We start from the raw sequence: 72,089 nt of genomic DNA, 5'->3' as shown, positions 1-72,089 counted from the left end.
GAGTCAGAACTGAACATGACATCAACATGGTTCAAGGATGTCCAGGAGAATACAAAATCTACAAAGTTGAAGACCTTGAAGGATCGGTAGTCAGGTTCCATAAAACTTTAAATGGACTTGCCTACTTTGGAACAGATTTCCACGCTTACAGTAGATGCAGAATCTGTCGAAGAAATTCACGAGGATGTTTACGTGTTCGCAACGACATTCAAAAGCTGATGGATGACAATACCATTACTGTTCTTGCCAACAGAGAAGATGATGAAGTCTTTACCGTATCTCCTCAAATTAATCAAGTTGAACCTATGCAAGTTAAATATGACAGCAGGAAGACAGCAATTGCTCCGTTAGTCATCTACTTACCAGGTCCTGTACCGTATGAGTCCAGCAAGGCTATACCATACAAGTACAACGCTACATTCATTGAAAATGGTAAGGAAATACCATTACCGTCTGTTGTCAACATTGCTGATGTTAGTCGAGTCACCAGAAGTGGACGAGTCTTCAACAGAACAACAGAAAATGTGGAGAAACCTTCGGAGGAAGTACCACATAGGCAAGACAATCATCCGACCAATGCTGTTCAAGCGAAAGAAAATGATGAGATCTTGAAGTTAATCCAGAGGAGTGAATACAACATTGTAGATCAATTACTACATACTCCGTCTAGGATTTCTGTTCTTTCCCTGCTATTGAGTTCTGAAGCTCATAGGGAAGCTCTACAGAAAGTTTTGGAACAAGCTTTCGTAGAACCAAGTGTTACTATAAGCCAATTCAACAACATCGTTGCCAACATCTCTGCGGGAACTAGCCTAAGTTTCTGTGACGAAGATCTTCCTGAAGAAGGGGTGGACCACAATCTTCCACTTCACATCTCAGTTGGCTGCATGGGTGATACACTCACAGGAGTCCTAATAGACAATGGATCCTCTCTCAACGTCATGCCTAAATCAACATTATCAAGATTATCTTTCGAAGATTACCCTCTAAGAAAAAGTCATGTCATCGTCAAAGCATTTGATGGATCAAGAAAGTCAGTTTTCGGAGAAGTAGATCTTCCCATAACTATTGGACCTCAGACGTTCAAAATCACTTTCCAAGTTATGGATATTCCAGCACAATACAGTTGTTTGCTAGGTCGCCCATGGATTCATGAGGCTGGGGCAATTACTTCAACACTTCATCAGAAACTGAAGTTCATAAGAAATGACAAATTGGTAACCGTATGTGGAGAACGAGCTCTGATCGTCAGCAACCTGTCATCATTCTCCGACATAGAACCAAAAGAAGTTGTGGGAACTAAATTCCAAGCACTTTCCTTAGACAAAGGAAAGGAGAAAGCAGCGTCTATTTCTTCATACAAAGATGCAATCCAAGTTGTAAAGGATGGCACTACCAGTGGTTGGGGTCACATTAATATTCCTACCAACAACAAGAACAGAACAGGAATTGGATTCTTTCCGACATCATCAAAGAGCTATCCCAGGGATTGAGGTAGTTCTTCCTATTCAAGAAACTTTCTGCAGTGGAGGTTTTCTTCAACCTGTTCAACAAACAGTCAATATCATCGATACGGAAAGCACCGATGAAGAGGAATGGTTATCCTATCTTAACAAAGCAGGATATATCTCCCTATCAGAATCTGAACCACTTTGCTGTTATCCAAATGAAGGATCTGAAAATAAGACTCAACCAAGCAGTGATGAAGTTACTGACAGCTTCACCACCAGAAGTCATGGTTCATCAGAAGAAGTTCCTCCTATCCCCGAAGAGACTTGGGATACATTAGGAGAACCAAGCGGAAAATTCGACTACATGGTGAAATACTCCGCTCCTGAAAGTTCAAAAATATCCCTTGAAGATATTGTTCCAACTGGATGGAACAGTGATTTTGAGTACCTCTCTCAGCCAAAAGAGATGTATAACCCTTGCTATTCATCATCATCACTGGTGAAGTCATCATTGAGGATTATATCCCCAAGTCACCTTCCGAGGCTACGGATCTAGAGTTCACATATCTAGTCAATGCCATCTTGGGAGAAGAGCAAGACCAAAATACAGAAGAGGATGATCTCGAAAGTGTCTCCGACAACGAGTCTCTCCATTCAGAAGATTGGAAGTTTCCTCAAAAGAAAAACCGACATACTCCACTTGGAAATGGGTATGCTCACACCGCTCAGTCTGCTGAAGTAGAAGAAGATCGTCTGAGTGTTGCAAAGACAGTGGTTGGTAAATCAAGACCTACCACAGGCCAGCTTAAGCCTAAGGTTCCAGATTACTTAGTGCACAATGGGGTTCGCCACTATTGGACAGCTGTTGAAGTTTCAACTGTTGTTCGCACTCCTAAGTAGGAACTTTCACCGTTATTTTGTCCTCTCACCATAGCCCAGGGTGAAGAGATGTTTCATAGGGCTTTGCATTTTACTATTTCTTAGGAAAATGTCCCTCTTTGCTTCGCCCAAAGCAATAGAGTTTTGTTTTATAGGGTCTTTGTTTCAAGAAATGACTGTCCATAAATAAAAATGTCATTCTGTTCCTTCGTTTAGTTTTTCCTTTTCTTTTTTCGGAAATTGGTAATCCTAAAAAACACCCTTAAAAAACATCAAAAAAATCATTAACTGCATACACCGAGTCTTCCCTCGTTGTCTAAATAAAACTTATCACACATATGCAGATTAATCATAAAATACCCCGTTGAAACGTGCGACCGTATGACTTCTCCAAGCTTTGAGTTTCCTGTATTCGAGGCAGAGGAAGAAGAAGACGAAGAAATATCAAAGGAAATTTCACGGTTACTTCAACAAAAGGAAGAGGCCATTCAGCCCTACAATGAGCCTCTAGAGATCATTAACCTTGGTTCCGATGGAAACAGAAAAGAGGTTAAGATTGGAGCTTTGCTCAGTTCAGAGATCAGAGAGAGTTTGATACAGCTGCTCAAAGAATTCTCAGATGTCTTCGCTTGGTCTTATCAAGATATGCCAGGGTTGGATACCAGTATAGTGGAGCATCACTTGCCATTAAAAGCAGAATGCCCTCCGGTCAAGCAAAAATTGAGAAGAACTCATCCGGAGATGGCCATGAAAATCAAAGAGGAAGTTCAAAAGCAGATCAACGCAGGTTTCCTCGTCACTTCAGAATACCCTCAGTGGTTAGCTAACATTGTTCCCGTTCCTAAGAAAGACGGAAAAGTCCGCATGTGCGTCGACTACAGAGATTTGAACAAAGCTAGCCCTAAGGATGATTTTCCTTTACCACATATTGATATGTTGGTAGACAGTACAGCAAAATCCAAAGTTTTCTCGTTCATGGACGGATTTTCAGGATACAACCAAATCAAAATGGCACCTGAAGACATGGAAAAAACAGCTTTCATCACCCCCTGGGGCACGTTCTGCTACCGTGTTATGCCTTTTGGACTAAAGAACGCAGGGGCAACTTATCAAAGAGCCATGACTACGCTTTTCCACGACATGATGCATAAAGAAGTGGAAGTCTATGTGGACGACATGATTGCCAAATCAGAAAATGAAGAAGATCACATACAGAATCTGACAAAGTTATTTCAACGCTTACGGAAGTTTCAGCTTCGCCTGAACCCCAACAAGTGTACCTTTGGTGTCTACTCAGGAAAACTCCTTGGTTTCATTGTCAGCAAACGAGGAATTGAAGTAGATCCAGACAAAGTCAAGGCAATTCAAGAAATGCCTTCGCCCAGAACCGAGAAACAAGTTAGAGGATTTCTTGGACGTCTGAATTACATCTCGAGATTCATATATCTCATGACTGCAACTTGTGCTCCTATTTTCAAACTTCTACGGAAAAATCAAAGTTGCGTCTGGACAGACGATTGTCAGAAAGCGTTCGACAGCATTAAGGAATATCTGCTCGAACCACCCATCTTGTCTCCTCCAGTGGAAGGAAGACCTTTGATAATGTACTTAACCGTCTTAGAAGACTCCATGGGTTGTGTCCTTGGACAGCAAGACGAGACGAGAAGAAAAGAGCATGCCATTTACTACCTGAGCAAGAAATTCACTGACTGTGAATCCCGCTACTCCATGCTCGAGAAGACGTGTTGTGCTTTGGCCTGGGCTGCCAAGCGTCTCCGCCAGTACATGATTCGACATACTACTTGTTTGATCTCTCATATGGATCCAATCAAGTACATCTTTGAGAAGCCTGCTTTAACCGGGAGAATTGCCCGTTGGCAGATGTTGTTATCAGAATACGACATTGAGTATCACGCACAGAAAGCCGTGAAAGGAAGCATTCTAGCTGAGCACCTGGCTCACCATCCACTCAATGATCATGAATCAACCAGTTTCGACTTTCCGGACGAGGACGTCATGTACCTCAAGATGAAAGATTACGACGAGCCACTACCAGACGAAGGACCTGAGATAGGATCCCAGTGGGGTTTAATCTTTGACGGAGCTGTCAATGCTTATGGACGAGGAATTGGGGCAATCATTGTTACACCTCAGGGTACCCATATTCCGTTTTCTGCCAGATTAACTTTCAAGTGCACAAACAATGAGGCCGAATATGAAGCTTGCATCATGGGTCTCGAAGAAGCCATGGATCTAAGAATCAAACACTTGGATGTGTACGGAGATTCTGCTTTGGTCATCAATCAAATCAAAGGAGAATGGGAAACACGCCAACCAGGGCTAATTCCTTACAAAGACTACGCGAGAAGATTGTTACCATTCTTCGACAGGGTAGATTTTCATCACATTCCTCGTGAAGAAAATAACTTGGCTGATGCATTAGCCACACTCTCTTCCATGATTAGGATAAATCATTGGAATGACATTCCTCGGATCGATGTTATGCGCCTGGATAGGCCCGCTCATGTTTTCACAGTAGAAGCAATCATCGACGACAAACCGTGGTATCACGACATCAAGAACTTTCTTCAAAAGCAAGAGTACCCTCTTGGGGCGTCAAAGAAAGATAGAAAGACTTTGAGAAAGTTAGCTTGTAGATTCTTCCTGAATGAAGATGTTCTGTACAAAAGAAACTTCGACATGGTTCTGCTCAGATGCGTTGACAGAAAGAAGCAGAAATACTCATGAGAGAAATACATGAAGGTTCCTTTGGTACTCACACCAATGGACATACCATGACAAGGAAAATACTGAGAGCAGGATATTATTGGCTGACGATGGAGTCAGATTGCTACCAGTACGCAAAGAGGTGTCACAAATGCCAGATCTACGCCGATAGAATTCATGTGCCACCATCTCTTCTCAACATACTCTCTTCCCCTTGGCCTTTCTCCATGTGGGGAATCGACATGATTGGAATGATCGAACCAAAAGCGTCCAACGGACATCGCTTCATCTTGGTAGCCATAGACTATTTCACCAAATGGGTTGAAGCAGCTTCATATGCAAACGTTACAAGACAAGTTGTCGTCAGGTTTATCAAGAATCACATCATCTGTCGCTACGGCGTTCCTAGCAAGATAATCACTGACAATGGGTCAAATTTGAATAACAAAATGATGAAGGAACTTTGTGAAGAATTCAAGATCGAACATCACAACTCGTCTCCTTACAGGACAAAGATGAATGGAGCTGTAGAAGCAGCTAACAAAAACATCAAGAAAATCATTCAGAAGATGGTCATCACTTACAAAGATTGGCATGAAATGCTCCCGTATGCTCTTCACGGTTACCGTACATCAGTACGCACTTCGACTGGAGCAACTCCTTTCTCCCTGGTATATGGCATGGAGGCAGTCCTACCTATAGAGGTTGAGATTCCATCAATGAGAGTTTTGATGGAGGCAAAATTAACAGAAGCCGAGTGGTGTCAAAGCAGATTCGATGAATTGAACTTAATCGAAGAAAAGCGCATGACAGCTTTATGCCACGGACAGCTATATCAACAAAGAATGAAGAAAGCTTTCGACAAAAAGGTTCGACCTCGCACAATCAAAGAAGGCGACCTTGTACTCAAAAAGATTCAATCTTTTCTCACAGATTCGAGAGGGAAATGGACTCCCAATTATGACGGCCCCTACGTGGTCAAGAGAGCTTTCTCAGGAGGAGCCTTAATACTCACGACTATGGATGGAGAAGAATTCACCCGTCCTGTGAACGTCGACGCAGTCAAGAAATACTTCGCCTAAATAATTAAAAGAACAGCTCGCTAAGTTGAAAACTCGCAAAGAGCGACTTAGGCAAAAAAGAGCGTCTCGATGAATCGAAAACCCGAAAGGGCGATTCAGGCAAAAGTTAGAGACATAAAAAAAAAAATATAATCAATCCCGGTAGACTTAAAACCCGAAAGGGGTAGTTTACGCAAAAGTTAGGGATATATGGCAAGTAACTGTGTTCAGGACAAACTTGATCATTCAAAATCCATAGCGGAGTATTCATCAGCAGTAGGTCATCTTCTACGAAGCACGAATACAGCGCAACTCGGAGTGGAAAGGAAAGATAACGGTCGTCACGTTTCATCGTAGCCCTTTTCCCGAAAATTACCAATTTCCAACTTTGTAAATACTCCATGGAATCAAGCATTTGGCTGATTACCATTCCATATATAATAATTTGAGCCTTGTGCTTTTCCTTTGCAATCTAGTCTTATTCAGTTTCTTGAAATGCATTTTAAGTTTAAACAGTCATTTTCTTGAAACAAATGTTTTCATAAAATAAAAATGAATTTACTTGCAAAAATAAAGGTGAAAATTCTTTCTAAGGTTTACAAACAATAGGAAGAATGCAAACAGTTGCTCCGAGAACGGTTGAGACTCCGGGAACCAATATTTCCCCATGAGGTCGCTTTGCGAACATCTCCCGATGACGGATCTTTACTTCAATTCATATTACTCACTTCGGACAGCGGACAACTGATAATCAGGTACTCCCAACAGAGTTCGAACTACAAAAAAGAGGACATCTTCTGATCAACAAGAATTCAAGTCGTATCATTAGGATTTTACATCCGCGACAATTCTATTCACCTTCACTTTACATTTTATCATTGTCATAACATTCATGCATACGTTACATCATAACTGCATAGTCAAATTAGGCTTTTAATCATGAGAATGCCTAAGTCATTAAGGCATGAACTCAAGTTTCCCCTGCAAGTTCCGGAGAAACTTTTTCCTTCAAGACAACGATCCATGTAGAGAGATTTCCCCAAGCAAGTCAACAGATGGTAGTCTCCCTCAAAGAGATAGTTTGTTCACTTTTGGAAATCCTCAGCCGAGATTCTCCTGCAGAGCGACATTCGACAGTCTTCTTCAGATAAGATAGTCTGCTTCACATTCCGGAATTCCCTAGAGGTTTGGTATTTCCCCAGCAAGGTCGAGAGATGCCACTTTTTCGTCAAAGAAAATAATTCAGAATCTCCCAGCAGATCGACAAATGATTCCCCAGCGGAGTCAGCGAATGATAGTCTTCGTCCAGAAGATAGTTCAGATTCCCCCATAACAGAGTCAGCAAATGGCAGTCTCTTTCAGCAGAAGACAGTTTGCTCACTTTCTATCATAACAGAGTCAGCGAATGGCAGTCTCTTTCAGCAGAAGACAGTTTGCTCACTTTCTATCATAACAGAGTCAGCGAATGGCAGTCTCTTTCAGCAGAAGACAGTTTGCTCACTTTCCTTCATGACAAAGTCAGCAAATGGCAGTCTCTTTCAGCAGAAGACAGTTTGCTCACGTTCTTTCATGACAGGGTCGACAAATGGCAGTCTCTCCCGGCAGAAGACAGTTTGTTCCCCTAGCAATTGGCAAATGGCAGTCTTTTCCCAAGGAAAGACAGTTTGTCTGTTAAATACTCAAGAGATCGACAAATGGCAGTTTCTTCAAACAGTTTGTCTGTTTCTGGGATATTTAACTCCCCACAGAGTCGATGAATGGCAGTTTTTCTGTTAGGAAAACAGTTCGTTGATCCCCCAGGCATCAGTCGATGAATGGCAGTTTTCACCCCGAAAACAGTTCGTCCGCCTTCAAACAAAGTCATTAGCCCCTCAAAAGATCATGAGGCCATATGACATTCTTTCAAAGACGTCAAGTCAAAAGGGAAGATGGTGAAGTTTCTTTACTACCGTCAAATGGCATCTTATCTCCAAGCGCTGATAAGAAGTTTGACGAGGAAACAAACCTTTGAAGTTTCTTTACTACCGTCGAATGGCATCTTATCTCCAAGCGCTGATAAGAAGTTTGACGAGGAGACGAACCCTTGAAGTTTCTTTACTACCATCAAATGGCGTCTCGTCTCCAAGTGCTGATGAGAAGTTTGATGAGGAAACAAACCTTTGGAGATTCTCTCTTTATCTGAGATATTGTCCAAACGCAACCGAGACCAGTTTCGAGATATGGACATCCGAAACAAGGAGAAGTTGTTTACCTTTTTCTAAGTATCAGCACTTAGTTAAAGAAGATGGATTGCGCATCCTACATTGCCCTCCATTCACCAGAATCCACATCAAGTATTTCTGCAGGAGTTTGTCTCATCATCCCCCGCCAAGCGCGACAACGGGATCAAATCATGCAAAGACTATGTCAGTTACAACATCTCAGGAGCGCCCAAAATTCGGGCATTCTTTGATATTTAAGTCTCTTTTACGCAGGAGAGATCGAGATATCAATCTCTCTCCCTCCAGATAAAAGAAGCTTAAATAGGGGCATCTGTCATACCCTAATTTTTGACCCCCCTGAGATGGCATATCTTCAGGATTTTTCATCAGGTCAAGACAAGTTCCCAGAGCAGTCACTTCTCCATCTGGTATCCAATCGAGGATGCTCAAAGACAAGAAAGCTCAGGCAAAGGATCAATCAATACAAGGATTAGTCCCTAATACAATCATGGGGCTCAAAGACTTCATTTTTCTCATCTATGATTGATTAGACATCCAGTCATCTGAGTACAGGTTTACTCAGGTCACCAGACTAGGGTTTTGAGCCTATCAAGGACTAAAAATCAGGGATCACTTTTGGGAAACCCTAAAAAGCCCCAGGGAACCATTCAAAGACATCAATCATCTTCAAATAACTCATATGACAAGATCCACTGGACATTACATCTCAGTTCAAAGCCTACAGTCATCATTGTCCTCTGGTCGACAATTAGGGTTTTTGACCTAATTCACCAAGATAGTTGACTTTTGATCAGGGCATGGATCCAAAACTCAAGACATGATTCAAGAGTCTCTACTACCTCAATATAATCCATTTACATCATTCATTTGAGGAAAAGATCTTGTTTCTACACAAAAGCCCAAAAATTCACTTTGTCAGGAAAAAGTCAACTATGAAGGATCATCATTGACTTTTAAGGTTTTTGGTCAAAAAATGACTTTCAAAGATCAATATCATCAATATATGTATGTCAAAGTCATTTGACCAAAGAAATTCAAAGAAATTCATCAAGGAGCGAAAAGTCGGGAATTAGGGTTTTTGAAGGCATGGTGAGAACTCAAAATTTCACCTACACAACTCAAAAAACTTCCAACATGAAAGTTGTAGATCTTGCAAAATAAAACAACATCTTACAAAGGAACTTTTTTCAAAAGATCAACCATTTATGAAGTTTTGGAAATTTTGAAGTTTAGGTCATAAACACTTAGAAATTTTTCTAAGTGTTTTAACCTAGTTTTCATCCAACTTTGGGCTCATTTTTCACAAATTTCCCAAAGGATTCTGAAGAAGACATAAACTAATGATTTAAAGTAGATGTTTAGGGCTTTCCAAATTGTGTTCAACCTTCTCCAAATTCAATTTGAGCTAGGAGTTATGCTTGTTCAAAGTTGGCCTCATGAAGTGAAATTATAGGTCATGGACACTTTTGGACTTTGCAAATTTTGTGCAAATAACCTCTCTTATGGATGCTACACGACCCATAACACATCTGAAAACATGCCATGCATTCATTTTCACCATGCCATAAGAATTGAAGAAGATTCTAAAAACAAGAACATGTGATTATGTAATGATTACATTTGTGAATTTATGGCAAATTGATGAATCACCCAAGGAATCTTCTCACCAACCAATTAGAGCTCATTTCTGGCTCAGAATTGTCCCCTAAGATCAAGCAAAATCGAGGGCTAGGGGATTGATCAAATGGAATCAAAATTCTCATCATTGCATAAGAGATATTTGCAAATTTCCTTCATGGCTAAGAAACCAAATCAACTTCACTAAGGAAGCTCACTCCTCTGCAGCTATACTGATCCATTTGCCTATAAATACAGATGCATTCCTCATTCAAAAACACACCAAAGCAACCATATTACTTGCTTTCTCTTTCTCTTCTCTTGTTCATTGTTTTTCAAAGTTCTTTGGCAAGAAGAATCGATTTCTTCAAACCAGAGCTTATCTTTGGGAAGTGAGCATTCTAACATCTCAAGGGAGGTCATTTGAGGTGATCCAAGCACCTGGATCACTTCTGTAGGTGGAGGAACACCATTGTTGCTCTCACTTTGGAGCATCTGCAGTTGGAGGTCCATGGAGTGATTCAGAAGGTTTCAAGGCAAGCCAATCATCCAGACACACTCCTCAGGTCATAGTGAAGCTAACCAGATGGCTGCAGCTCATCTGTAACTTGAGAATCAACACCCTCCATGTTCACTTGAAGCTGAAATCGAGGGAGGTCCATAGAACAATTCAGGAGGTTTGAGGTCATCACAAGCATTCAGTTAGCATCACTGAGCCACAAGGAAGCTTTTGGGATCATTCATACAAGCCCAGTTGCCCTCTATCATCCTCACGATCTCTGTAATACGGTGAACTGACTGTTTATCGATCGAAATGTCGCGGTTAAGCAAGAGTCGCCACCGACTTTTATTTTATCCAATTTAGGAAAGGCTAAAAGAACAGGAAAGACCTTTTGAAAAGATTTTGAGTTCGGGGGGTAAGTTATACAAAGGGAAGGTGTAAGGCACCCTTTGCATCCATGGTTATCCATGGGCTCTTAATTGCTTAGCTCACTTTGAAAATGTTTGATTTGTTTGAAAAACAGTGTGCGAATAGTAAAAATTCCGTTAAGGACTTTAGCTTGTAAATAAGCGTAGCCTTGTTTGAAATTGTTTTGAAAGGAGGTGTGAAAAGTATTTTGAATTTGAAATGATTTTCGAAGAAGAACTTTAGCTTGTAAATAAGCGTAGTCTTTTTGAATTTGATTTGAAAAGAGTGAGAAAATAGTTTTTGAATTTAGAGCAAGCAATTAGTAGCAACTACCCTAAGTTTGTCTTTCGTGTTCTTTAAGTCTTTCGGGCGAAAGGGTCTATCCATACCATGAGAGGGCAGGAAGTCTTTCAATTGGATGTTAAGGGTCATCGAGGTTTATCGTTCGCCACAAGACTGTCCCTTGCCATAAAGAGGGCAGGTAGTCTGAGGGGAGGATATAATAGTCATTAATCTTTTTAGGCATCATGCGAGGATACCTTAGCAATTGGACAATCATCATATCTTTTTTACCGAGGCAACTTCGGGGGAGTTTCAATAACTTTGAAGGCAACAGGCAACATTGCTTTAGGTATCCTCGGAATCGAGGGACTTGACTATTTTAAGGCATTATCAACAAGGCAACAGTAATAAGGCAACAAGGCAACCAGAGGGATTACCCTAAAGGTGTGTGGGTGCAACAATCATGTGGTTAATTCAGATATTTATCTTGTAATTAGTGATGCTACGTTCAATTCATGGTTATCACTCCCTAAATTACTAACCACGAAGTAAGAATAATATAATAATATAATAGACAACAGTTTTAAGTGCCTTCAAGGCCAAACAATACAACCAGGAAACAGTTACATGATAATATGGGGAAGGGGACAATGAAACCAGCGGATCCCTTAATAGGGTTTGACACAAGTAATAATGAACAAAGAATATCAGGGTTAGGGTTTAGGTTTACCAATATTCGCAGCTCTTGCAATTTGACAAACCTTAGCTTTGACTAATGAAGGTTGATGGGCGGAGGTTTGACTTGAGCAAGAAGCATTGACCCTGACCATTAAGAGTTGACAGAAGATACAGAAGGAAGTGAGTGTATTGACTATTCGAAGTAAAAATGACAAAAATAATATTTAATCAAAATAAATAATAAAAATAAAAGAAAAAGTTTAGAAACTTAGCTTCTTGATTGGCATGGCGCGTAATTCGAGGATATTTGATTAACCCTGAAAATTAGACATGAAGAAGAGAAGCGTTAGTGCATTTAGGATTCGTTAGTTATGGGTACAAACCCTAATAGAATAAATAAATGGGATTGAACAAACCCTAAAATTTTACAATCCCTAATCTTAAACCAAAACCAAAAATGGTTTGTAAGCCAATAAAGATTAGAGGTTTTTTTTTATGGTGATAAATTCTAAATCTTAGTTTAATTGTTTGAAAGTATGTACAAAAATAATAAATTATTTATTGGTTAAAACAATTATTGATAAATTTAGAAGAATCGAGTTTCTGATTAAAAATTAAATAAGCATAAAATTATTATAAAACTAATTCATGAAATGAATAAAAATAAATAAAAAGAAAAAAAAACTATAGTAAAAGAAAAAAGAAATAAATGAAACTATTCATGTAATTAAAAATAAATAAATAAAAGATTTATGTAATAATAAAAAAAGAAAATTGAGGAGACTTAGCTTTGATTCGGTGAGGTAACCTTATGAAGGTCTACGGTGAGGAGCAAGTCTTTGGCCGTCTGGTCTGGCTGAATGGAGATCCAAGTGCCCAGGATTGATAGCTCATCATAGTCTTCTCCAGGCAGTGATCACACGATCCATAGAAGAAACATATTAAAAATAATATGGTCGCTGCAAGGGCTCGAACCCCTAACCACTGGAATAAGCAACATTCGCTTTGGCCACTGGACTGCGCGCATCCACTTGACATGTAATGGGCGTTAGTATGTAATAAACAAAGCAAAGATTTTTTAAGCAAACAAAGAACGCGCGCTACAGTCCCTCTTCTTCTTCCTTTGAATTTCTGAAGAAAACGCAACGCTTTTGCCTACAGTTTTTCTCCGTGGCCGTAGACCTTTAACACTAAACCTGCAAATCACAACATATAAATACCAAATAATAATCCAGATTGATTGTATGACGTCCCCTGATCACGAAAACGTGATCGATTTGGTTTAATTTGGTCCCTAAACACATGGCCCTAAATTAGGCATTCGAAACCCTAACCATGGTAGATTCTTCAAACAGCAACAGAAATCAAATTAAATGTCCAGAAAGCTTGTAAACATTAGTCTAAACACATATATGCAATTGAAATTTGTTTATGATGCACTAATGGATGTAATCGAAATTAAAAAAAAACAAGCAAACCGAAAGTGTGAATAATGATGATGCTGCGTTTTTTAGGCCTGGGAATCGATTTAGATCGGTTCACTACTCCCCAAGACTTGCGTTTTTGATGATCAAGAGCACCCAAATCCTCCTGCAACTGCAAATCCTACTTCGAGTTTCTTTGAGAAGTTTGAAGCTTTTTACGAATTACTCTGGCCACCAACCCTTTTTTCTTCTTTTTTTTTGTCTGAGCGTGATTTCTATGTATATATATATGGCAGGGTTTTAGGGTTTATAAATTTGAAGAGAATCAATCAAATATTTGATTTCGTGGAAAGATCTTTGATAGAAAATATCATGTGAATGTTCCTATTCTTGACTCAATCTTCCCCCCATGATTTTCATTTGATTAAATTTGAATAAATTTCTCAATAAGTATAATCCCATCAATTAAATCAAAATCTTTGATTATTTCCAACAATATTATTTTTAAATTGAATTTTTATGAACAAAAACTCAATATAAAAATAATAATGTAATAATAAAAATGAAAACATGGGATTATAGGCTTATTAGATGATTTAAAAAAATCTTCCTTTAATTTATTCTACTATTTTGTGATTTCTTTCGATTTATTTTTATTTTTATTATTTTTTTTAATGAATAAAAACTCAAATAGATCAAATGAATGGCACAAAAATATGAGAACAAGTTTATGGACCCTTATTGAACTCATGACCATGTGTAGAAACTTCAACTTAGGCCTGTTAGTCAAAATAAACAATTTTGTTCAAATTGACTTTTAGATTAACCCAGTCGACTGTTGACTTTCTTGAGTAATTGAGTGATCAATCTTTTGAATTGAGGCCTGAAATTTGTCATGGATGTAGTTTGAAGTATCATATGCCATATGAGGTGCCTTAGAACCCTTGATCCATTGATTTTCTTCAGAAGATAAAAAAACTAATACTTTGAACCAATATTTAGGAGGGATGTCTTTGGGATGTTAGTGACCTTATGGAACCACCTTGAGCCATTGATTCAATGGTTTCCTTTTGACTGACCTAAACCCTAGTTCAGAGCCTTGTATAGGGGAGTGTGTTTTAGGAGCATTGTGTTTTGATTTGGTTTTGTGCAGGAGAAGAGTATGGGCAAATTTTGGGGTATGACAGCTGCCCCTGTTCAATTATCTTAAACCTGAAGATGTAGAGTGGTTTGTATGCCAGTCGGTATCTGAAGGTGGAAGGTGATTGAACACTAGAATACCAAGAAATTTGCCCTAGTTGAAGTAGGGACTTTTGTCGGAGATGGGCTTTTAAAGATGCCATCCGGTAGTTGAAGTTTGAGAAATGTCGTTTGCGCGTTGATAGTGTCATTACCGTTCGTCGTAAATGAATTAGATCTTTTGGAGAGATAATCGTGTCTACATCGTTCGTGATGATAGAATTAGACTCTCTTGTCGTGTCAGCACCGTTCGTAGTAACTGAATTAGACCGTGGACGTCAGTGATCGTGTCTACACCGTTCGTGATGATAGAATTAGACCTCTGAAATTTGATCGTGTCAGTACCGTTCGTAGTATCTGAATTAGATCTTCTGTCGTGTCAGTACCGTTCGTAGTAGCTGAATTAGACTGAGAAGGTCAGTGACCGTGTCTACACCGTTCGTGATGATAGAATTAGATCTCTGAGAGTTGACCGTGTCAGTACCGTTCGTAGTAACCGAATTAGATCTTTTGTCGTGTCAGTACTGTTCGTAGTAGCTGAATTAGACTTTGAAAGTGATCGTGTCATTACCGTTCGTGGTAAATGAATTAGATCTTCGAGCGTTGATCGTGTCAATACCATTCGTAGTAGCTGAATTAGATCTTGGAAAGTTGGAGATTTCGTTCATTTGTCGGTACCTGTATTCTGAAAAAGGTAAGGTTAATCTTTATGCAATGTCATGATGCATGGGTTATGTAATGAATCCCTCAAAATAAATGAGAGCTTTTGCATGTTATGTATGAGTTCATTATGAGGTAATGTATGCAATGTATGAATATGTTTATGACATATGATATGTGAATATGATTTATGTTGTCTTTGATTAAGAAAGTAGATCTTTATGTCCTTGTAATTGTACTGTCTGATCTTGTCTTTATGATTTCTGCTTGAAGATGATCAGTGACTTGATGTTCCCTGATTGGTGATAAAGATATTGATAAATCGTGTTGGAGGAGAGCGATAGTGTTGAAGATGTAAACTCTGTTGGGCAGCCATGTCTCTATCGGGAGCGTTTGAAGATATCTTCTTAATGATTACTCTGTGGGGATATGATCTTGTGAACCCGGCTTTGTGGGGAGACATGGGTGAAAGTTGCCCCCAGTATTATAGTAACTACTACTTGATTTAGGACACGTCACTCAAACTGGACTTGTATAGATTTGCCCCCAGTTAGCAAGAACTTTGGAAAGATTCGCCTTGCGAGGACTTTATAAGATGTGCACTTTAGGAGACATGCCCCTAGTAATCATATGCCCAATATGATGTCCTATGTTGGTTGAGAAGTAGCTTCAGATCTTCTTGGATGCGTGCCCCTGATTATTTTGGCATCCTTGAGAGATTCTTATAATCTTGACTGGATTGCCCCGGATTGATTGGGCAAAGCATGCCATGCCCCTTGTATACGTACGAGACATTGCTTCTCGGAGTAATCTTGTCTGTTGGGATAACTTTTAGTCATTAGTTGTACCATGTGCAAGTTCTTTCTGATTCTAGCATTTGAAATTATGTAGCAGAATATGTTTAATAATGAATTCATGAGATGCAATGCATACGTTTGTCTTGAGTTTTTGAAAAGCATTAGGACAAGAGATGTAAAAGTGTGATGTTAGTAAAAAACATGATATTTGTAACAACGTGATGTTTGTAAAAACATGATGCTCGTGAAAACGAAATATCAACTCAACATTTGTGGTAAACCTTAAGGAGTCAGGATACCTTTTTTTGGTGACAATATGCTTTCGAACTAACCATGCTTCAGTTAGGACTTTCAAGGGTTGTAACGTGGCTTGGTTCACGGTTTAAGAAACAAAGGATAAAGGCTCAAAATTTGATTGTACCCACCCCTCTTCGTGATGATCTTCAATCCTAAGCTCAGTTAATTCAACTTATGCATTCAGTTTCTAGGAGACTTTTGGATTTGCACCTTTGATAATGATGATGGTTCACAAGCGAAGAAAACTTTTGAGATGGCAGCCACTTCTTCCTTTTGGTAGTTACAACATTGTGTTGTTCAGGAATTTATTGACTTCTTTTCATATTTTTGATATCCCTAACTTTTGCCTGGACTGTCTATTTTGAGTTTACAGTCAGCGGGATGCCTTGGTTTTTGCCTAAGTCATCTTTTTGATTCTTGACTTAGCAGGCTTTTCTTTGTATATATGTTTTTTTCATTTTTTTCTTTTTGAAAGATACTGACTGCCTTGCTTAATGATTGATGAACCATCGTTGGCTTTTGATTGATGTCTCCAACACTTCTTTGATGTGTGCGGATGATCGCTTGTGATTGAAACCTTTGTTGAAAGGTGTACTGAATGATTCTCTTAAAATAGAATGCACAGCCGAATTAACTGAGAACTACCCTGCCCCAGGTTATGATCAAGGGTTTTGAATTATTCAAGAAAGAAAACTCCTACAACTTAGGCTCAAAGGGGTTGACGAGGAATTAACATCCTTATATCTCCACTGTTTAGGAATTGAAACAATGCCTGTACATCGTCAGCATAGTCCGCTCAAAAGCATACTGTATGAGGTTGCGGTATCATTTTTCGTCATCCTCCCTTAAAAGGCTTACAACTTAGCAGGAGTTGAGTATCACAAAAACATATGCAAAGTAAAGACATAATTTAAATGAGTGATAACGAAATAATTTATTCAAGACAAACATATGCAATGCACTGATGATGATTATTAAAACAGATAATGTCTATCATGATTCAAATGTTTAAACAAACAGGAAAGAAACTTGCAAATGAAAGTAGATCTAATGATCCAAAAGTTCTTCCGGCTAGACTAAGCATAGGAGCGATGATCACCACAGGAGTTTCAGGAGGGTTGAATTTGATTTCTCCGTTATTGATCAGATCTTGAATCTTATTCCCCAATGTCTAACAATTGTTTGTGTAGTGTCCAGGAATGTTGGAATGGTATGCGCACCTTGTATTGAGATTTATAGTAGGTGTTTAGAATTTGTTGGCTCGATTTCCCTGAGCGTCTGGATCATATGACTGAATGGATTGTTGTGACTCAATTGTCGTGATTCCATTATCGTGACTCAGTTGTCGTGACTCAGTTGTCGTGACTCGGTTGTCGTGACTCGGTTGTCGTGACTCAGTTGTCGGGACTCAGTTGTCGTGACTCGGTTGTCGTGACTCGGTTGTCGTGACTTAGTTGTCGTGATTCCATTATCGTGACTCAGTTGTCGTGACTCAGTTGTCGTGACTCGGTTGTCGTGACTCGGTTGTCGTGACTCGGTTGTCGGGACTCAGTTGTCGTGACTCGGTTGTCGTGACTCGGTTGTCGTGACTTTGTTGTCGTGATTCCATCATCGTGACTCAGTTGTCGTGACTTTGTTGTCGGGACTCAGTTGTCGTGATTCCATTATCGTGGTCTTTTCTGATTTGAGTGTCATGATTAAATCTTTAATCGCACGCTTCAATGGTCTACCATCCTTTACACCATAACCAGGATTGATTGAATAATAAGTGCATCTCGCATTGTAATTGTACCCCAAGAATAGGAGTGCCTTCAATTCTTCTTGCCCCTTGGGTGAGTTCAGAATCAAGGCTTGGAACTCAGTCTTTTGAGCTTGGAGATCCTTAACTGATTGTTCGAGATTCATGATGCTGAAATAAACAGCGAGGGAGGATGAGACACCTATTGTAAGAAACCTGTTATGCGATGTTATGAATGCAAATGCAATATTTTCAAGGATCTTTAGGCTTTTAGTTAGCAACATTAGAAAATGATTTGGTCGCGTCTTTGTCTGAAGAATTCTGACTTTGGTTTTTTAACGTCCTTCTTTGAGAATCCAGCTCACCATATCGAGTGGGTCATCGCCTCTAATTCGGGATATCTCTGAATTTGAAGGTACTTGGCTAGAGGAAAATAAATCCTCTTGCCCCTTGATAGATACTGAATCTCTGAATTGGAAGGCATGTGACTAGAGGAAAATAAATCCTCTTGCCCCTAGATAGGAATTCAGTCCTTGATAAGAGCACCTGAAATTGCGCGCCCTAAATCCCTAAGATCCTTGAAAGGGTTAGTTAACATGTGATGTTATGATGTCATGATGTCATGCGAATGTAATTCATTAAGCGAGACATAAGGTAATAAGGACGAAATGTCCTATTAAGCAAATCCCTCAAGGAAATAGAAGGGTTAGTAACATAAGGTAATAAGGACGAGATGTCCTACAAGCAAGTCCTGCAAGGAAATGAAGGTTAGTAGCAAGCACAAACAAGTCACACAAGTCACACAATTTTGGCTTAAGGCTTGCATGGAGTCTGATCAGGTGTCCTTCCCAAAGGTATTTCTATGGATAAGGAGATTTCAGCAACGGGTTCTAAAAGTTATCCAGAATTGTCAGCCCTTCTAAAGCACCCTCGGACATGATGCATTCGCATCATGCAATGATACTTTGAGAAAGAACCTATCTGAATTGTAGCATCGGGTGGCGACTAGTCCTTAACATTTGTCAAGGGTAGTCCCCCCACTACGTTCCTAAAGGCCAGGATGGGTTAAGGGTAACTAAAGGTCCTTGAGCTCCGGCGCACCCACAGACACATACATAGACCTCCCTCATTTGAGAAAGGTGTGCATATGCTATGGAGTCCTAACTCAAGCGTGAACTTCATACTGACTCATCTCCCACATATGTGAAAGAGGTCCTTATGACTATGCCACTCCTAATCTTAAGGGTTCTTGAATCCGGGAATAGGATTCGTCCTTCAGTTAATTCCCAAAACGCCCCTGAAAAAATAAAACAAACAAAGCAAATAATAGAAAACATTTTAAAATGAATCCTAAACCTTTAAGGTAACCCCTCTTAATCGAAATTTTCCCCAGCAGAGTCGCCAGTTCTGTAATACGGTGAACTGACTGTTTATCGATCGAAATGTCGCGGTTAAGCAAGAGTCGCCACCGACTTTTATTTTATCCAATTTAGGAAAGGCTAAAAGAACAGGAAAGACCTTTTGAAAAGATTTTGAGTTCGGGGGGTAAGTTATACAAAGGGAAGGTGTAAGGCACCCTTTGCATCCATGGTTATCCATGGGCTCTTAATTGCTTAGCTCACTTTGAAAATGTTTGATTTGTTTGAAAAACAGTGTGCGAATAGTAAAAATTCCGTTAAGGACTTTAGCTTGTAAATAAGCGTAGCCTTGTTTGAAATTGTTTTGAAAGGAGGTGTGAAAAGTATTTTGAATTTGAAATGATTTTCGAAGAAGAACTTTAGCTTGTAAATAAGCGTAGTCTTTTTGAATTTGATTTGAAAAGAGTGAGAAAATAGTTTTTGAATTTAGAGCAAGCAATTAGTAGCAACTACCCTAAGTTTGTCTTTCGTGTTCTTTAAGTCTTTCGGGCGAAAGGGTCTATCCATACCATGAGAGGGCAGGAAGTCTTTCAATTGGATGTTAAGGGTCATCGAGGTTTATCGTTCGCCACAAGACTGTCCCTTGCCATAAAGAGGGCAGGTAGTCTGAGGGGAGGATATAATAGTCATTAATCTTTTTAGGCATCATGCGAGGATACCTTAGCAATTGGACAATCATCATATCTTTTTTACCGAGGCAACTTCGGGGGAGTTTCAATAACTTTGAAGGCAACAGGCAACATTGCTTTAGGTATCCTCGGAATCGAGGGACTTGACTATTTTAAGGCATTATCAACAAGGCAACAGTAATAAGGCAACAAGGCAACCAGAGGGATTACCCTAAAGGTGTGTGGGTGCAACAATCATGTGGTTAATTCAGATATTTATCTTGTAATTAGTGATGCTACGTTCAATTCATGGTTATCACTCCCTAAATTACTAACCACGAAGTAAGAATAATATAATAATATAATAGACAACAGTTTTAAGTGCCTTCAAGGCCAAACAATACAACCAGGAAACAGTTACATGATAATATGGGGAAGGGGACAATGAAACCAGCGGATCCCTTAATAGGGTTTGACACAAGTAATAATGAACAAAGAATATCAGGGTTAGGGTTTAGGTTTACCAATATTCGCAGCTCTTGCAATTTGACAAACCTTAGCTTTGACTAATGAAGGTTGATGGGCGGAGGTTTGACTTGAGCAAGAAGCATTGACCCTGACCATTAAGAGTTGACAGAAGATACAGAAGGAAGTGAGTGTATTGACTATTCGAAGTAAAAATGACAAAAATAATATTTAATCAAAATAAATAATAAAAATAAAAGAAAAAGTTTAGAAACTTAGCTTCTTGATTGGCATGGCGCGTAATTCGAGGATATTTGATTAACCCTGAAAATTAGACATGAAGAAGAGAAGCGTTAGTGCATTTAGGATTCGTTAGTTATGGGTACAAACCCTAATAGAATAAATAAATGGGATTGAACAAACCCTAAAATTTTACAATCCCTAATCTTAAACCAAAACCAAAAATGGTTTGTAAGCCAATAAAGATTAGAGGTTTTTTTTTATGGTGATAAATTCTAAATCTTAGTTTAATTGTTTGAAAGTATGTACAAAAATAATAAATTATTTATTGGTTAAAACAATTATTGATAAATTTAGAAGAATCGAGTTTCTGATTAAAAATTAAATAAGCATAAAATTATTATAAAACTAATTCATGAAATGAATAAAAATAAATAAAAAGAAAAAAAAACTATAGTAAAAGAAAAAAGAAATAAATGAAACTATTCATGTAATTAAAAATAAATAAATAAAAGATTTATGTAATAATAAAAAAAGAAAATTGAGGAGACTTAGCTTTGATTCGGTGAGGTAACCTTATGAAGGTCTACGGTGAGGAGCAAGTCTTTGGCCGTCTGGTCTGGCTGAATGGAGATCCAAGTGCCCAGGATTGATAGCTCATCATAGTCTTCTCCAGGCAGTGATCACACGATCCATAGAAGAAACATATTAAAAATAATATGGTCGCTGCAAGGGCTCGAACCCCTAACCACTGGAATAAGCAACATTCGCTTTGGCCACTGGACTGCGCGCATCCACTTGACATGTAATGGGCGTTAGTATGTAATAAACAAAGCAAAGATTTTTTAAGCAAACAAAGAACGCGCGCTACAGTCCCTCTTCTTCTTCCTTTGAATTTCTGAAGAAAACGCAACGCTTTTGCCTACAGTTTTTCTCCGTGGCCGTAGACCTTTAACACTAAACCTGCAAATCACAACATATAAATACCAAATAATAATCCAGATTGATTGTATGACGTCCCCTGATCACGAAAACGTGATCGATTTGGTTTAATTTGGTCCCTAAACACATGGCCCTAAATTAGGCATTCGAAACCCTAACCATGGTAGATTCTTCAAACAGCAACAGAAATCAAATTAAATGTCCAGAAAGCTTGTAAACATTAGTCTAAACACATATATGCAATTGAAATTTGTTTATGATGCACTAATGGATGTAATCGAAATTAAAAAAAAACAAGCAAACCGAAAGTGTGAATAATGATGATGCTGCGTTTTTTAGGCCTGGGAATCGATTTAGATCGGTTCACTACTCCCCAAGACTTGCGTTTTTGATGATCAAGAGCACCCAAATCCTCCTGCAACTGCAAATCCTACTTCGAGTTTCTTTGAGAAGTTTGAAGCTTTTTACGAATTACTCTGGCCACCAACCCTTTTTTCTTCTTTTTTTTTGTCTGAGCGTGATTTCTATGTATATATATATGGCAGGGTTTTAGGGTTTATAAATTTGAAGAGAATCAATCAAATATTTGATTTCGTGGAAAGATCTTTGATAGAAAATATCATGTGAATGTTCCTATTCTTGACTCAATCTTCCCCCCATGATTTTCATTTGATTAAATTTGAATAAATTTCTCAATAAGTATAATCCCATCAATTAAATCAAAATCTTTGATTATTTCCAACAATATTATTTTTAAATTGAATTTTTATGAACAAAAACTCAATATAAAAATAATAATGTAATAATAAAAATGAAAACATGGGATTATAGGCTTATTAGATGATTTAAAAAAATCTTCCTTTAATTTATTCTACTATTTTGTGATTTCTTTCGATTTATTTTTATTTTTATTATTTTTTTTAATGAATAAAAACTCAAATAGATCAAATGAATGGCACAAAAATATGAGAACAAGTTTATGGACCCTTATTGAACTCATGACCATGTGTAGAAACTTCAACTTAGGCCTGTTAGTCAAAATAAACAATTTTGTTCAAATTGACTTTTAGATTAACCCAGTCGACTGTTGACTTTCTTGAGTAATTGAGTGATCAATCTTTTGAATTGAGGCCTGAAATTTGTCATGGATGTAGTTTGAAGTATCATATGCCATATGAGGTGCCTTAGAACCCTTGATCCATTGATTTTCTTCAGAAGATAAAAAAACTAATACTTTGAACCAATATTTAGGAGGGATGTCTTTGGGATGTTAGTGACCTTATGGAACCACCTTGAGCCATTGATTCAATGGTTTCCTTTTGACTGACCTAAACCCTAGTTCAGAGCCTTGTATAGGGGAGTGTGTTTTAGGAGCATTGTGTTTTGATTTGGTTTTGTGCAGGAGAAGAGTATGGGCAAATTTTGGGGTATGACAATCTCCATTTTCAGAGGTAAGTTTCTGAACTCCCTCTCTTTAATTTAAGCACTCTTTGTGAAATAGCTCGATTCTATCTTGTTCAGCATCATCAGAGGATTGAAAACCCTCTATCATCATCCATTTATCTTTCAGTATAGTCATTTAATTTAATTTTGAAATTTTAGGGTTCTTCACGATTTCTGGTAAATTAGTTAGATGTAGTTAATGATAGTTCATGTTAGTTACATATTTAGAATCGTGAGTGAATTTAGAGCAAGTTTCATGTTTACATCGTGGCAAATGGTTGAGAAACGAGTAAGTTCAGAAATTCAAAAATGGAGAGCTTGAGGTTGAAGATGAAGATGGTGGTGGCGCGCAAATTTGAATTCTCAGGGGAGAGTTTATTTTATTTTGAATGGTGTGCGTTTTATTAACGACTGAATAACTTGCCCTGGTGGCCACACATGCGCTCTTAGTCTCCTCATGCCCAAGGTCTGGGGTTCGAATCCCCCTCGCCCCAGACTTTTTGGTTCTTTTATTTTTCAAAGATTTACAACTTGTTTTGAAACATAACCAAATGAAGGCAAGTCACTAACACTGAGCGCGCGTTGGCTCAGTGGTGTTGTTTTGGGCTGGTAACCTCAAGGGCGTGGGTTCAAACCCTCCAAGGGCCAAAACTTATTTTTTTAACACTAATTTCTTTCATTTTTCTTCATAACTTCACATATTTATTTAACCTATCAAAATAAATCATTTTCACTTCATTTTTCATACACCTATTATTTAATATATCTATTTTGTGAATAGTCAAAAAAATCATAAAAATATTATTTATTTCATGTATTTTAATTAGGTTTAAAATAGTGTGTTTTTAAGTGTTTTCTTAAATACTTTAAATATATATTATCACTTTGATTTAACCTAATCATTTTATAAATAATTTTATGATAAAACCCTAATTGTTTAGGTCTTAATTAAGTAAAAATCTTTATTTTTACTTTAATTAAGTTGACTTTTGTCAAATCTCAAAACTGTTTCCAATCTCTGATAAAATCAAATGATTAAGGCTTTCAAACAACAAAACCTTGTATCATTCCAAATCTTTTTTTTCAAATTGTTTTTTACACCAGTACTGTAAAGTACTGGGCCTCTAATAGAGTGTAAGTCCCAAAAATCTTCTCTTCTTAGCTTGTTTTCAAAACTGTATTTTCAAAATCTTCTTTCTGTTTTCAAAACATTCTTCTGGTATTTGAAGGGCATTATTCCCGGTGAAACTCTTCAGATACCTATGTGACCTTTGTCCATCTTCACTTCTTCTGTTTTCAAAACCATTAACTGTTTATCATATATATTCAACTGGTATATTCAAAACAACAAAAAAATACTGTTGAGGCTCTGTACATACTTCTTCAATGGCCTCCACTCCATCCAGGTTAGGCTTTACAAGCTTTCAATTTACAGTCTTTATTTAGATTACTGTCAAATATAAACTGTGCATATATTAGTTTAGAACTGCGTTTGAGTATAAACCTTAGGACAGTTAAACTATATATATATTATAGGAATATGGCCTAGGATTGAGAATGTCTTCCCGGTGAAGGCTCTTTCCTAATTAGAGATCTGTAGTTCAAACCCCCAAGATGAATTATTCCCGGTGAAACATCTTGGCAAAAACCTTAGAATCCAAATAATAGGACACATCCACCCAAAGAGGAATTATTCCCGGTGAAACCTCTTACCCATTTGCTTAGAGCCAAAATAAGTTCAAAACTACATAAGCTTTCTCTTGTGCTATAACAAGGACCCTCGATTAGCCTCCTCTTGGGCTTTGTACAAGGACCCACAGGCTTCTTAAAAGCATTTCCAGCTTCCTCTTGAGCTTGTATACAAGGACCCATCAGGTTTCTTATAAACATAGGAACAGGTCTTTAGTCACCTTTTAGCCTACCCTGGTGAGTTTTCTTCCAATTTAAACCAGACTTTAAACAAGCTAAGTTTGTCTCAATTTTGCATTGAGTACACTTTTTGGAATGAGAGACATGGACAGTCTCTGTCACCCTTATCTTCATCAATCTTCCTTAGCAGAGTCTAGGATCCATGTTTGGTCATCCTCAGCATTGAGTCAGCCTTCATCTTGGGCTTTAAACAAGAAGTCTCCACTAGATAATCTTTCTGCCAATCCTTTCATCCTTTAATAATTAATGGAGTGCTACCCAAATCATTCATTTCAACAAAACCCCCTGGAAAGGGTTAGCCTCCAACATCTGTCTAAAATGTCAAAACCCCTGGAAAGGGTTAGCCTCCAAAGTCAATTAATAAAAATGTCAAAAAATAAAGTTTCATTTCTCTTAGGAGATAGTTTCCCCAAAAAAAGAGTCAAAACCCCTGGAAAGGGTCAGCCTCCAAAAAAATGATAAAAGTCGGTCTTTTAACAGACAAATTCACCAGCTGAGTCAAAATCCCTGGAAAGGGTTAGCTTCCAAAGAAAAACAGTCTTTTAATAAATAAAACCTCCTCAGTAGAGTCAAAACCAACAAAAACAGTTAGCCTCAACCTTGGGCTTCATACAAGGCACCCAAACAATAAAACTCCCCTGTCAAGAGTCAGCCTCAACCTTGGGCATTGTACAAGGCAGATAATAGAGTCTCCCCAGTGAGTCCTTCATCACTCAGTAGCCACAACCTTGGGCTTTATACAAGGCAGATAAACCATATCTTTCATGTGTCAAAGATTCCTAACACTTAGGATCTTTCCCCATATAGCCATCCATACTCAGTTTATTTAAGAGTCCGCCACAACCTTGGGCTTTGTACAAGGCAGAAAATAATGTTTTCCCTAGCTAGAGTCAGCCACAACCTTGGGCTTTGTACAAGGCACATAAAATAGAGTTATTTATTCAAATTATCCTCAACAGTCAGCCACAACCTTGGGCTTTGTACAAGGCACACAAATAGAGTCTCCCTAAGTAGAGTCAGCCTCAATTCTGGGCTTTTGTACAGAACACAAAAATACCCTGTAATTAATCCTCAATAATAATTAATTAATCAATCAAAAAGCCTCAAGCTTGGGCCTCATACAAGCCAGCTAAATTCAAGTCTTTTATACAGTAGATAGACATAGCTTATCTCTATAGAGAGATATTTTTACTACTCTACCACATTCAAACAAACAAACATTTCAATTTCAATTTCAATCAAAGTCTCCCATTTAGGACTCTGAAAGACATGCTCTGGCACATCCCCAGACTTGTACACTTTCCCTAATTTGGACGAGCATCTTTCTTTCATTTAAGAGGCATCTGACTGGCATACTTGCACATACAAGTAAGGTCCCCCTCTTGAATGAAATGAATCCAGTTATTCTGTCACTCCTTTAAATGTTTGTGGTAGAATAGTACAAATACCTCTCTGTAGAGATAATTTCATGTCTCTTTACTGTAAACAGAGATTTAATTCCAAGCTTCAACCTTGAGCTCTAAGCAAGGCACCCAAAAACAATTAATTTCCCTAGTTAGTTCCCCGAACTACATTAAGCTCTGACTTCCACTAGGGATATGTAGGCATGAGGTTCACAAGGAATCTCAGCGAGCTAATAAAATACCAAAAATAGTCAGTCTGTCTGTCTGTCTGTCTTTTCAAATCAATTCAATTCTCTCTCCTAACACAAAGGAGAAACTTTCCCAATCATTAGCAGCAAACACAAACACAATGACACAGAGAAGGTTCCTGTAGAGTACTACAGATATGTAGGGTGTTTAAACACTTCCCTATGTATAACCGACCTCCCGGACTCCAGAATTTCTAGTCTAAGTGAAATCCCCACACTTAGCAAACTCCTAGGGTTTAGTTGAGATCTTTTTTTCCCTTTCCTACTCGTATGACAAATAAGAAAGTTCGTGTGATATCGTAGGAAGAACTGAAATAAAATTCATCCCACCACGGGCGCATTCTCCTTCCAAATTTCGCGTGAAGGGTTTAGCGTGCCGTCCTCCCAAGTGAAACGGGGAGGTAAAAGAAAACGACACCACAAACTCGTGTCTAGAGGGTCATTGAACAATATCCTTTGAATAAGTGGATTGTCGGGTGATGCTATTTATAGTTTGGACTGTAACGTGTTGTCCAAAAGTGCAATATGAATTGCCCGTGGATTAGAATACTTATGTCAGGATGTACTTCAACAATTTTGTATCTTGACATAAAACCATAGAATATTCTTTTGGTGGAAGAATTTTGTGCAAATATTACTGATTTTAGATTAGCAAAAATGTGGGAATATTGTGTCTATAGATGGAGCAAGAGGAATTAGAGTATACATGTCTCCATAAATGATTACTCCAGTATATGATGAAATTTCTCATAAATATGACGTATACAGTTACAGTATGTTAATTATAGAAATAATTGGAAAAAAGAATTGTAACGTCATATGCTCGAATACTTCAGAGTATTATCCTAGCTTGATTTCCAGGGATTTTTAGTAAAGCAATAATTATGTGAACTCTTTAGCAATATCAAAGGAAGATGATGATTTAATGAGAAAGATTACTATTGTGAGTCTATGATGCATTCAAACTAATTAAAACTAGTTGAAGGTTAATCTAGTGAACCAATTTTATTGGTCTATCATGATTAACTTCAAAAATTACCATTGATTTAACAACAAACAAATGTAACTACTATAATTTCTTCTGGATGGCATATTATTCAAGTCATATATAAAAATATATATTTACATGTACACTGTAACATTTATTTATAACTAAACCCGAATATTTATCACAAGTTACAAAACATGCCAACTAGTTTACATAAGTTACATTTACAATTTAATAAATTTACAAATTAAACTATACAGAAGATGATGTGTGCGTGCGTGCGAAATTTATTAACTATAAGAGTTATTTATGTTTAGTTTTCTATCACATGGTGGAATGGTGTCGTTGTGACGTATGTGGTAGTAATTTTTTTCAGATTTGTAAAATATTAACTTAATCGAAAGTTTAAGACAAAAAATTTGTTTCATTATATATCGAGTTATATAATTGTTAAAAAATAACTTAATAAAAATCTTCAATAAATGTTTTGTATTTAAATTTGTCATTTAAGTTGCATGCTTTTATCTTAACTAACTATTAATTTTACATTTATAATGATAAAATACAGATGAATATTGCGTGCGCAATTTATTAACTATAAGAGTTATTTATGATTAGGTTTCTATCACATTGTGGAATTGTGTCGTTATGACGTATGTGGTAGTAATTTTTTTTAGATTTGAAAAAATTTAATTTAATCGAAAGTCTAAGACAAAAATTTAGTTTTATTATATATCGAGTCATATATTTGATAAAAATTACTTAATAAAAAACTTCAATAAATGTTTTGTATTTAAATTTGTCATTTAAGTTGAACGTTTTTATCTTAACTAACTACTAATACATTTATAACAATAAAATAATTATTTTGTATGATTATAATTTACTTTTTGCAATCATGCAGGGGCATCCTTGTTTGCAGTTATATTTGTCTTGCTTTTGTTGATTATTTATAATCGTAAGAAGTGTCATATTATAGTTCATAGGTGGATCTTTAGAAAAATAACAATATCTTCGACAGATGATTTCGAAAAATGTTTTAATTTGTCAGTATCAATGCAATCTAACCATTCAGAAGTGAAAAGAATGACAAATTCATTCCGAGGTGACATATGTAAAGGAGGAATTAGTATTGCTTACAAAGGAAATCTAACTCATGGCCGTGAAGTAGCAGTCAAAATATTAGACAAAAATTCTATTGAAGATGGGAAAGATTTCATAAATGAAGTTGCTAAGATTATTAGAACTTCAAATGTTAATATCGCTGCACTTACGAGTTTTTGTTAACAGCTCAAAAGAGCACTTATTTATGAGTTCATGTCGAGAGGGTCATTGAACAATTTCCTCCAAATAAGTGGATTGTCGGATGATGCTATTTATAGTTTGACTGTAACATGTTGTCCAGAAGTGCAATGTGAATTGCTCGTGGATTAGAATACTTACTTCAACGATGTACTTCAAAGATTTTACATCTTGACATAAAACCCCATATTATTCACTTGATGAAAAAATATTTTCTAAATATTGTTGATTTTGGATTAGCAAAAATATGCCAAGGGAGTAGGAATATTGTGTCTATAGATGGAGCAAGAGGAACTAGAGGATACATGTCTCCATAAATGATTATTCTAAAATAGGGTGGAATTTCTCATAAATATGACGTATACTGTTATGGTATGTTAATTATAGAAATGATTGGAAAAAAGAAATGTGATGTCATATGATCAAATACTTCAGAGTATTATCCAAGCTCGATTTTTAAGAATTTGGAGCAAAGCAATAACTATGTGATCTCTTTAGCAATTTCAAAGGAAGATGGTGATTAAATGAGAAAGATTACTATTGTGAGTATATCATGATTAACTTCAAAATTTACTATTGATTTTACAACAAACAATTTTAGTGGCTATGATTGCTTCTAGATGGCATATTAATCAAATCATATTTAAAAAATACATTTTTAAATGTACGTCGTATCATTTATTTATAACTAAACTCGGATAATTATCACAAATTACAAAACATGTCAAATAGTTATCTTAAATTAGTATTACAATTTAATAAATTAACAAATTAAAACTATACAGATGAAGAAGTGTGCACACGCGTGCACAATTTATTGTGGAATAGAGTTATTTTTGTTGGGTTATCTATCGCATAGTGGAATTGTTTCCTTGTGACGTATGTGGTAGTAACATTTTTCAGATTTGTAAAAAATTAATTTAATTGGAAGTCTAAGAAAAAAATTTAGTTTCATTTTATATCGAGTCATATATTTGATAAAAAATTACTTAATAAAATAATTCAATAAACGTTTTTGTATTTAAATTTGTCATTTAAGTTGCATATTTTTATCTTAACTAACTACTAACTTTACATTTGTGATTATAAAATAATTATTCTATACGATTATAATTTACTTTTTGCAATCATGCAGGGGCATCCTTGTTTGCAGTTGGATTTGTCTTGCTTTTGTTGATTATTTATAATCGTAAGAAGTGTCATATTATAGTTTATAGGTGGATTGTCGGGTGATGCTATTTATAGTTTGGACTGTAACATGTTGTCCAGAATTGCAGTCAGAATTGCCCCGTGAATTAGAAAACTTACATCAAAGATGTACTTCAATGATTTTGTATCTTGACATAAAACCCCATAATATTCATTTGGTGGAAGAATTTTGTCCAAATATTGTTGATTTTGGATTAGCAAAAATATGCCAAAGGAGAAGGAATATTGTGTCTATAGATGGAACAAGAGGAACTAGTGTATACATGTCTCCATAAATGATTATTTCAAGATATGGTGGAAGATTTTATAAATATGACGTATACATTGATGGTATGTTAATTATAGAAATGATTGGAAAAAAGAACTGTGACGTCATATGCTCAAATACTTTAGAGTATTATCCAAGCTCAATTTTCAAGGATTTTGAGCAAGCAATAACTATGTAAACTCTTTAGCAATTTCAAAGGAAGAAGATGATTTATTGAGAAAGATTACTATTGTGAGTCTATGTTGCATTGAAAATAGGTAAAGGTTAATTTGGTGAACTAATTTTATTCGTCTATCATGATCAACTTCAAAACTACCATTGATTTGACAATAAACAATTTAAATACCTATGATTGCTTATGGTTGACACATTAATCAAGTCATGTGTAATATATATATATATATATATATATATATATATATATATATAAACCCGAATATTTATCACAGATTACAAAATATGCCAAATAGCTCTCATAAATTAGAATTACAATTTAATAAAGGGTTAATGAACATTTTAGTCCCTCTAAATATTGCAGATTTCGTTTTTAGTCCCTCCAAAATTTTCCTTTAAGAAATCGTCCTTTCAAAAATTTTCGTCTAAACTATTGGTCCCTACCGTCAAATTTGCTAGAGATTAGCTACGACTTTAGCCACCGATTAGCTACGAAATTTGACGTTAGGGACCAATAGTTCGGAAGAAAAATTTTGAAGGGACGATTTCTTGAAGGAAAATTTTGGAGGGACTAAAAACGAAATTTGAAATATTTAAAGGGACGAAAAAGTTCATTAACCCTTTAATAAATTAACAAATAAAAACTATAGAGATGCAGGTGTGTGCGCGTGTGCGTAATTTATTTACTAAAAGAGTTATTTTGTTTGGTTATCTATCGCATGATAGAATTGTGTCCATCTGACTTATGTGGTAGTAATTTTTTATAATTAATTTAGTCGGAAGTTTAAGACAAAAATTTAGTTTCATTATTTATCCAGTTATATATTTGAAAAAACATTACTTAATAATATACTTCAATAAAAATAACGGAGGAATATTACTTGATTTTGGATTAGCAAAAATATACCTAAGGAGTAGGAATATTGTGTCTATATATGAAGCAAGAGGAACTAGAGGATACATGTCTCCATAAATGATTATTCCAAAATATGGTGGAATTTCTCATAAATATAACATATACAGTTATGGTATGTTAATTATAGAAATGATTGGAAAAAAGAACTGTGGCGTCATAGGCTCGAATACAATGTGAACTCTTTAGCAATTTCAAAGGAAGATGATGATTTAATGAGAAAGATTACTATTGTGAGTCTATGTTGTATTCAAACAAGTTGAAGGTTAGTGAACCAATTTTATTGGTCCATCACGGTTAACTAGATATTTTTGTTTGGTTATCTATCGCATGGTGTAATTGTGTCCTTGTGACGAATGTGATAGTAATTTTTTTCCGATTTGTAAAAAAACAATTTAACCGAAAGTTTAAGACAAAAACTTAGTTTCATTATATATCGAGTCATATATTTGAAAAAACTTTATTTAAAAAAATACTTCAGTAAACGTTTTGCATTTAAATTTGTCATTTAAGTTAAATATTTTATCTTAAATAAAGTTGCTTCGATTAGTAGAACTTCGCACGTAAACATCGCCTCACTTACGAGTTTTTGTTAACAACTCAAAAGAGCACTTATTTACGAATTCATGTCCAAAGGGTCATTGAACAATTTCATATTCGGGTGATGCTATTTATAGTTTGGATTGTAACGTGTTGTCCAAAATTGCAATCTGAATTGCCCGTGGATTAGAATACTTCCATAAATGATGTATTTCAATGATTTTGCATTTTGACATAAAACCCCCGGAATATTCTTTTGGTGGAAGAATTTTGTCCAAATATTGTTGATTTTGGATTAGCAAAAATAAATCAAAGGAGTAGCAATATTGTGTCTATATATGGAACAAGAGGAACTAGAGGATACATGTCCCCATATATGATTATTCCAAGATACAATGGAATTTTTCATAAATAGGATGTATACAATTATGGTATGTTAATTATTAAAATGATTGAAAAAAAGATCTTTGATATCATAGGCTCAAATACTTCATATTATTATCCTAGCTTGATTTTCTAGGATTTTGAGCAAAGCAATAACTAACAAGGTAAAGGTAAATCTTGTGAACCAATTTTTTTTGTCTATCATGATTAACTTCAAAAATTACCATTGATTTAACAATAAACAATTTCATTGGCTATGATTGCTAATTTATGACATATTAATCAAGTCATATGTAAAAATATATATTTACATGTATACCTTAACATTTATTTATAACTAAACCCAAATATTTATCACAAATTATAAAACATGTCAAATAGTTATCATAAACTTCAATTTTTCAATTTAATAAATTATAAAATTAAAATTATACACATGTAGGTGTGCTCGCGTTATTTATTGGCTAAAAAATTTATTTTTGTTAAGTTATCTATCGCATGGTGGAATTGTGTCCTTGTGACGTATGTGGTGGCAATATTTTTCAGTTTTGTAAAAAATTATTTTAATCGGAAGTTTAAGACAAAATATAGTTTCATTATATATTGAGTCATATATTTGAGTAAACATTATTTAGAAAAATACTTATAAAAATATTTTTGTATTAAAGTTTGTCTTTTAAGTTGCATGTTTATATCTTAACTAACTACCAGTTTTACATGTATGATGATAAAATAATTATTCTTTATGATTATCATTTACTTTTTTGCAATCATGCAGGGGCATCCTTGTTTGCAGGTGGATTTGTCATACTTTGTTGATTATTTATACTCCTAAGAAGTGTCTTATTATAGTTCACAGGTAGATCTTTAGAAAAATAAAAATATTTCAGGTGGATGATTTTATACAAGATTTTAATTTGTCAGTGTCATTAAATCAATATAATCACGCAGAAGTGAAAAGAGTGATAAATTCATTATGAGATTAAATATGTAAAAGAGGAATTAGTATTATTTACAAAGGAAACTGAACTTAATGTCGCGAAATAGCTGTCAAAGTATTAGACATAATTTCTTTGGAAGACGGAGAAGATTTCATAAATGAATTTGCTAAGATTAGTAGAACTTCACACGTTAAGATCACCACACATATGAGTTTTTGTTACCAGTTCAAAATAGAACTTATTTATGAATTCATGCCCAGAGGGTCATTGAATAGTTTCATATGTATAAGTGGATTCTCTGGTGATACTATCTAAATATTAGATTGTAACGTGTTATCCGAAATTGCAATATGAATTTCCCGTGGATTAGAATACATGCATCAAGGATGTAATTACAATTTTGCATCTTGATATAAAACCCCCCGAATATTCTTTTGGTGGAAGAATTTTGTCCTAAAATTGTTGATTTTGGATTAGCAAAAATATGGCAAAGGAGTAGGAATATTGTGTCTATAGATGGAGCAACAGGAACATACATGTATCCATAAATGATTATTCCAACATATGATGGAATTTCTCATAAATATAACGTATACAGTTATGGTATGTTAATTATAGAAATGATTGGAAAAAAGATTTGTGATGTCATAGACTCGAATACAATGTGAACTCTTTAGCAATTTCAAAGGAAGATGATGATTTAATGAGAAAGATTACTATTGTGAGTCTATGTTGCATTCAAACAAATTGAAGGTTGTGAACCAATTTTATTGGTCCATCATGATTAACTCCAAAACTTAATTTAACAATAAACAATTTTAATGGCCATGATTGCTTATGGATGGCATATTATTCAAGTAATATGTAAAAATATATATTTACATGTATACCGTAACATATATTTATAACTAAACCCGGATATTTATCACAAATTACAAAATATTCCAAATAATTATCCTAAATTACAATTACAATTTAATTAATTAACAAATTAAAACTATATAGATGAAGGTGTGTGCGCGCGTGCGCAATTTATTGACTAAAATAGCTATTTTTATTTGGTTATCTATTGCATGGTGGAATTGTGTCCTTGTGACGTATGTGATAGTAACTTTTTCCGATTTGTAAAAAAACAATTTAACCAAAAGTTTAAGACAAAAACTTAGTTTCATTATATATCAAGTCATATATTTGAAAAAAATTTATTTAATAAAATACTTCAATAAACGTTTTGTATTTAAATTTGTCATTTAAGTTAAATATTATATCTTAAATAAAGTTGCTACGATTAGTAGAACTTCGCACGTAAACATCGCCTCACTTACGAGTTTTTGTTAACAACTCAAAAGAGCACTTATTTACGAATTCATGTCCAAAGGGTCATTGAACAATTTCATCATAATAAGTGGAAATTCGGGTGATGCTATTTATAGTTTAGATTGTAACGTGTTGCCAAAAATTGCAATTTGAATTACCCGTGGATTGAATACTTACATAAAGGATGTACTTCAATGATTTTGCATTTTGACATAAAACCCCGAAATATTCTTTTGGTGGAAGAATTTTGTCCAAATATTGTTGATTTTGGATTAGCAAAAATAAACCAAAGGAGTAGGAATATTTTGTCTATATATGGAACAAGAGGAACTAGAGGATACTATTTCTCATAAGTAGGACGTATACAATTATGGTATGTTAATTATTAAAATGATTGGAAAAAAGAACTGTGATGTCATAGGCTCGAATTTTTCATATTATTATCCTAGCTTGATTTTCAAGGATTTTGAGCAAAGCATTTAGCAATTTCAAAGAAAGACGATGATTTAATGAGAAAGATTACTATTGTGAGTCTATGTTGCATTGAAACAAGGTAAAGGTAAATCTTGTGAACCAAATTTTTTTGTCTATCGTGATTAACTTCAAAAATTACCATTGATATTTAACAATAAACAAATTCATTGGCTATGATTGCTAATTGATGACATATTAATCAAGTCATATGTAAAAATATATATTTACATGTATAACTTAACATTTATTTATAACTAAACCCAGATATTTATCACAAATTACAAAGCATGTCAAATAGTTATCATAAATTTCAATTTAATAAATTATAAAATTAAAACTATACACATGAAGGTGTGCGAGCGCTATTTATTGGCTAAAAGAGTTAAAAAAATTAGGGTTAAATATGTTTGTGGACTGTGGTTCCTATAAATAACCAAAAATCTAGTTTTAGTCTTTATAAAAAGTTTGTTCAAAGAATGGTCCTCATAAAGTTTTCCGTGAACTCTTTAGCAATTTCAAAGGAAGTTGATGATTTAATGAGAAAGATTACTATTGTGAGTTTATGTTGCATTCAAACAAGTTGAAGGTTAGTGAACCAATTTTATTGGTCCATCACGATTAACTCCAAAACTTACCATTGATTTAACAATAAACAATTTTAATGGCCATGATTGCTTATGGATGGCATATTATTCAAGTCATATATATAAAATATATATGTATATATATATATATATATATATATATATATATATATATATATATATATTTACATATATACCGTAACATTTATTTATAACTAAACTCGGATATTTATCACAAATTACAAAACATGCCCAATAGTTATCATAAATAACCATTTCAATTTAATAAATTAAAAAAAATTAGGGTTAAATATATTTGTGGTTCCTATAAATAACCCAAAATATAGTTTTAGTCTTTATAAAATTTTTGTTCAAAGAATGGTCCTCATAAAGTTTTCCGTGAACTCTTTAGCAATTTCAAAGGAAGATGATGATTTAATGAAAAAGTTTACTATTGTGAGTCCGTGTTGCATTCAAACAAGTTGAAGGTTAGTGAACCAATTTTATTGGTCCATCACGATTAACTCCAAAACTTACCATTGATTTAACAATAAACAATTTTAATGGCCATGATTGCTTATGGATGGCATATTATTCAAGTCATATGTATAAAAATATATATATTTACATATATACCGTAACATTTATTTATAACTAAACTCAGATATTTATCACAAATTACAAAACATGCCCAATAGTTATCATAAATAACAATTTAAATTTAATAATTTAAAAAAATTAGGGTTAAATATGTTTGTGGTTCCTATAAATACCCTAAAATCTAGTTTTAGTCTTTATACATTTTTTGTTCAAAGAATGGTCCTCATAAAGTTTTTCGTCTCCAATTTTGATCATTGCCATCAATTTTCATTAACGGAAACTGACGTGGCACCCCACGTGATGAGGTTTTAAACCTCCTCTAAATAAACCCAAAAAAGATTAATAAAGAATTAAATGTAAGACAACAATGGATTGAGTAAATAGAGGATTAATATAAACCAATGTTGATTAAATGTATAAAACAGGAAGTAAGACATCTAAGAAAAATAGAAATTCCAGGCCTTTTTATAGAACCAAAACTTCTATTATTTCATATGCTTAAATAAGGCATAATGTAATGTGAATTACATTGTACTTAAGCAAATCGAATAATTGAATCTACAAGAAGCTTTTTCTATCACAAATCTACACCATGGATATAAATCACATTAACACAACACATGCATAATAAAGTTATTGTTCCAGCAAGAAACTTGTCATATAGTAAACTACTTTGCAACACTAAAAATATCAACTATAACGAGTTACCTAATATATAGAGAATAAAATAAGGATATTCTTGAAATTAATTGGATTACCTTGCCAACAACATTCAATAAAGTTCCAACTGGAAGTACTCCTTCAATCCTATTGAACCCAAGAGTGTTTAAATAATGATTATAATGGCTCTTAATTTTGTTTAAACAATGGGTGACATTAGGCATGAGTATGTCAATATATTTGACGAAAACTACTTGCATAGTTCCAGTATAATCATTTTAATTAGTTAAAATTAAATATTACATATCTCAAAATTAAATTATAGTTATTTTGCAATTATATAGTAGATTACCATCCATACCACAAGACTTCCATCTTCCAAACTAATAGTACGTGTATCTTGGTGTCCAAAAGTTTCGCGTTGCTGCCAATGTTGTAGGTGCATATGTGTGAGAGCATAAAAAAACATAATCAGTAACAAATTTGCTTAATTGAATATAAACTGAAAGTAAATACTTTCACACTTATGTTAGAACATAGTACATGCATATTTGCTTGTTTGTTTTGGTGGAGTGAGAGATGTTCTCAATTCTTGCAATAAAAAAATTGTTGAATTTGTCTCCCTCCCGTGTTACTTAATTCATTGTTGTCTTACATTTAATTATTTAGTAATTCTTTTTTGGGTTTATTTAGAAGAGATTTAAAACCCCCTTAATCAACTGCGTTTTAAAATATATGTCAAGTTGGCTTTCACGTGGCGTGCCACGCCAGCTTTCCTTATTGAAAGTTGACGACAGGGACCAAAATTAGAGACGGAAAACTTTATGAGAATCATTCTTTGAACAAAAATGCTATAGGGACTTAAACTATATTTTGGGTTATTTATAGGGATCACAAATATTTTTAACCCAAAAAATTAAAACTATACACATGAAGGTGTGTAGGGGTGTTTAAAATCCAACCGGCCCAATAGAAAAAAGCAAAATTGAACCAAACCAAAACGAAACCGCAAAAACCGCATTTTGTTCGGGTGTGTTTGGGCCATTTTTTACCAAAATCGTGCGGTTCGATCGGTTTGGTTTGCTGTTTGTATTTTACAAATCAAACCAAACCGCATTATTTTACAACTCAAACTGTATTTAACTCACATACACAAACTCAAATCTATTATGTCTTAGTCTTACAATTATGAATGATTTCTCTTCCACACACTTAAGGTTTCAGTTTAATTCTTCTAAATTTTTACTAGTGGTATCACGCGTTCTTCTTATCTTCTTTTCCAAGTACATCTCGCATCTTCTTCTCTAATCTCTCATTTCTTATGTTCTTTCTTTTACATCTTATTATTTTTATTCTACTGTTCTCTATTCCAATTTTTTTTTTGCACCTCTTCTTTTCCAATCTCTCATCTCTTCTGCTCTTTCTTTTGCATCTTCTCTAATCTTTCATCTCCTCTATTTTTTCTATTTCATTATAATTTTTTAATATTTTTTATGCTACAATTTTATGTTTTTTATTCCACTTTTCTCTAATCTTATTTTTTGTATATTAAATGAAAAGTTGTTGTCCAAATATGATGAATTTTGTTGTTAGGGTCGTCTCAATTTTTTGGAAGCCCTGTGTAGGTTAGTCATAGTTTAACCATGACAAAATAATTAGAGGCCTTATTTAAAATCATTTTAATAGTGACAAAGATTTAGGAGGCCCTAGTTAATTACCGTTTAACCGTAAAAATTTTGAGGCCCTGTGCGGTAGCCCACCTTGCACGCCCTCAAAGACGACTCTGTTTGTTGTTATTTGATAACTCATAAATGAGTAAACACAAAGCTATGTTGTCATCTATATGTGTATGTATAGCTCAATAGTTTTTTATAAAAACCGAACCAACTGAACCAATCCAAACCGCATTAGTTTGGTTTGCTTTTATTTTAGCCAATCGAACCAAATCAAACCACACATTTTTTCTCTTGCAGTTCAAATGACTTTTTACCTCAAAACCGTCCAAACCACACCGCAAACACCCCTAATTATTCGAACGTCAACAAATAAATTGTTGGGGTCAGAGAATATCATGTCAGCATAATGCTACATGCTTCAAGTACATTTTAGTTAAATATATTTTGAAAAACGTTATATTTAGTATCTAAATTTTAACATTAATTATATATTCCCAAACGATCAATCGATAAAGGTGGATAGATTATTCCAATATTTATGTCAAGATTGAACTTTACCAATGTTTACAATATGCTCTGCATTGCATGTTGATGAAACTAAAACATTCAATTAATGAACTTCACCCCGTGTGTGTGTGTGTGTGTGTGTGAGAATTGGACTGAACTCTATTGGGTCGAAGAGTAGTTTTTGGTTCGACAGGATTTATGCATGTCGTTGAAGTATGTTCATATGTTGATGTCGAAGACCTACATACTGTAGTCGAAGCGTGTTCTATAGTGGAGTTGAAAAGCCAGGGATGTTAGTATTTTGAATTGGGTCTGTTTGTAATTTTCAATTGTTTAAGTTAGCTTGTATCCTAAGTTAGCTTGTAATGGGTATTTAGAAAAAAAAATTCATTAGTTTCGTATGTTAGATTTAATATAAATAGCATACTAGTCTCTAATCATTGTATACTGCAAATCCTAATTTATAGTGAGAGGGTTATTTTTTTATTCTGATAACACTTGTAATCTTGTTTCAAAGAGAAAGTAAAGAATATTAGTTATAACCAATCCTTATTGTTCTTCTTGCTTCCTATTGTGTTCCCTATTATACTCTATTCTTGGTATCATTTTCACAAAAAATTGGTGCGGTGAGCATGGAGAAGATGTCTTCAACAAAGTATGAGATTGAAAAGTTCGCCGAAGTGAACGATTTCAGTCTGTGGCGCTTGAAGATGAAAGCTCTACTGGTTTAGCAAGGTTTTTTTAGAAGCGTTGAAGGGAGCGACGGCTATGGACGCTGCGTTAACGGAAAAAGAAAAGACGGTCATAGAAGGGAGTCACTGGCCTTCGAAAATGTTCAATTAGCCTTTTATTCTAAGTACTTGAATGAACGAAAGGAGCATAAACCGTCGACGAAAGAATGGTAAGTTCGACAAGAAGAAAAAGGTAAAAGTCAGCAAAAGTCTTACAGTGGCAAAGGATCTGGTATTCGATGCTATCATTGTAAGAATGAGGGTCACATAAGAAAGGTGTGCCCTGAATGCCTGAAATATCATGGAGGTAAGGATAATGACAACGCAACCATTATTCAAGATGATTTTGAATCATCTGATGTTCTTGTGGTTTTAAGCAGCGACTCGAGTAAGAAATGGATTATGGATTCAGGTTGCACTTGGAACATGACTCCAAACAAAGACTTGTTCGAGGAATTATGTGATCAAGATGGTGGATCTGTATTGCTGGGAAACAACAAAGCTTGCAAGATTGCAAGTGTTGGATCTGTGAGATTCAAGCTCCATGATGAGTCAATAAGGTTGTTGACTGAAGTCAGGTATGTTCCTGATTTGAAGAGAAATTTAATTTCTCTTGGTGAATTCGGCAAGAAAGGATATGTTTTCAAGGAGAGAAAAATATCCTAAGAGTCATGAAGGGGTCGAAGGAAGTCTTGAGAGGTGTGAAGAAACAAGGCTTGTCTACCCTTCAGGTTGAAATTGTAAGTGGTTCGATAAATGTTGCATCCATGAAATCTTTGTCGAAGACAGAAATTTGGCACATGAGATTAGGCCATTTCAGTGAAATGGGTGTGGTCGAATTGAGAAAACAAAATCTGCTTGGTGGAGACAAAGTCACAAAGCTGAAGTTTTGTGAACCATGTGTACTTCAAAAATCTTGCATAGTGGAGTTCAACAAAGGCAAACAAAGAACACATGGATCCCTTGATTACATTCATGCTGATCTTTGAGGGCCTGCAAGGTGTCCATCACATTCAGGAGAAAGTTATTTTCTATCCATAGTAGATGATTGTTCCAGAAAATTATTGGTATTCATCCAAAAGACTAAGGATGAAACTTTTGAGAATTTAAAAAGTTAGAAGACTCTGGTCGAACAACATACTGGCAGAAAGGTCAAGAGGTTAAGAACCGATAATAGCCTTGAATTTTGCAATGAGGCGTTCGACATTTTTTGTGATGCCTCTGATATTGCAAGGCATAGAACTACTGCAGTTACTCCACAGCAAAATAGTTTGGCTAAAAGGTTTAATCGAAATATTTTTGAGAGAGTTAAATGCATGTTGACTAGTGTTGGGTTAAAGAAGGTGTTTTAGGTTCAGGTTGATTCGACAGCAACATATCTAATAAATGGATGCTCTTTGACTGTGTTAGATATGAAGACACCTGAAGAAGTTTGGTCAGGACATCCACCAGATCTCGATAAAACGGGAGTATTTGGATACGTAGCCTATGCTCACATTAGGCAAGACAAGGTCAAACCTAGAGCTCTGAAATGCATGTTCATGGGATATCTGATAAGTGTCAAAATGTAGTTATTTTGCGTGTGTAAATAGTGGCACTTATCGATACTTTTTGTTAAAACTATTTGAATAATTCCCCGTTTTTGTAAAATAATGTATGCTTTGTAAATTGTTGTAAATTTGTATACTTTTATACCATTTGATAGTTTTTATATCTTTTTGTAGGTATTTTTGTGTATTCAGAGCCTTGAGGAATAAAGTGTCGAAGACACGGTTGCGAGCGCAAGTTTGGAATAAAGAATAAAGTTCTGGTACAGGGAGCATCGCGCGGCCTAGGAGTTGAAGAATAAATTCTGGCAGTCTCGAGGGCGCGTCGCGCGGACCTAGGGTGCATCGCGTGCTCTAGGGCGGTTTGGTACATAAGTGAGAGGGTGCATGGCGCGCTATAGGGCGCATCGCACGCTATAAGGCGCATGGCGCGCTCTGCGATTTCAACTTTTATATAAATAGTTTAGAACCGATTTTTTAGGGTTTTTATCATCTCTTCATTGACAAAGTTGAGCTTTGATCCATTCTTTGTAGTTTATAGGTTCAAGCAACACTATTGGATGGTTCATCATGTCGATTGAACGTGGGTGGTCTCCGATTGTGCCGAAAACACGAGAAGTTTCCTCTTGTTCTTCTTCTTCCCTATGACCCATTCCAATGGTGGGTGTTGTATGTATATTTTTCTCCTCTTGTATGTACATTTGTAGATCTTGGGATCGTTTATATATTTGCTTTACAAATCATTATTGTTGTTGTTCTTGATCTTTTTGTTAAATGCTTTGGGTTTGTGTTGTTGTAGAAATAGACATCATAGATCTTGATTAGGAACGATAACTATTAGTTTCTAAACTCTAGACATAGATTTGGGACTAATAATCGTAATGGTTGTAGAGTTTAATGCCTCCGTGTTGTTTGTGTCGGTGGAGAAATCGTCAATGTAAATAGTACGGTTGAGCTTTCGTTGGTGTTGTTGAAATGGACACTGATGTGGCATCTTAAATGATGCCTGGTGATTTTGATGCGTATTATAAATTGTTGCGATAGATCTTCAGATTTAAGTATTCGACGGGTAGAATGAAATACGATTCCAGAATGAATTCTCTTGAGTTGTAGATTGTTTATTTGTTTTATTTACTTTTCCCGCATTTACTTTCCGCACCTAAAACCAAACTTAGAACGTGAGATAGTTGAACGACAGATTTTCTCTACCAATCTCTATGGACTACGATACAATATAACCTATATCACCCGGTAATAATATACCTATTACTTTTTGCTTGCTGCTTTACCCCTTCAACAAAATGGCGTCGTTGTCGGGGATTGTTTTTTAGATTAATCGCATTGCAATAGTTTCGCGTTTTAAGTTTTGTAAATATGTCCATATCGTATATTTTGTGCATATTCTCATACTTGTTTATTTTTGTGTATTGATACCATGTTTATGTTTTCATACTTGTACATGTTTGTGTATTTGATTTTGTTCCTTTTCACTTTTTCTATTTAGCAAGGTGAAGTTGGCTAAACAAATTGAACTCGGATAGTTCGTAAATTCTAAATCTTCACTTTTTAATTTGTTTAGCCAATTAAGGATTTTGTAAATATTGCGTTTTATGTATATTTGTTTTTTTACACATACGTGTATATAATTTGCTTTTGATTTGTTTGTTAAGTGGTTGGGCAAGACGCTTTCTTTAGGTTGCGTTTGAAACTAAAGCATTGGAGTACCGCGAGGAAGTTACTTACCATTCGCGAAACAATAAAAGGCGTCGAGCTAACAACGTAAAACAAGCGCTTGTTGGGAGGCACCCCAACGGTTGTATATTTTCCTGTTTTATTTTTCTGTAAATGAGTAGTGTAGGTGTTAAGTAGAGGTTGCACTGAAAATTCTGGTTTTCTGGACTGGTTTTATTCTTCTGGTGTAGCGCGCTCCGCGCACTTGGACTGGTTTTATAGTATGGTATTTTATAGTTTTATTTTTAATTCTTTTGTTTGTGTTTCGACTCAAATTTTAGTCTGATTACTTGAAGTCGCATTTGGTAATTCTCTGATTTTGATAGATTCAACATGCCAATTGTGCGGTAATGATATTGTTCAAAGTTGTACGTAGCAAGGTACTCGTTTATCGCTTTCTATAGCATAGCATGTTTATGAGACTTTTCATTTGTACAATTTTCATATTATTCATTCTTTTTGCATAACTTGCTCATGACTTGAATCACCTTAGTCCCCTTTTTTACCCATAAATGTGAGGTGGCTATCCATTGTGTATATATGCGAGATACCGACATTTCTTATTTTAACTGGATATTATTATGTTTAATCTTTCGTTTGTATTAATTTTTTGAATGCACGAAAGTGATCAAGGCGCTTGTTTGATTTTGAGCACAACTACCTTAGTCATATGTCAATTCACCTTGTGAGAGTGTGACCATTCGTAACCCCTTTGAACCTTTTTGTCATTGTCCATTTTGTTTTTGAACTTGAATTTTTTGATGGATTTTGATTATCATTTTTCTTGAACCCTCATCTATAATTAAAAGTTTGAATTTTTGTCTTGCCTTAGAAAGTAGGGAGTATTTATATTATGTTGTGGTTGAATTCAAGTTGGGGAGAGGAATGTGTTGTTCATTTATATTGTGGTTTCTATGAGGTTATGAAAAGAAAAAGAAAAGAAAAGAAAAAAATGTGAAAAAGAAAGAAAAGAAAAAAGAGAAAAGTTTGAGAAAGAAAAATCAAAAAGAGTAGTGAAATAAAATTGTGCTAACAAGTTTTGTGTTTGGTTTGACAACTTGTGATGAAAAAGAAAGTTGGATTGAAATTGTATTGTTTGAAACTTTTTGGAAGTAATTACTCCCTTAGGTTTATGCAAGTTTTTGTTTCGATTAGCTTTAGGACTTATCCCTTGTTTGTTAACCGAGCCACATTACAACCTTGAAAGCCCTTGTGATTTGTGTCGTTGCATTTTCATTACGATTTTTGGATGAATGTATAATTTTGTCTTTTGTTTGCAAGATTGTTGGGTGTGTGTCAAAGTCCTCACCTTTCGGTGTTTTTCATCTACCGATGAATTTTTGCTAGGCATGATTCGTGATTGAGCTTATTGTGTTTAGAATGTTTTGCATGATTTTTTATACTTAGGATTAGTTTCATTTTCATGTTTTCATTGTAGGATTGTGGTAAGCATTTACTTTGTTCGTACGTTTTTTTTTGAATCGTACAATTGTTTCGTTTTTCTAAATCTTGTTGATTCTTGATTCGTTGGATTTTTACTCCTGTAATTTGAGTGTTTGGCCTTGTTTGAGGACAAACAAATTCAAGTTGGGGAGAGTTTGATAAGTGCCAAAATGTAGTTATTTTGCGTCTATAAATAGTGGCACTTATCAATACTTTTAGTTAAAACCGTTTGAATAATTCCCCGTTTTTGTGTAATATTGTATACTTTGTAAATTGTTGTAAATTCGTATACTTTTTTACCGTTTGATAGTTTTTGTATTTTTTGTAGGTATTTTTTCATACTCGGAGCCTTGAGGAATAAAGTGTCGAAGACACGGTTGCGAGCGCAAGTTTGGAATAAAGAATAAAGTTCGGGTATAGGACGCATCGCACTATGACGCATCGCGCGGCCTGGGAGTTGAAGAATAAATTCCTGCAGTCTCGAGGGCACGCCGCGTGGACTTAGGGCGCATCGCGTGCTCTAGGGAGGTTTGGTACATAAGTGAGAGGGTGCATCGCGCGCTCTACGACTCCTGTTTTTCTATAAATAGTTTAGAACAGATTTTTTTAGGGTTTTTATCCTCTCTTCTTTGACAAAGTTGAGCTCTGATCTATTCTTTGTAGTTTAGAGGTTCAAGCAACACTATTGGGTGGGTCATCATGTCGACTGAACGTGGGTGGTCTCTGATTGTGCCAAAAACACGAGAAGTTTCCTCTTGTTCTTCTTCTTCCCTATGACCCATTCTAATGGTGGGTGTTGTATGTATATTATTCTCTCTTGTATGTACATTTGTTGATCTTGGAATTGTTTATATATTTGCTTTACAAATCATTATTGTTGTTGTTCTTGATCTTTTTGCTTAAATGCTTTGGGTTTGTGTTGTTGTAGAAATAGACATCATAGATCTTGATTAGGAATGATAACTATTAGTTTCTAAACTCTAGACATAGCTTTAGGGCTAATATTCGTAATGGGTATAGAGTTTAATACCTCTGTGTTGTTTGTGTCGGTGGAGAAATCGTAGATGTAAATAGTACGGTTGAGCTTTCGTTGGTGTTGCTGAAATGGACACCGATGTGGCATCTCGAATGATGCCCGGTGATTTTGATGCGTATTGTAAATTGTTGTGATAGATCTTCAGATTTAAGTATTCTAAGGGTAGAATGAAATACAATTCCATAATGAATTCTCTTGAGCTGCAATAGATTGTTTATTTGTTTTATTTACTTTTCCCGCATTTACTTTCCGCACCTAAAACCAAACTTAGAACGTGAGATAGTTGAACGGCAGTTTTTCTCTACCAATATCTATGGACTACAATATAATATAACCTATATCATCCGATAATAATATACGTATTACTTTTTGCTTGCCGCTTTATCGCTTCAACAATATCCTGAAGGAGTCAAAGCTTATAGGCTATGGTGCCTAGAGCCAGGTCATAAGAGGGGTATCACAAGTCGAGATGTAGTTTTCAATGAAGGTGAAATAGATTTTAAGAAAACTGATGATATCGGTCGAAGTGTAGAAATATTTGAGGAAGAGCCGGAACAGGTAGAGATTCTTGTTGAGGTGGAGCATGTTGATGATGAATTGCATATTCCATATGAAGTCGAAGAAGAAGCAGAAGATGATGAGGAAGTTGAGGAAACTGTTGGTGACTACCTATTGTCAATAGATAGGTCAAGAAGAGTCATCAAGCCACCTTAGAGACTTAGGTATGCAGATCTTATATCTTATGCTTTAATCTCTACAAGTGAGGTTCTAGACGAAGAACCTGGAGACTATAAGGAAGTTATGAAGATTCTAAATAAGACTGAATGGCTGAAGGCCGTGAATGATGAGATAAAATATCTTCATGATAATCACACTCAGGAACTAATCGAGAAACTTTCTAGAGGGAGGTTAGTCAGTTGTAAATGGACTTTCAAAGTTAAGGAAGGAACCGAAGGAGTGGCGTCGAAGAGATACAAGGCAAGATTGGTCGCAAGGGGTTTCACTCAGAAAGAAGGTGTCGACTTCAATGATGTGTTTTATTTTGTTGTGAAGCACAGATCTATTTGAATGTTGCTTGCCATGGTGGCAGAGTTCGATCTTGAAATGGAATAGATGGATGTGCAGACATTGTTCTTGTATAGTGATTTAGATGAAACAATCCTGATGAGGCAACCCAGAGGGTATGTCAAAAAGGGGAAGGAAGATTATGTGTGCAAGATTAAAAGATCGTTATATGGACTGAAACAATCTCCTTGACTGTGGAATAGGAGATTGACAAGTTCATGGCACGCATAAGTTTCGTTAGAAGTCAGTTCGACCACTGTGTTTACTTTCGATTTCGACTTGGTAATTCATTTGTTATTTTGTTGCTTTATGTAGATGATATTCTCATAATTCGAGTTAATGTTTGTGATTTTGTAACCTTACCACCTTCGCCTTGTCAGCCCCTGCATATGTCTTTTCCAAGGTTTCTCACGCTTGCTTTGACGATTCACAATCACCTACTTTCTCAAAGTTGTCACCATCCATACATTGATGGATCAAAAACAACACTTTGTAATCTTTCTTCTCCTCTTCCTCATTTGTTGCTTGTTGTGCATCATGTTGCACCTTCGACTAGAGGATTCACCCCGTTCTTGATCACTTCAAGAACATCTTGGTAGTCAAATAACATATTCATTTGCTTGCACCATTTGTCGTAATTCTTTGCATCAAGGATGGGTAGGTTTGTAGGGATTATTTTATTGGAGACAAAATTCATGTTGCACACTAGTAATTTGGTGGATCAGAATCAGACACTTAATGTCAAATGTTAGAACTTGGAATTACTTGGTTGGTAAAAATGGGGGGTTTGAATGTGGAGAGATGGAGAATGGGGAGAATTAGATAGATAGAGAAAGATGATTAAGAGTGAGAATGTACATTTTCATTAACATTGATGAGAATGACTCCAAGATATTTATACAACTATTAGAAGTGGATTGGGACATAAGCTACATAAGCCAAATAATAGAATGTAATTTTTTTAAAAATACTAACAGTGAAAACCGGTTGCTACAAATGCGTAACCCGTTACACCAACTCCAAAATCACTTTTCTTCAGCTTTTTTTTTGACTTTTTTTGACACTTGTAACCGGTTACACACTTGTGTTAACCGATTACAGCATTTGAATTATTTAAAATCTTTTAACAACCACCAATAATTTTTCACATCTATTTATTTATTTATTTATTTTTGAATAAAATATATTTTATAAATATTTTTGAAAACTTAAATAAAAATTTAAATTATTTATCAAATTCAAAGATAAGAATAAAGTTCTCAGCAATAATATTTTCTAAAATAATATTTTTAAGGTTAAAGTTTTAATACTTGAAAAAACACATGCAGTAAAAAAATTATAATCAAAATATATGAAAGAATAAGAATACTTGAATTCTTTTTTAAAGATTTATTTGACTTTTCGAATTATTAAGGTCTCTCATATAAAAATTTTCCTTATGATCAATTTTTCAACAGATTTGCAGGGGTTTTAAACCCCGCAAAATAACTCCCGCTATTTCTATTCATAAAAAAAATGTAATATTTATTATCCTGTTAAGATTTTTAATTTTTTGGATTAATATTCTCCGCTACAAACTTTAGAAAAAAAACAAAAAATTATCGAAATCTCATAGTCGAAGTCGTTTACGTGAGAGATTTTTATCAAGGTCTCTCCCCCTACACCGGCCAGGAGGGGGGGTTTTGGTAGATTGTTCTACTTGTACCATTAATCTTGCAATTTTAAAATTAAAAACGATAAACCAAAACAGAGAAAAAAATATCTGCAAGTCCCCTCCAAACACTACTCTCTTTTACTTTAAAAAAAACACTTCTCTCTGTCTTCTCCACTCACTCGGAGTAACCCGCAAGCTGTTCAGAAGACTGTCTTTTCCTTCCTATTTTCCAATTCATGCTCTGTAAGTGTTCTCTTCACTTGAACGACTTTTTCTTCTCTTAAACGACACCATGTTTTGTTCCTTAATCTTTTCTATTTTTCAACAGATAAATGTTTCATCTCGCGTCTTCCCCATTCTTATCCTTAACCTATCCGAAAAACCACCTTCACAGTCCTCGTAATTCAACAAAATCTTCAGTCAAAACATTATCCTTAACCTATCCGAAAAACCACCTTCACAGTCCTCGTAATCCAACAAAATCTTCAGTCAAAACATCCTTCTCCGTACGTTGTTCGGTGCCACACTCAAATAATGAACCTATAGTGGAATATACTCCTTGGCTCATCGTTGGTTTGGGTAACCCTGGAAACAAATACCATGGCACAAGACACAATGTAATTTTTATTAATATTATTATCTAGTTTTTTTGTTTTCGAAGTACTTGAATTTTGAATCAATTTACTGAATTTAATCTTATGGGTGTTTTTTTCTGTTAGGTTGGATTTGAAATGATTGATAGTATTTCTCGAAATGAAGGGATTCTGATGAATACAATACAGTCAAAAGCCTTGATTGGATTAGGTTCCATAGGAGAAGTGCCTGTTTTGTTGGCAAAGCCTCAAACTTATATGAATTTTAGCGGCGAATCGGTTAGTTTTTGCCGTATATAATAGATAGGTTTTCGTGATTAATACATTTATATGTACACGTGTTGAAGTTTGTTATGGATGAATTATCTGATTTGGTGATTATAGTTGTTTGTGCTTACTGTGATTTTTTAGTTTGAATGTTCATGACTTATCTCATTCTTAATGTTCTTAAAGGTTGGACCGCTTGCTGCATATTATCGAGTGCCCTTGCGCCATATTCTATTGGTATGTATTTCTTAGTTTGTTCTTGTGTGGTTATAATTTGGGAATTTGTTGAGGTTTTGCTTGGGTTTAAGTTTTGGAAATTTTTATGTAGGTTTATGATGAAACTAGTCTTCCAAATGGTGTTTTGAAGCTTTCACCTAAAGGTGGACATGGGCATCACAATGGGTAATGCTTGTTGTATTTCTCTTAAATCAAAGCACACATGATTTTTTAAGTGCATAAAAGACTATGAAGGAAAGTTAAGGTTGAGTCTCAACTCATTTGATTGAAAATAACCCAAAATTACCCTTAAAACATTGTAAATTTAAGGGGTAATTTTGGTTTTTTAGAGGGAAAAAGGATAGCGGACCAGAAACCGCTCCGGGACGGGAACCGCTCTGCTTTGTTATCCCGTTATTTACTCTGTAGCGATCGCTATAGTGTTCTGCATCGCTAAGACTCTTCCCATAGCAGTCGGCCTCTTCTCCGCTCCACTATGGTGGGATAGCGCCTCTATTGACTACTCTACTTCAAAGTAGAACTCTCTTGTCTGAATTTGAACTCGATTGACTCTTGTTGTGTTTTAAACATGACTCCATAATCTTTAAACAAGGATTATTATATCGTACAACTATGAAGCTTATAACTGGTGTTAATATTGGTACAGGTTGATGAATGTGATAGGCCATTTGGATGGTTCCCGTGATTTTCCTCGATTTGCAATCGGTGAGTTCTCTGTCTACTGTCACTTTATAAGTTTATGTAGCCTTTTGAGTTTTTAATCAGAGTATATTTCAAAATTGTGTTTTTAGGAATTGGAAGTCCTCCTGGAACTATGGACTTAAGAGCGTTTCTTCTACAAAAGTTCAGTTCGGTGGAAAGAAAGCAGGTAACACCTTCTAGTATTCTGCCATATGTTGGTTTAGCTATGCTGTCATTACATAGAACAGAATTTTTCTGCTTATGCTAGTTGTGAAAAATTTCAGTCACCACAAAATTGTAATAATTTGACAAACTTCTGCTTATGCTATTATGTATCTTTTTTTTCGTATTAGGAATTTGACAGTAAAACATTCTTTTGTTGCCTTTACTATGGCAGGTTGACGAGTCATTGGAGCAAGGAGTTCAAGCTGTTAGGACCTTAGTGTTGAATGGGTTCAAGCATCAAGTGAATAGATTCAACATAGGGCAAAAATACAAGTACAATAAAGTTTAATGTTTTTCAAATGTACCTCTAGTTTTTGGTTATAGATGAAATGGTTACCTCCTTGTGTGCTAGCATTTTTGACAGAAAAGCCTTTACCTAATCAGTTGCATCACATGGCTCTAGCAGATAATTGCTTCATGCTGAGAAAATTAAGCAGTTAGGACTAATCTATGAATTTGGCACCATATGTTACCTATGGGAGAAGATAACTTTTGCTTTTTGGGATCTCATAATCCTTCTCCTTCAGAAATTCTATTACCACATTGTAGTACAGTGGCGTAAACTAAGCTGTTTTGATGAAGACAAATTGGTCATCTTCATAATGAATGCAAATACCGATCCCTACTCGGTTTTGCTGCGAAGAAAATGATACGCCAACGTTGCACTTATATCGACCTGCTGCCACCATCTGTTCTGATATGTCAACTGTCATCTGCAGTTGAAGTGTGTTTGTGCTGCCACCATCTGTCTTATACAGAGGCATAAGAAATGATCCTGATACAAAAACAGCACAGTCAGTTTTAATAATACACCTGATCCTCCACAACAAAAACATTATCCTATTCTCAACATCGATATAAACCAAACACCTGACCCAACCCAACACAATACCCTGCCAAGAGTATCTAAATCTCACGACAACCTAACAGGAAGGAATCAGCTGCACACCGGCGAGAGATAGAGCAACAATCCAAAACCTGTAAAAGCAACCACGTCCGTAATAGTAGATCACTAATACACAACATCAGACTCGATTGCAAGACAGAAAACAGCAGAACAGGGCTGCATATCAGATAAAGCTGATTCCAAAGAAAGACTCCGCAAACAAAAACTAGAGAGCTTCAAACTGACTGCAACTACAAACTCCAAGCCCAATCAACTTTCAAGGCACACCTAAGGTTCAACTGCGCAGCAAAGCCCCATAAAATCAAGTGTCCGTGATACTGAGACACACCTTAGGGTTTGAAAACCATAATGCCATATTAATAGATATCGATTTCGACTTTATCTTAAGCGACTCCCAAACCAATATTTTTGCCTCTTCAGCCAATTTTTCAATCTGGATTTCCTCATTCCCAAAAACTTCAGAGTTCCTAAACTTCCAAATGCAGGCGAACCAAATCACAGCTAGTTTTGAAGTTAACGATCTTCCTCTCCTAAGGAGACTTTGGAACTTTCAAGTGTTGTCACCCATCATTATGTAAAGCTGAAAACACGCCAATCCATTTACAAATTGAACTCAATACTCATTTGATGTGTCACCACTACCTAGCTCCAATTGAAAAATATCCTTCCACCATCACAAGGCACCATTAACATCCGGATTCGGGGCCTCATTGGACAATCCATATGCAATGTAGAATGTTGCCTTTACAATTCAAAATTGTAGCACATTTTTCCCAAGAATCAAACTTTTCTAAAAAAATTACTTTCAAACTGGACATTAACTCGAATAAAAGCAAAATTGCCTTTACGATCCGAATATTGAACAGTTTTTTACCACTAATAAACATGGTATCATTGACATATTGAAGATAAAAAATACGATAATCGCCTACCTCAACTCGAATCCTAGTAGTTTAACCATGTCAACAGCTTTCTTCGTCAAATTCTTCAGCATTGCTTCATAACTGTCAATTTTAGTATAAAAAATTGTTTTAAAATAATACTATTTTTAGGTTTTAATGTAAAATTATTTATTTTTTAATTATGTCACACTTTATAATTATGATATCAAAAAATATACTAATAGTTAATATAATTTCTATAGTAAAACTATTATTTCATTTTATTATATTTTTTAATTGGTGTGTAAGAAATTTAAATGACAATAATTTTGAAACATGAGTAATGGAAAAGTTTAGAATTTAAATATTGTCTTTTATATTATTTTTGTCGATTAGTTTTTGTAAAATGGTATTCATTTACTGATTTATACATAAATTACATTAAAAAAATATTTTATTTAATTTGCATATTAACATTGACCGATGATATATAAAATTTTATTTAATTAAAACATGGAAGAAAAAAATTAGAATATTATGACACGCAAAATTAAATAGTGTTAAAAGGCAGTGCAATTATAAAATAATTTTACACTGTTACTCTAAAAATTCATCATTTAACCATATTATATAATGTATTTAAAAATAACAGTATAATTCAACAATTAAATGATTGTGATTGGTTGAGTATAAAATTATTTTACACTGTATATTATTTATTCTCAATTATATAATCAACTACAACGAATATGAAATTCCACGTGCAATATAAAATAGAGAAGCTATCAGTAAAAAATATATATACCTTTCATTTCACAACTAAAAGCATCTTCTGTCTCATTTATCATGACCGTTACAAAATCAAATACCGTAACACTATTTTGTTTTATTTTATTACAAAAAAGTGGTAAAAACAGAAACATAAACCAACAACTATAACAAAACATTCCAACGGCTATATTTTCCGTCTCATCTTCCAAACCCTATTCTCTTCTCTGTTCTCATCTCCACAACACTGAACAAAACATCATCACATCATGGATTTGGAGAGAGGACCCAGATATGACGAATACGCTAAACTGAGAGAGAAGAAGCTTCGATTCAACTACCAACAATACCAACAACAAGATTATCAAGAAGAACCACAACAAGAAAAAGAGAATGTTTTTGAATCAAAAATTCCAACCATATCAACAAAACAAGTGAAGTATCAAGTTGGTGTGTCTTCTGTAAGAAAAGGATCTTCTTCTCTTGTAGCTCAATCTGTGCCGGATTTCTCTTCATTGTTAAGGAAAGAGAATGGTAAGCCAGTCAGTAACAATATGCAACCTGCTACATTGACGCCTCCATTGAAGAACAAGAACAAAGGTTGTGGTGGTATGTCGAGTTCGAGAGGAGGTAGTAGATCGGTGAATGGTAATGGAGAGAAGAGAAAGGGTTATGGTGGTGGTGGGATTCTTACGGCGAGGAAAAGCTATGCGAATTTTGATGAACTGAAGAGTTTTTCTTGTGCTACTGCAAATGCTATCAATGGTGAGAGTAGGAATAGTAGAGTTGTGGGGAAGAAAACTGTTTTAAGGTGAAGAGATCTTTGAATTCTCAATTTTTAGTTCTTATTCACTTTTTTCTCATATTTTCAATTTTCAATTTTTTTTTTTGGAGGGTGGATTTGTAGTAGTAGTAGTAGTATTAAAGGTTCTAAGCTTGTGTGATTTGAGTGTTGATTATTGGAATATTATTACAGAAGAATAGTTTTCATATTTTTCTGTTTTGGGAAGGATATTGTTTGTTGTATTTTTAATGAAATAAATAAATTTGTTTGTTTCTTTATTAATTAGTAAAGACTGTATTAATATAAGTTATATCTTTTACTCCATTATTATTTGAAGGAAAAACTGAACTTTTACATTGATTATGTTGAGACAATCTGAAGTGTCATTGATTGAATATGATGAGACCTACATAGAGCTTAAGAAATCTAGGCAATTTTACCTTAGAAAACATTTTACCTACATAGACCCTCCATTTTTAAAGGGAAAATTTAGAAAATTCCTTTACCCACCTCTTTATGGGGGTCACCCCCAGCCAAATCCCAAAATTACCCCTGCTTCGGAGATACATCTCCGAAATTATTTTTTTTAAAGATTTTTCATACATTTCAGAGATGCATCTCCGAAAACACCAAAAAAATGGTGTTTTCGGAGATGCATTTCCGAATTCAGAAAAAATTCAAAAACCGTGAATATTTCGGAAGTTCATTTCCGAAAACATTTCTGCATATACAATTTTCCCTCCTTCACTATTTCATCATTTTTTTCTCCAAAACTTCTCCAAACCCTCTCCAAAACTCAATCAATCTCCATCCATTTTTCGTCTAAAAATTAAGTTTCAAACCGTTGATCACGTTAAAGGGAGCATAGAAAGCTACAATTTGAGGTAAACATCTCTCATTTCATCCCCTATTTCACTACATTGATTCAACAAATTATGCTGAAACCTGCAATGGTTCGGAAGTTCATTTCCGAAATATATTACCTAACAAATTTCGAAAATGAACTTCCGAAATATGCCCTGGCAGTTAAAAAAAACATTTTTGGCCAATTTTGCTAATTTTTGCATATGTTAGGTATGGTGCATCCAGATAACATTGTGCAAGACGATGACGCAGTAGTTCCGGAAGTTGTCAACGTTAATAACGATCCGGTTATCGACGTTAAACCTATGATCAATGCGGTTGATGTTCGGCAACAATTTACAAGTGATCGGAGTTTCGGTAGTCGCGAGCATTTGATTGATTGGGTTCAGAACGAAGCTAGTAAACTTGGATTTGGAATTGTTATTTTAAGGTCCGACAATGGAAATAGTAGGCGGAAAGCTTTCGTTGTTTTGAATTGCGAACGGGGTGGGAGTTATGCACAATCAAACCGGGTGCTAAAACACGAAGACACAGGATCGAGAAAGTGCGGGTGTCCGTTTAAGTTGCGCGCGCATCGGAGGGTTGATGATTTGTGGCGTTTAACCGTAATTTGTGGAATTCATAATCATGCCTTGGATGCCAAGTTACACGGACATCCAATGGCGTGTCGTTTGTCCCGCGAAGAGAAGAATGCGATTTCGGATTTAACGATAGTCAAAGTGGCGCCTCCCAACATACTTGCCGATTTGAAGCGTAAAAAACCGGATATCGTTTCAAATATCAAGCAAGTTTACAATAAACGACACAATCTCAAAGTTTTGAAAATGGGCCCTCGGTCGAAAATGCAACAACTTTTGAAACTATTAGGCGATAACAAATATGTGTCAAGCTTCCGAACGTCCGAGGACAAAGTTACGGTGCGTGATATTTTTTGGACTCATCCCGAAAGTATCAAATTGTTCAACATATTTCCAACCGTTCTTGTCATGGATTCGACATACAAGACAAACAAGTATAGGCTTCATCTTCTAGAGATCGTCGGTGTGACCTCGACGGACAAGACTTATTCGGTCGGGTTTGCTTTTTTGGAGTGTGAAAAAGAAGAAAACTTTACATGGGCTTTGGGAATATGCAAGTCTTTGTTGGTTGATCAAAAGGTTATGCCAGAAGTCATTGTCACCGACCAGGACAATGCTTTGATGAATGCGGTTGATACCGTCTTCACGACATCGACCGCGTTACTTTGTCGGTATCACATAACTTGCAACGTGAGAAGTAAGTTGAAACCCGCGGTTGGAACAAAAGATAGGCCGGATGAAAACGGTAAAGTTATCAAAGCCGATGTTGTAGTTGATAGGATAATGGCGGCATGGAGGGAAATTTTAGATGCATACTCCGAAGAGGTGTATACCAAGAAATTGGTACACTTTAGGTTTCTGTGTTGTTCCATTAAGACTTTTTGTCATTACGTCGAATCCACCATTCTTGACAAAGTCAGAGAAAAAGTCGTGTGCGCTTGGACAAATCGAGTTAGACATCTTGGTTGCACCACGACTAACTGAGTTGAATCCGCACATGCGGTCTTCAAGAGGTGGTTGGGTGATAGCAAGGGAGATTTGTGTCGGGGATGGGACATCGTGAACCAAATGCTTGAAAATCAACACAATGAAATTCAAACATCGTTCGGCCAGAGCAAGACGGTTATGGAACACCGGTATAAGGGCCAAATTTTATTCTCCCAATTGATTTACAACATATTCCGATCGGGTTTGAATTTTTTGTTTCATGAAGCGAAGCGGTCGGAGACCACGGGGTCGGATAGTTCTTTATGTGGGTGTACCATTAGAAAGACATACGGCCTTCCATGTGCTTGTATACTTTCAAAAAAGAAGAAGTTGAATTCACCAATACGCATGGATGAGATAGCCGACCATTGGAAGAAGCTTCGTTTTGATGATTTTGACCCACCGAAAGAAAATGACTCCAAAATCACCATCTCCGACGAGTTGGAAGTGATAATGGAGAAGTTTGCTAAAGCGGCTGACACAATGAAAATGCACATAAAAGAACAATTGCGAAAAATTGCATTTCCGGAGACCACCGATTTGAAACCGCCATCTCAACCGGTTAAAACAAAAGGTGCACCGAAAAAGTCCAAAGTTACACAAGAAGACACATCAACAAAACGATCTCCTTCTTACTTTGAACATGTTGATGCATCATTCCCGAATTTACCGACACCGAAGTCCAAGTGTAGTGGTAACAAAGGAGCCCGTATTTCGAAGCCACCTCGCACACCGCCGATCAAAAAATCACCGATTGTCTACATTGATGAGATGTCACTTTTTATGCACAAATATATCGATAACATCGTTGATGTTGGAGGCGACGACAATTGTGGATATCGGGCCGTTGCGGGTTTGCTCGGTAAAGGGGAAAATAATCACACTTTAGTCCGACGGGAACTTATTGCGGAGTTGACTTCGTATCGGGACATCTAGGGCCGACTATATGAAAATCAAGAAAAGTTTGCGAAAATTCATGATTCACTTGTTCCATCACTTACCGGTATCGCTCCGGTTTCGAAGTGGATGTCATTCCCCGATATGGGTCATCTAATAGCAAGTGCATATGATATGGTGTGTGTCGATTTGACGAGGTTTGGACTAAGTGAGACTTTCTTTCCACTTCATAGTCGACCGCCATTGGACGCGTCGAGCCGCATCATATGCATCGGGTATCTACGATCGCGACACTTCGTCCAAGTGTTTTTGAAACCGGGGTGTCCTATACCGGCTACTTCTTGTCAATGGACGGCACATCGTTCAAATGAGGCGGAGACTTGCCCGGATCCTTTCGTTTCAAGAATGGCGGAGTTTGAAGAAATGATGAGCGAAGAGAGCGAGCAAAATAGAGAGCGGTCGAAGAACGTACCTATTTTGGACTTAGGATCCACCGATTGGTTCGGTGAATTTTAGTTTGTTCCGGATCGTTTTTTGTTTGTAATGACCATTTTTGTATGTATTGTTGTTTATCATGTAAAATCGGACCGATTCAATACATATATAATATAAGTATGTTTTATGTCATCATTGTCTAATTTATGTCTATTTTGAATTCCTTTTGTATTTTTTACACAAAACACTAAGCAATCAACAAAATGCAAAATTTATGCCTGTTTCTGCATAATTCGGAAATGAACTTCCGAAATATACTAGTCTGCCTCCAATTTTCGGAAGTTCATTTCCGAAACATCCACTGAATGCAAGATAAGGTTTGTTGGGCCATTATTACTCCAATAAGTCTATAAATATAACACACTCTTCTTCATCCTCTTCACACCTAGAAACACAAATGACACAAACCTACCCCCACCTAGCATTCGTCTACTTCACCACCGGCTACCCGATGCCGTTCCAATTTTGCTTCTCGCGCGACACGCCGTTTGCGGAGTTGATAACGTCGCTCCACACGCTATTGCAATATCCCGAAAATCGAAAGGTTGTCAAGCTCGAGTACCGCTCGCCATCGCTTAACGACGAGGGAGACATTGAGTTCACACCTTTTGAGATCAAGAACGACGAAGATTTAGCGGTTTTGGGGACAACGTTCGACCGATTTTCTTCGAAGGGTCCGATCGAGTTGGACGCGAAACTTCAAAGATCGGGGGCCGACGTTATCAAAATGTTGACTCATCCTCACCTACCCGTGTTTAACAATATGTAACTTTAATCTTATGTAATGTGATCAATGTAATCTTCATCCGATTAAATAAAGCGAATCGTTCTTGTTTGTTATGTTTCTTCTGTCCAGACCTTATTTCGGAAGTGCATTTCCGAATTCCTCCAAGGGGAGTGAATTCGGAGATGAACTTCCGAATACACCAATTTTCTGAAAAACAACTTTATTTCGGAGATGCATCTCCGAAATCAATATTTTTCATTAAAATATTCACCTTTTCGGAGATGCATTTCCGAAAACACTTTTTTTTCCAATAAAAGTACGTTTTCGGAAATGAACTTCCGAAACAAGGGGTATTTTTGTAAATTCGCCAGAGGTGACCAAGAAGGTTAGAAGGTGGGTAAAGAAATTTCCGAAAATTTATCTGAAATTCTATTGGAACCAACATCTCAATAGAAGATTAAACAAGATAAACAAAAGTAAAAGACAATAAACACAATCGAACTTTATTAATACAATATGATCAATGATGTTTATCTCTTCAATTGTAGAGCCTTTATAGTTCTCTTTATTTTTGTTTAATGAATTAGAATTTTAGAGTTACAAACAATATATAATAAGGCTTAATTTATAATAATAAACATGAAGTTCTCACACCTCCCTATTAAAAATATATACTATAATAATCTTCACAATATCAATTATTCTTAACAATAGTCATAATAATCTCCTCATTATAACTCATACAATAAATTCAATTAAGAAATAAATGTTGGTCCAACCTGAGATGAACTCGAGTGCTCCTAGCATATGTTTGCATCCTTAAAATCACATCCCTATGCTATTTTAATATGGAAAATGAAATTGAAATGGGATTTTTATTTTTTTTGCTTTTCAATGCACAATCAATGAGACAAGACTTTAATTTTTTTTTTTGTCTTTCAATGCACAATCAATGAGACACTATAATTTAAATTTATCAATCACTTGGTTTGATTTCATGAAATTTAATCAAACTTGAAAGCCTAAGAATGTGCTTTTAGTAACCCACTGAGCCACTGCTGCCAAGATCCTTTCTAACTTCACTTTGAGAAGCTTTGTAAGTGTATAGCTTCTTTGATCACCAAAGATTTATCAAAATCAAAATTTGATAACATCTTCAAAATATATGGACTATGTTTGTCATTGTTTAAGTTCTATTGTTTCTAAGAAAATGCTAAAACCAAAAACATACTAATTTCCTCAAATCGAAACACAAAATAATAATAACATTATTAAAACAACAGCATTGTCACAGGACTTTCTTTGTCCAAAATTCATATAGGCCTAAAGAACCCTCCATTAGAGATACTACCATAATCCCATTTGTACAAAAAATACACCATGATTATCAGACCAAAACAGAACATGAGTACAAAGATGTTGCATGATGACCAACAGTGGAATTTCAAAAGGCGTAAGAACTATGCTTGCAACCTACAAACTCTTCAACAACTTCATCAACCAAACTACGAAGTATAACTCTATCTATATCAACACCAGCCTCAAATGCTTCAATATCAAAGTCATCCCATTTCCCGAGAGAATGACTCATCTCCCATTCAATTATTTCATCAGGTACCATCCCAACCATACACGCCCACTTATTCGCCTCTCTCGTGACCTCTTGAGTCAATGTCACGTCTTTCATGCATAACGGCAGCTGCGTCCATGAGTTGAATCCAGAGTGAAAATATTGGTAACAATTAGATTCTAGATATTCTATAACGCAGTCCAAGATAAATCCATTGAGCATCTTTCTTGGTTTGGAATTGGAATCCTCACAGCCAACAAAACCGTTAAAATCAGTCAACATGGCATCCAATTCGTTACAAAGAAACCGATAAATTAGAAGCTGTGGTGGCGGCATTTCTTCCTCGCTATTTTCATTTGCAATTCGAAGCACTAATTCAGCATTCATTAGAACACTCTTCATATTGTTGAGCTTGCTTCTTGAGAAATGTGTCCCAAAAGAATATAACCATTGCAATGCCATAGAAATTTGGTTGACAATATCAATTAGTATCTTGCTTATACTTCCTTTATTAAAAGACACTGCAGAATCTAAAAGTTCATCGTCATGTTCCATTTGTTCTGGCTGGCTATACGAGAAACTCACGGAATCAGGGTGAAAACCTCGTCCTGTAATTCAATCAAAGATCAGAAAGAGATTAAATAAATTGAAATTGTGAATAGCTTTTATATTGATTGCAGTTTATCAAGCTTGAATTTACCTGAGCTTTCGTCGAGACTACTGGAAGAAAATGAAGCTTCTAAAACTGATCCGGGACTGAGATGATTATCATTGCAAGAGGCTCCTAACAATCTTTCTTGCTTGGTTTCACACTGATAAGAAAAGAAACCAAAGATAACATCAGGTAGTATAAATAATAATAGGACTCTTCAAATACATTTGAAGTGCTGGAAATAAAATCTTTTAATTACTTAATAATTATCTCACTTTTTCCAAGCAGCACAAATCCATTTAATATAGGAAGAAGAAGAATAGATTCAATGTACTATCATAGAGTTACAGGATAAAATTCCTCTTATTGTACACTGTACTACATTCAGAATTTACTATCTTGATGTACATAATCTGTCTCACTATCCAGAATGAATAATGACTCAAAAACAATTGTCTCAAAATGAAATAAATGGTTATTTCATTTTTCAATGCAATAATAATTACTATCTATAGAACTCACTAGATTAAATCAGAGAGTATTAAAAAAGTTGATGGTATAAAATTGTTTAAAATTGTTACAATTTTAAAAAAAGTTAAAAGATCAATTTGAAAATTATTAAGGACCAATTTGCAATTTTAGAACAAATTAAAGGGTCAATATGTAAATTTTGAAAAATATGAAAACCAACTTGCAAAATTTGAAATAATAATAATATTCAATTTGACATTCACATTCTACGGAGAATGAGAGGAATGTCATATTTTTTTATTTTAATTGTAATTTCAATGTGATATTATACCCTAATGTATCGTGTTTCTTCTAATTTTTTTTAAATATCAAATACACATCAAATTATAAGTTTACTCTCCAAAGTCTCCAAATTGTGGTCTTTAGAGCATTGGGTCTTATGTTGCTCACGCCTTCTCCGGACTCCCCCACGTTCATAGTTTTAAAAGACCTTGACACCACATATCCACCCAAAACCTTAAGGCAATGGTGGTATGGGTCACCTCTCTTATAAAAACCCAACATTTCCTCCATTCCTAGTCGATGTGAGACTTTAGCACAGCTTTCACCCTTGAAACCCAACATATGTACACGAGGGTTTAGACCACTACTTATTTGAGTTCACCATAGTCCAATATTTGACACCCATTAAATAGGTATGTCATGTGTAGCATATATTATTTATCTGAGCAATAGACATGATGTTTCAAATCAACTAGAGTGCACAGAATTTACCAAGTGTGGCTAGGCTCAAGTGGTTAATGAACTATAATTTAGAACGAATCATTCGGGAGAACTCAGGTTTGAATTCTAGGTAGAACAAGATGAAGTCTAAGCAATTAACAAATAAGTTAGGAGGATAACAAGATGTTACACAATACTTTGTTGCAAATATAAACAGACTCGAGCACTGCACACTGCAAGTTTTCAACGAAAACGAGCAACTGATAGCTGATAATTTAACAAAAGCAAAACAGACAGAATATTATAAGAAAACAGTATTGATGAAGAAGACTTACAAGGAATCCAACATCTTCACTATGCATATGACCGTCATGACCGATCAAATGTTCTGAACTTAGAGCAGATATCAGCTCCTGAAGAATCACCGCACTTGATTTTTGAGGTAGAGCATTTGTAGCCAACTCATTTTTTCGAGAAGTTAGTTCCCTTAACTTTTGTTCTAGAAAACAACTTAACTCATCAACTTTCAAGGATTGAGGTCTTTGGAAGTATTTATTCCTCTCATTGTTGTTGTTTGTCTCTTCCATCTCCACAGGCATTCCCGTCTTTTGCTTCAAATGGGAACTAAATGTGAATGAAACTGCATCATTGTTCCTATTGGGGCTCACCTTAACCGGTTCTCGTTGACCACCTCTATTTTTTACATTGGGACTGTTCAATGAGGAAGAGCCAAAGTCCCTCCTTTTTCCACCATTTGCATCATGGCGAAGATTTCTCTGTTTCAAACCAACTGAATTAGCAGGAGTCGTGCCTTCGAGTTGTGTGACATTCGGGGTTCTTTTCCTCTCCAATGTCCTTACACGAGACGGGGACTCGTGCTGTTGTCTATAACAAGGTTTTTTCTCTAAGTTAAATTTGGAACTATCAACTTTAGTAGGCGATCTCATCCTTGTTCGACCACTTACACTTCTATTCAAAGCAACAAAGTCTTTAGTCCCACTTGCAGTGCTCGCGTGCGATGATACTCTTTTTACTTGCGTACTACTCGATGTAGATCCAGATGAAGACCCTTCACTACTTAATTTTGATTCTTGTGTTTTGTGTTTATAGGCGAAAGAAGATGCATCATCCTCTTGAGCCCTCAATGGTTGGCACGATGAACTACATTTAGCCGGACCTTCGCGGGGCATTGGAATTCTTATTGTAGTCGGTTCATTCCAGGAGCGTTGTGCGTAATTCTTCACCTCTTCATCAGCAACAGAAGATGAGAACTTTCCCTGACTTCTCGGAAGAACGATATCTCTTCCTTGTCCTTGAGAGGGAGCAAAAGACTTTCCCTTCTTAATCGACGACACCACAGAGGTAGCATTGATTTCCACGTCTGAAACAGTCGGCGGAGGAACATCTGGTTGTCCCCTAACTTCCACCGTGCAATCAATTACATCAAGCAAATTGCCACAATTTTTGCAAGAAGACTGCCCTGTTAAAGGTTTGGCTGCGCAGGAAGCATAACAAGATTGATTTTGCATAACCGGTGACTTATTTCCCACACCATCCATTCCAATCCCGGTCTTAAGAGGACATGTAGACGCGTGATTCGTAAGAGAACCTTTACCTCTACTCGCATGCAATCCAGGTTCCAAAATCTTAGCAGCCGCTCCTATTAATCTAGAGCCTCGAGAAGCACTTTTTCCAGAACTAACCCTAGGACTTTTCAAAGGAGAAGCAAGTTTCGGGTGATGATGATTATGATTTTGGTTATACTTTTTCGCTCGCGATAAAACACTCTTAATATGAAGAGCCTCCGCTCCAAACCTAGTCACTGCATTTCTCTCGCACACTCCCGTTTTCTGAAGCTTCTGCGGTCTCGAATCATGCTTCACAACTCTCATTTCCGAATCTTTACCTTGCCTATCCAACTCACAACGATCACTCAAACACTCCTTCTCATCGCCACAACTATAATCAGGACACAAAGCTTTCTTCGACTTCTCTCGCTGAGCAGCCGGAATAGAATCTAGACCCATCAACCTCGCCACCAAACTCGGAACCCGCATTTCACTCTTTTGCTCTACATCTACACCGTGACTCCCCCCTTTCGGGAAACCTCCACTATTCTCATTAGCAATCTACAATTGAAACACAACAACAAAAGCCAACAAAATGATTAACCTCTAAACATCAATAAACACCAAATCAGAAATTCATAACACCAAAATGATTAATCTCTTCAAAGCATAAGCTTACCAAGTGAAGTTTAGAATTCGGCATTTTTTCATCTCTAAACTTTTTTGCACGAGCTATCAACACACACACACCAACAAAGATCAAAACAAAAACATCAGTTTCAACAAAAACATCATTTTTCATGCTAAATCAAATTACTAGAAAGTGACTAACCAGGAGTGAGAAGCTTCTTGGAGAAGAGCTTTTTCTTAACAAGTCTCTTCTTCCAATCAATAAGCTGAAAGAAAATGCCAACACAACCACCAGGTTTTTGAACCTTATCTGTAATAGCCAAATTCTTCACTGAAGATTCACTCATTTTTGCAACACTTTCCACCAAACCCAAAAAGACAAAAACAACTTCCTCAACAATGAACTTTTCTCAACATTGTTTAACAGCAAAAAACCTTCCACCCCATTACTAAAAAATACAATTTTTTTAAAACCCTTTAACTTCCTGAAAACTCAGCAATTCATACTCCCTAAAAAAACCATATTTTTCTTCCAGAAAAAGCACTCATTGAGACACAAAAGAATCCCAAAAACTCTTTCTTTAAGGAAAAAAACGTACAATAATGTAATCCAAAACAAACACTGGTAAAAACTCCTGTGCTACACACGACAGCACAGAAGCAGAAAGCAACCTGTGATGGTGCAAAACGACGAGTGACCCCACAAGAAAGCCATAACCACAAACAAAGCAAATGGAAACAATCACCCACTTGAAAGAGTACAGGAAAAAATGCTCCCACTAATAATAGTACAGATTTTTCACACTTTGTTCTTGTTCTTCCGGTTTTTGTGTTGTGGCGCGTGCAGATTGTGAGAGAGTGACAGAGAGATGAGTAGGATAAGATGAAAGAGACAAAAAGGACACAACCTTCGATCATCTATGTATTGGTCAACACAACAAATATTTATCTAAATACATTCTCTGAACTGGTTATTTATTTACATATAAATTGGTGTAATCAGGAAAAATTATTACTCCGTATTGTACTTAAAACATGAAAAGTTTTAAATTTATATTTTTTTATATTCTTTAAATAATCATTATTTTAAGATATTAATACAATATTTTTATTTTAATTATACTTTTCTTTAAGTATTTTATTCACTATAATTAATAAATATATTTTATAAATATTATTAATTTTGTGATTGAATAATTTAACTATTGTTTAAATCAAGCACAGCTTAAATATGATATAGCAACAGGTCAAAAGCTGGGGCAGGGCAGATTTATGCATAAGCAGTCTGTCTCTTTCTAATTTAAAGGTGCGAAACGGATATGTCCGTCTTATTTAAACCTGTTTTATAAAAGTTTGCAAAAAAATAAGACGAAGTATATATAGTTAAGAGTTTAAGCCTAAAATTTAATATGTCCTAAAAAAATAGTGGAGTGAACCAGATATATTAGAGTTTGCAAGTCTGAAATTTTAATCTGGCTCACAGAAAAATGCGAACAAAACGGACAAATGAACCGGGTCCGTTTTACCATCCCTAGCTTTGGCTTTGTCTCCAAACTTAGTAAGAGATAAGATTTGACCACCTACCTCCACCCTGAATTGAGAAGGAATTTTTTCATTTTGATATGCTTTCACCTGCAAAAAATATTTATAATTTTTTTATAAAGATATTTGGTTTTTTATATAAATAAAGAGTTTAATTACCATGCTCAGTGTAAAAAAATTTACATCATTACTGCATCATGACCATTCAATTGAATTACTTTTAAAAAAAATTTAAAAAAGTTAAAAATTACTAACTTATCAACGGTTGTGATTAACTGACAGTGTAAAACTTCTTTACAAAGTTGTTAGAGGCCAATTTATATATATAATTGTTCATACTTTTGTGGTCTTTTACAACTTTTATCATAGTTTTCAAGTGTGTACTCATTATATTCATGTAAATAAATAAAATCAAGTTTATGTTTGTAAATAGCAAGTTTTGAAACTCAAAGAGTGGAATAGAAGAGCTTTGAAGCGGCGAGGAGTCCAAATCAAGCAAGGAAGTTTCAGCAAGCTCGCTAAGCGGACCTCAACCTCGCTTGCATAGGAGTAATCCAGAGAGGAGACATATTTTGTAGCTCGCTTAGCGGATCAAGCTCGCTAAGCGCGGTCAACTTTGGAAATCAGATATTTTCGTGAGCTTGCTTAGCGCACTTAGCTGGCTAAGCGAGATTCCACTTTTTGGCACTTGATAGTAGGCACTTGGAGATATTTTATGGGGCATAAGCTTATCTTTCCACAAACTTTTCTCATTGTAACTTTTAGGGCACAAAATATAGAGGAGAGAAAAACAACTTTGGGAGATTTTAGCAAGATTTCCAAGCATCTTTCATCTTCATCTTTGAGTTTGATGCTAGTTAGTCTTCTTTTGTTACTTGTTGTTGAAGCTTCTATGGCTATGGAGAGCTAAACATCTTTTGTGTCAATATTAGAGGTAGTTAACTTGTGTATTATATATTTCTTTTGATCTTTTGTGTATGAATTTGGTTGATGATTAATATATGGTGAATATCTTGTTGTTTATGTTCTATTTGTTGTTTTGAATCACTATTGAGAGATATGTTTCAAACCTTGACCTAAAGATATTCATCTATCAACAAACAAACTCTAGAGATAGATTTGTGAGTTGATAATCACTTGTATCAAGCTTTTAAGATTATCATGTTGATTGTTGGCATGAGAGATCGTCTAATGGTTAATATGATAATATTCACGATATTTCTTTAGAGATAAATGGTATCGAGAGGATACGTGATTGTATTAATCATTAATAAGTTCATACGCTTGATTAATCGAATTTATATGAAGCAAGTTAACAAAACCTAATCTTGACACGTTTTTCTCAAATCGTTTAAAACTCTATTTTACCGTCTTTGCTTAATTTCCATGCGATCTAAACCTTATGTTACTAAACTCTTTCAAAACCCTCACTCAAAACATATTTAACCGTAGAACGACGGTAATGTCCCACTAATCCCCCGTAGAAACGATAAAGAAAATATTTATCCTATCAAAATACAATTGTTGGTACATTTCAATTAAATTCATAAATAAAAATCAATAATTAAATTAAATATTTTATATTTTAATAAGTATTATATTATTTAATTATTTTCATTTAACTGATATTTTTATAAAATAAATATAAATTTTAATAAATTTGTTATATTAAAATTAAGAAAAATAAATGTGTAATATAAATTTTAATAAATATGTTATATTAAAATTAAGAAAAATAAATGTGTAATAAAATGTTAAATTAAAAATAATAAAATAAATTTAATAAAATAGATGGATGCGAGAGAAATATTAGTATCCTCACCCCAAATCGGGCCATATTCAAATTTTTGGTATATTTATCAGTGACAAACTATTACTTTTAATCTTTAAAGTAACGTTAATTATTCTTTTAAATTATACTCTCTAATTTAAAAGGACAAAACTTAGGTACAATTTTTTAGGTGTGATTCTTCCTATTTTTCAATGAAAACATGACAAATATTCTTATATATCATTTAGTGAGTGAAAATAGAAGAAATTTACATACATGTAAGAGGAAATTATACACTTGTCATATTTTTATTGGAAAATAGTAAGAACCACACGTATTTAAGTTTTGTCCAATTTAAAATAGAAATAGTATTATATTTTAAGAAATAAAAATTCAAAATTAAATAGTACATACGATATTATTTCAAAATAGTAATAATATATAAAAATAGTTAAACGGACATTCACTTTAAATTTAATTCACTATTTTTCCCTTTTATAAAAAATACACCTAAAAAGTGGGATGACTGAATAAAATAGTGGACTTTTATCGTCGGTGTTAAATTAATGCAAACTGATGTTTTTCAAACATATAAGATAGATATATTGAATTATACTATATACTTTTTTTAAAGAGTTTAACTATGAAACCCATAAAAAAATTATGGATTGGAACCCAAATATCATATAAGGTTTATGAAATCGCTACATACTTTTATTATAATTTTATTTATCATATAATAAGTGTAGTTTTTTTTTCTTTGGCTAATATGCATAAGGATTTTACTTATGCATCATGTATAAGCCTACATAAGCTATTGGATCATGTTTTTAATCAAGTATTGAGTATTGAGTATTGAGTGGTGAGTATTGAATATTGAGTAATAACAATTGATGTCTAGAATTTGATCCAATGATCCAAGGGTCCATAATAATCTATGCATGGTGTATAGATTTTTATCTATGCACGGTAACTGCACCCGTTTTTTTTTTTACATACATATAATAATAACATTAAAAATAAATAAAAAACTAAGACATGACTATAGAAAAAAAAAACTCTTCTTTAATCTTTTCAAAGAAATAATACCAATAAGAATAACATCTAATATCGTAACAGAAATTTTTATGGCGGTCTCTTCACTTATTTGCCTCATGATGGATGTGGTTGACCTGACTAGTACATTTTGAAATGCATATAAAGAGAATGACCTCCTTAGTTAAAGGTCGGAGATGTGAGATATGAGTCAACTTATTCTAGAAAATAATAGCAATATGATTGAAACTGTTTCGTAATGCAAACGGCTAATAAGACTAGCTTAATTTGAAGGTCTGATCTAGAGCGTCGTCCACTCAAATTAACAAAAAGGTGACTCTCATTAATGGGTCGTACATTGGAGTCATGTATCACACTCATCTCAATTATTGGAGTTGATCTTATTGTATTTCGTATGTGACTCTGCATTCATCGAGGACGATTCTAATTGTTGTTCGTATATAAGGGTGGTTCTACGGCACACCAATGTATGATTCATATACTCTTACAAAGTTACACTTCTTTGACCTACCGACTTAGGCATTGGAGTACTAACATTTCATGTACACCTTATCTCTACTTACCCGAGACTCTCATCACAATATCAAGGCCTTCCACAGTAGACTACACCAAAACATCACCAATTTTATGTTTGACATCAAAATAGTGGCGTCGTATGTGGAAAGCTTTTTTAATTCTCATGAAATTCCACGTCGGATTTCTCTAATTTCATGTGTAATGTCGTCGTAGTCGTTTTTGTTAATTGATTCGATCTCCGTGAATTTTCACAATCGTCAACAATGGTAGCTCCCAAGGCAAATCGGTCGACTGATCATCACAATGATGCTCCTGCAATCGACGTTGTTGCACCGGTCATCATCTTCACTCCTGAAGATCCACCTCCTCCCTCAAGCATAGACAATTCAGTCCTATTGACTTCTCTAACCATCATTCTCGCCATTAACTAACCTCTCTGCTAGTTGGACAGGAAACTTTCCATGTTAAATTGTTGGTCTAACCATTCCAACAACTACACCAAGGTCAAATTTAAAACTACCTCTGATGAATGTGTAATTTCCTAGACCAGAAAAATGTCTCAGAACCTTCACCAACTTTAGGCCACACTCAAAACACAAGGCGTAAATTGTAACACCCCAATTTTCGTTTAGTTATTTATTTATATTATATTGTATGTTTATATGACTTTACATGTTTTTATTTAAAATAACAGAATAATAGTTTTATGCTAAATGGAGGTGTAGTGAGTGTTCGAGGGTGTGCAGAGAATAGAGTAGTTATGAAAATTATTTAGAATGGAGAAAATGGGTCATACACTGACAGTGTACAAAATTTTATACTATCAACCAATCACCACCATGTATCCAATTAAAACCTTTTTTCTTTTAAAAAAAATCTAATGACATTGCAGATTAATGACTCTCTATTGGATGACAGTATAAAACTATTTTACACTGTCAGTGCACTACCTTTTAACTCTTTAGAATAATAGAAAATAATAGTAATGTAGTAAATAAATTAAATAATGAGAGGAGTAGTATAATATTACTATATTTTGTTATTATTTTAAGATTAAATAATAAGAGTAGAGTAAAAATAAAATAAAAATAAAAGAGGAAGGGCAATGTGGGAATGTTGTGAGCAAGTGAAGGTAGAAGAGGAAAATCCAAATTAAGGATTTTTAGTTATTATAAGAAGGAAGTTGAGAGATTATGGGGGAGTTTTCACAGTACGTAGAAAAATAGAGAAAAGCTAGGGCAAGAGAAAGTGCAAGGAGAGGCTAGAAGTTGAGGGAGAGAAGAACGCCAAAGCAAGATCATTCAATAACCAGGTAAGAGGCAGAATTATTAATAAACGGGTATATGCATGACGAGTCGACATGAGGAGTCTTTAACCTCTAATAGAGTTTGTATGATTATGTATGTTTTATGATAATTGTATATGAATATGAAATTTGATAATCAATTGGTGTTATGATATGTTTCGCACTATTGAGATTCGTGAGAATTGTTGGGGTATGATGTTATTTTTCATGTTGTAGAAATTCTTCATTGTTGACTTTGAAGATTTTGGAATCATGATAAAAGTGATGATTAAATATTGATTTTACATTATAATTGATAGGAATAGGTTGTTTGATGATAACATGTTAATTCCATGATGATTTCTGATTGATTTGAGGACCTAGAAATGAAAAAACGGAGTTCGAAATTAAACTCTATGCAGAAAATGAAAGTATGCGCAGGTCCATGACGGGTGCCATGGTCATGGCAGGTAACCCGCCACGGACCCCCGCGCTCAAATATAGAGTTGGTTGTCACAATTGTGAAAGGTGTGGAGTTTTAGAATTTTGATGTTGGTGGCGGGCTCCATGCCCATGATGGGTAACCCGTCATGCACCTGTAACTTGCGTAGTTTGGTTGTTTGCTTGTATTAAATTGCAGTTTTCGATTATTTCGGCTTATGTGGATTGTTGGCTACTGTTGGGTAGTGTTAGATGTTGTTTTGATGTGAATCAATGATTAAAAATAATTTTAATCGATTTTATAAATTAAGAGTCCAATGACGAATATGTGCGAATGTGCCGATGACATTATGATAATTTGTTATGTGTACTGTTGAATACTTGTCATTGTATGAGCATAATTATGTTACTTGATTTACTTCTCTCTCTAGTGGTACATCAGGAATTTCATCAGGGAAAACTTCAGGAAATTATCGCACCATCTTCAAATATGCTATTATCGCTTGATTCTCAACAGACATTGATGCAACCAACGCAAACACTTGCACTTCTTCCTTCATTAACATGCGCAGCTGTCTAGCAGACAACAATTCCACACCTTCCTCTTCCGAAATAGAGAACCTCACAGACTTATAATAACAATTAATATGAACATGGTTATACTCTAACCAGTTCATACCTAAGATCACATCCAAACCTCTTAACGGAAAGCATACAAAATCAACAACAAAGTCTCTGTCGAAAATCGACACGGGACACTTTAAACACACAAGAGAAGTAGTCACTGATCCCTTAGCCGGAGTATCGATGACCATCTCTCCATTCATGGAAGATAACACAAGACCCAATCTTTCAACACAATCAGCAGAGATAAAACAATGAGTAACACCAGTATCAATAATAGTAATTAAAGGTATGCTATTAATGAAACATGTACCTCTGATGAGTGCATCCTCACTAGTGGTTTGAGTTTCCGACAAGGAGAACAACTTTCCACTAGCTTGCTCCTTCTTGGGTTTCTGACACTTACTTCCAATGTGGCCCTCTTCACCACAGTTGAAACAAACCATCTCCTTATGCATGCAATCAGACGACGCATGTCCAAAATTTCCACAACGGAAACACCTTCTCGCTTCAACAGTACACACATTACTCTTATGGTCAGCCTTGCCACACTTGAAGCACACAATACCAGCAGGAGCATCTCCACTAATAGTTCTCTTGCCCTCAAAAGCTTTTTGCTTACCCTTGCCAGTTGGAGCATCATAAGGCTTGCCACGACCTTGTTGACTCTTGCCCCGATTCTCATTAATAGCCCTAATGAGCATTGTTGTCCTCCTCATAGATTCGACAACTATCAACCAAATTTGCGAAGACACGAATCTTCTGATAACTAATCACCTTCTTGATTTCCGGGAGCAACCCATTCTCAAACTTGAAGCACTTCGAAAATTCACCAGTTGGTCCATCATAATGTTGGTAAAACTTAGCCAACTCACCAAACTTAGCAACATACTCAACAATCGACTTATTCCCTTGTCTCAACTCAAG

General features: G+C 35.3%; 4 protein-coding genes across 5 annotated transcripts; 2 read left to right on the top strand and 2 right to left on the bottom strand.

Moving 5' to 3' along the window:
- Nucleotides 1–48,391: 48,391 nt before the first annotated feature.
- LOC131637402 (chloroplastic group IIB intron splicing facilitator CRS2-B, chloroplastic-like) lies at nt 48,392–50,805 on the top strand. 2 transcript variants are annotated; one of them, XM_058907988.1, is made up of 9 exons: nt 48,392–48,665; nt 48,751–48,808; nt 48,878–49,039; nt 49,142–49,294; nt 49,469–49,519; nt 49,611–49,684; nt 50,166–50,224; nt 50,311–50,387; nt 50,598–50,805. In XM_058907988.1, exons 2-9 carry the CDS (start codon nt 48,755–48,757, stop codon nt 50,712–50,714), a joined length of 747 nt encoding a protein of 248 aa, XP_058763971.1. In that variant the 5' UTR covers nt 48,392–48,665; nt 48,751–48,754; the 3' UTR covers nt 50,715–50,805. The 2 variants fall into 2 exon arrangements, with proteins under 2 accessions (XP_058763971.1, XP_058763970.1); XM_058907987.1 differs by having other exon boundaries at nt 48,394–48,665; nt 48,751–49,039.
- A 2,341-nt stretch (nt 50,806–53,146) lies between these two features.
- LOC131637413 (uncharacterized) lies at nt 53,147–53,986 on the top strand. Its single transcript, XM_058908000.1, has one exon. The coding sequence runs from the start codon at nt 53,251–53,253 to the stop codon at nt 53,794–53,796; it is 546 nt and encodes a 181-aa protein (XP_058763983.1). The 5' UTR covers nt 53,147–53,250; the 3' UTR covers nt 53,797–53,986.
- A 5,571-nt stretch (nt 53,987–59,557) lies between these two features.
- Nucleotides 59,558–64,842, bottom strand: LOC131637406 (uncharacterized). Its single transcript, XM_058907993.1, has 5 exons — nt 64,130–64,842; nt 63,977–64,029; nt 62,065–63,858; nt 60,584–60,695; nt 59,558–60,491 (listed from the first exon to the last, which is right to left on the bottom strand). The coding sequence occupies exons 1-5, from the start codon at nt 64,272–64,274 to the stop codon at nt 59,758–59,760; spliced, it is 2,838 nt and encodes a 945-aa protein (XP_058763976.1). The 5' UTR covers nt 64,275–64,842; the 3' UTR covers nt 59,558–59,757.
- Nucleotides 64,843–71,008: 6,166 nt separating this feature from the next.
- Nucleotides 71,009–71,881, bottom strand: LOC131637411 (uncharacterized). The gene is made up of 3 exons (XM_058907997.1): nt 71,529–71,881; nt 71,255–71,387; nt 71,009–71,167 (listed from the first exon to the last, which is right to left on the bottom strand). The coding sequence occupies exons 1-3, from the start codon at nt 71,879–71,881 to the stop codon at nt 71,009–71,011; spliced, it is 645 nt and encodes a 214-aa protein (XP_058763980.1).
- Between the last annotated feature and the right edge of the window lie 208 nt (nt 71,882–72,089).

This window comes from Vicia villosa, unplaced genomic scaffold, assembly GCF_029867415.1.
Source record: "Vicia villosa cultivar HV-30 ecotype Madison, WI unplaced genomic scaffold, Vvil1.0 ctg.001990F_1_1, whole genome shotgun sequence".
Lineage (NCBI taxonomy): Eukaryota > Viridiplantae > Streptophyta > Magnoliopsida > Fabales > Fabaceae > Vicia > Vicia villosa.
This window is presented reverse-complemented; position numbering and strand designations above follow the sequence as displayed.

Excerpts from the sequence above, each read along its gene's own strand:
- LOC131637411 (XM_058907997.1), bottom strand. The coding sequence starts at position 71,881 with ATGAGGAGGACAACAATGCTCATTAGGGCTATTAATGAGAATCGGGGC. Across the intron at positions 71,388-71,528 it reads AAGGAGCAAGCTAGTGGAAA|ATTGGGTCTTGTGTTATCTT; the intron begins GTTGTTCTCCTT and ends TTGTGTTGAAAG. Across the intron at positions 71,168-71,254 it reads GAGACTTTGTTGTTGATTTT|TCTGTGAGGTTCTCTATTTC; the intron begins GTATGCTTTCCG and ends TGTTATTATAAG.
- LOC131637413 (XM_058908000.1), top strand. The coding sequence starts at position 53,251 with ATGGATTTGGAGAGAGGACCCAGATATGACGAATACGCTAAACTGAGA.
- LOC131637406 (XM_058907993.1), bottom strand. The coding sequence starts at position 64,274 with ATGAGTGAATCTTCAGTGAAGAATTTGGCTATTACAGATAAGGTTCAA. Across the intron at positions 63,859-63,976 it reads CGAATTCTAAACTTCACTTG|ATTGCTAATGAGAATAGTGG; the intron begins GTAAGCTTATGC and ends TTTCAATTGTAG. Across the intron at positions 60,492-60,583 it reads TAGTCTCGACGAAAGCTCAG|GACGAGGTTTTCACCCTGAT; the intron begins GTAAATTCAAGC and ends ATTGAATTACAG.
- LOC131637402 (XM_058907987.1), top strand. The coding sequence starts at position 48,755 with ATGTTTCATCTCGCGTCTTCCCCATTCTTATCCTTAACCTATCCGAAA. Across the intron at positions 49,295-49,468 it reads TGAATTTTAGCGGCGAATCG|GTTGGACCGCTTGCTGCATA; the intron begins GTTAGTTTTTGC and ends ATGTTCTTAAAG. Across the intron at positions 49,685-50,165 it reads GGACATGGGCATCACAATGG|GTTGATGAATGTGATAGGCC; the intron begins GTAATGCTTGTT and ends ATATTGGTACAG.